At 33.6% G+C, this 72,089-nt stretch overlaps 2 protein-coding genes across 4 annotated transcripts; both read left to right on the top strand.

The window, feature by feature from the left end:
* Window positions 1-23,494: 23,494 nt before the first annotated feature.
* LOC131640761 (F-box/kelch-repeat protein At3g23880-like) lies at window positions 23,495-28,124 on the top strand. 2 transcript variants are annotated; one of them, XM_058911150.1, is made up of 2 exons: window positions 23,495-25,274; window positions 27,550-28,124. In XM_058911150.1, exon 1 carries the CDS (start codon window positions 23,570-23,572, stop codon window positions 24,701-24,703), a length of 1,134 nt encoding a protein of 377 aa, XP_058767133.1. In that variant the 5' UTR covers window positions 23,495-23,569; the 3' UTR covers window positions 24,704-25,274; window positions 27,550-28,124. The 2 variants fall into 2 exon arrangements, with proteins under 2 accessions (XP_058767133.1, XP_058767134.1); XM_058911151.1 differs by lacking the exon at window positions 27,550-28,124 and adding an exon at window positions 27,021-27,512.
* A 9,611-nt stretch (window positions 28,125-37,735) lies between these two features.
* Window positions 37,736-41,585, top strand: LOC131640764 (putative F-box protein At1g47790). Of its 2 annotated transcripts, none has more exons than XM_058911153.1 (3): window positions 37,736-38,012; window positions 39,341-39,402; window positions 41,356-41,585. In XM_058911153.1, the coding sequence occupies exons 1-3, from the start codon at window positions 37,788-37,790 to the stop codon at window positions 41,369-41,371; spliced, it is 303 nt and encodes a 100-aa protein (XP_058767136.1). In that variant the 5' UTR covers window positions 37,736-37,787; the 3' UTR covers window positions 41,372-41,585. The 2 variants fall into 2 exon arrangements, with proteins under 2 accessions (XP_058767136.1, XP_058767135.1); XM_058911152.1 differs by having other exon boundaries at window positions 37,736-38,978.
* Window positions 41,586-72,089: the final 30,504 nt, after the last annotated feature.

The raw sequence follows: 72,089 nt of genomic DNA, 5'->3' as shown, positions 1-72,089 counted from the left end.
AAAATTAAGCAATTTTCAACCCTCCACGCTTTAATTTATTTCACCTTACTCTTTAACATAAATATAAACTTTAATAATCCTAATCCATGATAATCATTTATTAATCAATATTCATATTTATTCACATCATGCAAAGTTGAATTAAACTTAATTGGTGGGTCAATTGTGTTAATATCACTGACAGTATGGATTTTATTGATATTTTCAGATAAGAAAATAGTTGTGCGGATTCATTGGCTCACTAAGTATAGTTGCATTCCAAAATTTATGAGAACAGATTTTATAAAGAATAGGCTTGGTCTATCTTTCTTTAGATTTATTTCTTCTTGAGATGGTTTTGGTCTATTCCCCAGTTCTGTTTGTTTTGTTTTCTATGGTTTCTATGAAATTTTATTAAAAAAATTAAACTTAAAAAAATATACAAGATATACACTAGACATAACTAGCTTTTTCCTTTTCGAGCATAAATAGCATCACCCTTCTATTAAAATTATCTTATTTTTTATATTAAAAAAAATTGTTTTTAATTTTCTGAGGGATATAGCATCCTCCCCTTCCACTAGGTGGAACATTGACTACGTAGAGAAAATAAAATGAAAAATAATAAGATAAAATGAATATAAGAAAAATGTATAGGAATTAAATTATTTTTCTTCCTTTCTTTTTCTAGAACACTAGTCAGAGACCCGTGCTGTCGCACGGGTGCATTATTTATGGTGTAGTATTTTTTGAATGATATGAAAAAAATATGAAATAAAAAGTTTGACCAAATTGTATATATAAAATGGAAATTAACCATTAGAAAAAAAATTATTAATAAGATTTTCATAGTCAATTTCACAATGCCTTTGCAATTTCAACAACATATATTTTGAGGATGGGTAATTTAATTATGATATTGTGTAAATAACTAAAAAAATATGTAGTAATTTATAACCTTCAAATAATAATCATGAATATATTTGAGGGCGACCATTGTTGAACTGTCGCAAATTTCTTTTAAGGGCAGTTGGGCCTACAACCGTCGTAAAATGTTTCATATTTTTAAAAAATTATGTCGCAACCTATATGTCGCAAAACTTTTTTTTTCTTGTAGTGTGAGATGGAGAAAAAATTAATATTTAAAAATAAAGATTTTGTCTCTTGAATTCAAATAATGATTGATTAACTAAAATAAATATTGTCTTCTTAGTGACCCGTGAGATAAATACATTTTTCATCATACTAATTAAATTAAAAAAAATACATTATACAAATAAATCTAAAATGAATTACTTAATTATTAATTAATTATACAAAGAAAAAATTGATCCATGAGACGGAAAGAGAATTAAAAGAATTTTAACATTTGAAGAAATAAATAAATATTTATTATGTTGATAGTGACCCGTAAACTACAACATAATATCATGTAAATTTATTTAGGGTTAATAGTCATTTGCCCCCCTGCAATAGTAGCGATATTCGGTTTACCCCCCTTTTAAAAAAAAATTTTGTTTTACCCCCCTATAATATTAAAATTGTAAGTCTTTTGCCCCCTAAGAGGGAAAATTCCCCCCTGTAAAATATATTTTTTTGATTTTACTCCCTGGTTTTTACACGTTTAGGGGGTACCCAAATATTACAGGGGGGTAAAACAATTTTTTTTTAAAATGGGGTAAACCGAATATCGCTACTATTGCAGGGGGGCAAATGACTATTAACCCATTTATTTAATATTGTATCATATATATATTTAAAAATATGTAAATTTAAAATGAATGATTCAATTATAAATGAATAATAATCATAAATATGCAACTATATTATATTTTCAATTGAAATGGTACTTTATAAAGAGAAAGAGAATGAGGTAGGGTATTATGTTGTTAAAATTAAAAAAATACATTATACAAATAAATTTAAAATGAATTACTTAATTATTAAATAATTAAGCAAAGAAAAAAATTGATCCATGAGTCGGAAAAAAGAATAAACAAAATTTTAACATTTGAAAAAAATAAATAAAATATGTATTATGTTGATAGTGACCCGTAAACTACAACCTAATATCATGTAAATTTATTTGATATTGTATAAAATATATTTAAAAATATGTAAATTTAAAATGAATGATTCAGTTATAAATGAATAATAATCATAAATATGCAACTATATTATATTTTCAATTGAAATTGTACTTTATAAGGAGAGAGAAAATGAGGTAGTGTATTATGTTGTAGAAAGTTGGTGGACCAATAAGAGTGGAACACTTGGTGCAAAAGATAAAAAGGTGAAGGGTACTATTTTGTTAGTTACTAAAATGTCCATTTTGTAGTGTAAATTTATTTTGAGGAAATGACAATTTAGGGAGTTTGGTCAATCTTTTAATATATGTTAGATAGTAGATATCTCAGTCATTCTAGATTAATGCTTCCATTTGTGTTAAGATATCCAATAAATAATATTAACATTATTGTATCAATAGTTATCTCTATAATAAAATATTATAAATATATATATATTTATATATAATACCTAATATTAATAATAATAATAATAATAATAATAATAATAATAATAATAATAAAATAATAATATGATATCAATGTTTAGTGGTATAAGTGATGATTTTCAATATATTTTTCAAAATTATCAACTTTGTCGTTAATATTAATTTCACAATCAACCGAATTCACATGATCACTGGCCATACATTTAGCATAATATTTTTCTTTCTCAAACTAAAAAATAAAAAATAAAATAAGAAAAGAATAAACTTGTAATAATTGAAACATAAAGAGAATTGATGAAATTACTTTTGAGAGTTTAATAAAATAGACTCAAATAAAAAATATAAATAATTAGACGTTTACCCGTGCGATGCACAAGAATGTGATATTAAATTATTATTAATAATAAATGTATTATAAAATTGATTTACAATTTTAATATATAATATTTGTCACCATTATGCTTGTAAATTAAATGAAATAAAATAAAGATAATAGATATAAATAAATAAAATAGAAATAATACGTCATTACACATAAATAAATATAATAGATAATATCCATTTGAAAATTTGAAAAATATTTATTTATAAAAAAATATTTAAAAGAAAGTTTGTATCTTCACATTCATCCATAGCTATCAATAATAATAAAATGTCCATTGATTGTAATTTGTTAACATACATTTAATAAATGTATTGCAAAATATTGAGAGGAGAGATCGGTTAAAATTAATAGTAATAGGAGTTGAATTTAATGGAATTAGTGGGTTAATGATTTTTATTATTTTTAATTTAAATATTTATTATCATTATTATTATTATTATTAATTTCATTTTATTATGATTATTAATTAAATATTAAGTGAAATAATTTCACGAAAATGAGTTAGTATAATGGATTAATAAATTTTAGGGTTAATACATATTTACCTCCCTGTCATATAGGGCCTTTACGAAAAATCTCCCTATTAAAAAAAAGTTACATGGATCACCTCAACTTTTGAAAAAAAAATTCATTTCACCCTTAGTCAGGCCACATCACTTAAAATGTTGATGTGACGTGGTTTTTTATTATTTTTAATTCAGAAGTAATGCCACATGTGTTTATTCTCTATTGAAATGTCCAATTTGCCCATGTACAATCTCAGTAAGCAGAACCACTACTCACTGAATCGTCACCTACAACACAACTTAACCATTTATTCACCCAGTTAGAACATCATCAATTCACCATACCAAAACAACCTCCACCACTTTGTTGCTCGTCAAAACCGAACTCACCTGTCTTCTTCAACAAACTCAACGCCGCTTGAAATTAAACTCACTCTCACCATTAGAACACAGAGTCCCTAATACAAAACTGAAAAGTCATAGGTTAAAGAAATTTTGTATGTTTTGTTCACAGTTGAATATTTACATTATATATATATATATATATATATATATATATATATATATATATATATATATATAGAGAGAGAAGTGGCTTAGGATATGAATAAAGTGGTGGAAGAGAAAGCTCTCATGGAAGAATAATTCTTAATGTGAATTTGTGATGACCTCGGCTTTGTTTGGTAAGACTACTTTTCGAGATTATAGCTTATGTCTTATGTCTTATAAGCTCATATGATAATTTAGACCCGTTTGGTAACGGTCTTTTCATCACGAGCTTATAGCTTATTTTACTAACTTATAGCTTATTTTCCAGACGCTATTTCAAATAGCGTTTTAGCTTATGTCTTATAGCTTATTACTTTTTCTTCCTTTTTTATCCTTATTATTTCAATTAAAATTCATTTTTAACCCTTATAATTTATTTTAATTTAAAATAAAATAATTATATATTAAATATCTTTTATGTCATTTTACATTTATAAGTTAATTGAACCGCTAATTTTACCAAACACTTTAATGAGTTTATAAGCTATCAGTTTCAACCATCCGCTATAAGCTATAAGTCATCCGTCATCAGCCATCAGTCATAAGCTATAAGCTATCAGCTAACTTATCAGTCAACCGCTATTTTTACCAAACAGACCCCTCATCATCTTTAATGTAATAAATGATGCAGTAGAAATTAATTGGATATGTTTATGTGTTGATCTTTTAAGAGAGAAGAAAGAGAAAAAAGGTTGACCATTTTATGATAGAAATGAATGTTGTGTGAAATAATTTTTTTGATATAACAATAATAATATTGAAACTAATAGTTGTATCATATCAAACATGAAAAGTTTGAAAATAATGAAGGTAATTAAATTAAATTAAATACTTTAATATTGTGTGGTGTCAATAAACTAGAGAATAGAGCTATAAAAAAAATTAGGGAATGAATTGGATTGTGCCCCAAAGAGTTTTTATTGATTTGACATCTTTGTAACTTTATATTTAAAAGAAGAATAAATAAATAGTAAAAATATATTATTTATTAAAAATATTGATTTGAGAGATGAATGAATCATAAATCATGAGTTGTAGATTTGACTATAAATATTTTTTATTTCAAAAGAAATTAATTATATTTTTTTATTAAATTAGATTTGACGGTAAATAAATTTCTCTTGCTCTCTTCATGCATAGTTTTTTTAGCTTCTCTTATTTATTCATTTTAATAAAAAAATTACATTTGTTTTTAATAAAAATAAATAAATTCAACTTTATAAGTTTTTTAGATTTTCGTTAATAAGTATTGTAATGGAATAAATTAAAGAATCAAGTATTGAAAATAAAATCTCTTCCTTTTTTTTTCTATTTCTATATATTCTTGAAAAAAATTATTCAATAACTTTTACCTATTATTTTATTATCTAGGGCCGCGCTCGGGTAGTAAATCTCAAGTTCATATTATACAAGACCTTTTTGGCCCAGTCCTGAAAAGCCTAGAGCCCGCTAGTGCCGGCCCGTTTAGGCCCGGATAGCCCATATTGACAGCTCTAGTTCATTGTATTTATATTTTCTTCAGACATTTCTTAAACCTACTATTTAATATAATTTTTCTTTGCTTTCGCCTTTAATTACTAAATAACAAAATTATTATTATTATTATTATTATTATTATTATTATTATTATAAAAAAAAACAAAATTTTGACTATTATTATTATTAGAAAAAATGCAGAATTAACACGAAGATAGTTCATAAAGCCTTCATTTTATTTCTCAACTTTTGCATAGAGAAAAATGTTGAAGAGTGATACAACAATAAGATAAAATACAAGGGAGTTTCACGCAGAATCTCACGAGTTGTCTAAAGGTGTAAATGAAGGCAACATGATACTGTCAAGTGTAGTCCTTACATTGTCACGTCACTATCCAATAGTGCTATTGGTACCATCAATGATAAATTTATTTTTCTTCAAGACAAAATACTCTATCTTATCAAAACTTTATTAAGTGTTTTAACATAATATTTTATTAAATGGTACAGTGTGTATTTGGTTTGTGAGTCTGAAGGACAGACAAACAAGTACAATTAGCTTATTAGAGATAATGTGACATGTAATTACAAAATCTATATTAGCAAAAAATATAGTGTTGTTTACTTAAATAAAAATTATGTTAATAGAATTATTAGATATTATAAAAAAAAATGCTGCATAATTGCAGTTAGGTAGAAATAATAGATAATAATAACATTGGCTAATAAAAAATATGATTAAATTGTTGGATAGAAGTGTAAGATGAATATGTAATAGTATATAATAATGACATTGTCAAGTCACTCAGTTTGTTTTTTGTATAATCACATCAATACTTTATTTTTAAGATCTTCTTTTCATTCTCTCCAAAGAAAGATATATTCCCTTTTTCCGATACTATATTTTGATTAAAATGTAATACTATAACATTTTAATTTTATTTTGAATTATAGTTATAAAAGTCTAATACCTCTCAATATTATTATGTTATTAAAAATATTGCATCTTAAATTAAAAATAATATTAAATCATTTTTTCTATTATGAAATTCAATTGGTGTAATAAATACAATTAAGTTAACTTTTAAAAATTAAATATTATTTTAAATGTAAATTAAGACTTATTTAAAATGATTAAAATAAACTTTCTCTTTATAATAAAAATAATTTTATTATTGTTTTTTCTTAATATACAAATTATATGAAACAGGGAAATTAAGCCATTGAGATAGCATTGAATAATAATGAAGATAAACTTAATTGTAAATTAAAAATATGCGAGAGAAACCATACTATTTAATTTAAATATTTTTATGTCACATTGATAAATCAATACACGTAAAGAGAGATAATATTATTGTCATAATGTTGATAACAAATAGGAGTATAATATATTCTGATAATTATTTTGTATCTATATTCCTTATCAATATGATTGCACAGGTACACAACATAAATTTGTATGCATTTAATGGATGCAATTTTACTTATTTAAATCCATTACAAAATCAAATGATACTTAATGACCATTATTACAAAATTAAACACTAATTAATAATCACTATTATTATATTCTCTATTTCTTATTTTATATACAAATCTCTTATTCTTTATATTTTATTTTATAGTATTTATTTATGATAGTGAGAAACACATCATTCATCATTCAATAATCATTCAATAATCATTCAATAATAGTTATTTCAAATTGATAGTATTTCTAAATCTAAATTAATACAATTATTGATAATTTTTTTAATAAATAGAATAATCTTCATAATGTTAAGAATTTTTGTTCTAGATATGATTGTAAATATATGAAAGTAAAAATGTTAAATATTTATATATGACGGTTGAATTTGATAATATTTTCAAAATTAAAATAGTTAATACAAATTTTCTTAACAAAGACTCTTAACTTAACAAATGAATCATATGAGAAAAATCATATACAATTGTACATAATTAATAAATAAAAATATGTTTCAGATTTGTAATAAATAATAAGAATATAAAATTGTAATATCCTAAACTAAATATATTTAAAATTAATGTATCAATCCAAACACGGAATAAATTTTGTTGTTTTTATAATTATTTATATTACTAAGTTTTTTAGTATTTATTTTTGGATATATTACCATAGTCTTATTGATCTAAATATTTTTACGGGTACCAGACCTTTTTCTAAACATTTAATTATTATTTTTCACGGGTACCAGACATTTTTTTATGCATTCAATTATTATTTTTTCACGGGTACCAGATTTTTTCTATACATTCAATTATTATTTTTTTACGGGTACCAGACATTTTCTATTAAAAAATATATATATTTAAAACAAATGCGCGTCCCATACCAGAACTCGTGCGAACGCACGAGTTTGTTACTAGTTTTTTAATGATAAATGCAAAAAGTGTTAAATTGGAGATGTTTATGGAAATGAGTTACGTGTTTTAGCTATTGCATTCTGACAACAAGATTGACATATCAAGGAAACTAAGGGAAAGCTTAATAGACTGTGGAGATATTGTTAGATTCCTTGTGATTCATAATGACTTGGAGTGCAAACTATTGTCTTTCTCAGGTGTAATCCTCTCCATCAGATAAAATATTATCTTTATTAGGTGTATCCTTCTCCATCTTATCAATTTCTTCAATGGTTTAGTCTTCCATAAAAGTTGAATAAAGATGTACTATATTCATCTTTATTCACTGCCTTATCTTTGCATCCAACTTGTATCTCTCATCCTTTGGAACACGCACACATGCCTGCAACCAAAAACTCTTAAGATCATACATTACATTCTTGCCAAACCAAATCTTATCTGGAACCTCAGCATTCAAAGCAACTACAAGGCTCATATTAATAACATATATGACCGTGTACAATGCCTCACCCCAAATATTCTTAGGCAGTTTGCTTCAAAAAGCATACACCTAACTGTTTTAATCAATGCCATGTTCATCCTCTCTGCTAACCCATTAAGTTGAGGAGTTTTACCGGGAGTATTTTCATGTATGATATCGTGTTTCTTACAATAGACATCAAAAGGTCCACAATATTTGTTTCAGACTGGCCCAATTATTTAGATTGGCCCAATACGTCCTGGCCCAAACACGCGACAGCCTTTTCCGGTATGCCCTGGGAAAAAACAAGGCATAACCGAGCACGCGAAAGCCTCGTGCTCGATAACGACTAATTCTCCGTGTTTCCCGACCGAAAACCACGTACGGGCCCTCAAAAGATGCAATCCACCATTACAGAGCTACCCTATAAATAGCCCTCTAGCCTCAGAGGGCAAGGTAATCACATTTCAACCCAAAATCTCTCACTTTTCTGTTGTACCTTGTTGTCCGAACACTTACTTTGGCATCGGAGTGCCTTGCTGGTACAACCCCCTTTTTTCTCTCAATCGTCCCGAAGTTCAAGCCTCACAGTTGCTGGCCACCCGTTCTGCTCGTAACAATCAATATTCACCACCATTGTCAGTACAAATGCTTTTCAGCTTCTTTACTAACTGTCTCTCAATCAAGACATGGAATTCTTTGAATTTCTCCCGAACCTGGTCTTTTGTCTTCAAAGCATAGACCTAAAGCTTCCTGAAATGATCACCAATAAAAGTAACAAAGTAAAGAGCACCACTAAACTACTTTACCTTCAATGGACCACAAACATCAAAATGCACCAAATCAAGCAACTTTGACTTCTTTAAGTGAGGATGCTTCTTGAAGGATACCATAATCTACTTACCAGCCATGCAATGAGAACATTTATCCAAGTCCACACTCTTCAATACCGGAAGCACATCCTTTTTAGTTAAACAATTTAGCCCTTTTTCACTGATATGAATAAGCCTGTAGTGCCACAAAGAAGCCCCCATATCCCTGGAATTTACACTATCTTTAGCAACCAATGATTTAGTCCAATATAATTTTTATTCATTTTCTATCCTCTTGTTGGAACCAATTTACCTCTGTCGAGTTTCCATTTTCAAAAACCAAAGAGATTTAAATAACCATCATCATCAAGAACATTCAAAGATATCAAATTAAAGGGAACATCTAGAGTATGTTAGAATCCTCTAAGCAACAACTACAATCCCATGTCAGTCTGCAAGCAAACAACACCAATACAAACTACCTTAAACACACCATGGTTACCCATCTTCGGCACTCCAAATTCATCAAAAGTGTAAGACATGAAGAACTCCTTCCTTGGTGTAACATGCAGTGAAAAACCTCTATCAATAATCCACGTGCTCTCATCTGATACAAACTCATGGTCATAGAGAGTAATAAGATAATCATAAGTAGCAGCAGCAACACGATCACCATTATCAGGATGCTTATCTTTTTTGCTTCCCTTTCATATTGCTGCTCTCCTTTTTTCATATAAAATAGGTTATCTATATGTGTCCAATTTTATGATAATAACGACACTCCATATTCTTGTATATGGACTTGAACTGACTTCTGTTTTCATCTCTACTCCCACTTCTACTATTCTCTCTACTTTCTTGCAGTTCCTTTATTTGAATTATGCCCCTGCTCTCAATGACAAACACCTCAAAATGAGATGAAGTACCATGTGCTTTACTTCTCATCTCCTCGTTAGTAACACTTCCCTTTACACTTTTCAAAGAAACAACACCATCAAATGGTGATTTTGTAATTAAAAATGGAAATGTTTCCCAAGAATCTTGTAGAGTGTTCAGTAGCAATAATCCCCACATTTTATTATCAAATTTGATGCCCATTCTTGACAATTGATCTAGGAGCCCTTAAAAATCATTCAATGATATGAAATAGAAGTCCCCTCCTCATACCTCAAATTCATCAAGGAATTCAATAAGTACAATCTATAATTCCCTAATTTAGAAACACATAAAGACTCAATCTTCTTCCACGAGGATTTTGCATGTTCCTCATTAGGAATGTGATTATAAACATTATCCTATACTTATTATCGAATAAAACCACAAACCTACTGATGTTTAAAACTCCACTCCTCATCAGTTTTGGATTTTGGCTTCTCAGTTAGCAAACACAGGCTGATGCAAATTCTTCACAAATAATATATCCTTCATTTTCCCCTTCCACAAGTGATAATTAGTGTCATTCAAACAAATAATTCTATTTGTATTTGCCTCTATCATTCAAGCAAGTCAAATAACCCTTTAACCTAAGAGCTGGTGCCACTTTGATGAGAAATTCATGACAAATAACATAGAGTAATATGTAGCAGATAATCAATTTCCCCAACTTGCAAGAATCTATGAGGAGCAATAACAAACAATTCAACAGCTAATAAAATCACTCAAACTACAAGGACACAAAGATTTTAACATGGAAAATCTTCTTAAAGTGAGAAGTAAAAACTACGGGCACAAGCCAGTCAATCAAGCTTCACTATGATCAAAATTAGGGTACAAAAGTGTCTTAAAATATAGCAAAATTCTTGCTCAATATTTTGCCAAACAACAAATAAACAATCATGAAATAGAGAACCAAGAAACGAGAAAAAACCAGAATTTTTCTGCTAGTGTCCGAGCTTCATATCTCCCACCACAAATAACTTCTCACTGATCCAACCGTTCAGATTGAAGTACTAGAACTCACAAACTTGCTATTCAAATTTCAGCCTGATCCGACGATGAACGTAGGCGTGGCAACAAATCTAAAAACGCTGCTCTGAATTGTACAAAAATGCTTTTTGTTATCTTCTTTCTCACTTTTTCTGTTTCCGTTGCCATGAACCCTAATTTCTTCACTTTAAAGTGAGATAATGGGCTAGATAAGTTTGGGCATTTCTTGACATTAATGAAAACCCAAAAACCTAACACAACTGTAAGGAAAGATGAATCAATTGTAATTAAAACTTAAAAAAAATCACATAAGGAATAAGAAGAAAAAACACCGAGTTGTATTATTTTTAATTTAATTTTATAATAAAATAATAAGAATAAAACCACCATGTGTGACCTTGAGAGAGTTACACTATCAGAACCCAAACGTTTTACCGCTAGACCACACACGCACACAGTTTTTAAATTTAATAACTATTATTAATGAATAATTGAGATTGTTTTTGAATTAATAGTGGAAGTTAATAATTGGAAGTTATAATTATTTTTTAAATTAGTAGTGGAATGTGGTTTTTAATACATGTCCTATTCATAAATTCCAGTCCTACATTTTAGTGATTTTTAAAATGAAAATAAGATTGGTAGTGGGAGTTTTGCAATTCTTATCTTATTTAATTATTTTTTATTTTTGATTTAACAAAAATGCCTAAATCAGTGCCCTATTTCACTAATAAATTGGTGATAAAATAAAATAATTGTTCTAAATTGCCATAATTTCGAAAAAAATTGCCTAATCAAACCATATAAATTCAAATAATTATCCAGATCGTAATTAAATTTAAAAAATTCTCATAAACTTATTTAAAACAAAAATAAAATAAGTTTTTTCTTTTTTGAATGTTATACATGTTAATTTGTAATTTCTTGTGTCGAAGGTGTTACTCGAACACAAGGTGTGTCGAAGTGTGTAACAATTTATTACACATAAGTTTGTTTTAAATCTAGATAGATTTGATTTAGATTTAAAATAGATTAGATTTGATTTAGCTCCAAAATAGGTATTTTGGGCTTTTATAGTTTTGGGCTTTGGCTTAGGGAGAAAGCTAACCTAAATCTATAAATAGGGAGTAACCCTCATTAGTTTGTAATCAAGTCATTATCTTGTATTCACAGAAGTTGCAGTTGCAAGTGAATAACAGAATTTCCACAGTTTGTGGGCAGAGAGAAACTCTGCAGAAAATACTTTCTCTTTCTCTTTTAATATTTCCGCAAACCCTAATCCTATTTTTCTTCATTGTCATCTTTAACGATAAGGAATTACTCAAAGGTTTGAGAGTCTAATTCCAACATCTGGTATCTAGAGCTCCGGTTAATCGATTCAAGGCAAGAAGAATGGCGATGGCAATGAATCATCCGAATGGGCATTTTCCAGCAACACTACCAATTCTGAAAGGAGATAACTATGAGAATTGGTGCAAGCAGATGAAGGTTGTATTCTGTTGTCAAGATCTTTGGGATCTTGTAAAAGAAGGGATATAACCGCTTGCAGAAGGTGCGAAGGAGGAAGAAAAGGCTGCACATAAAGAATTGAAGAAGAAAGATTATAAAGCTCTCTTTATAATCCATCAATGTCTGAGTCCAGATAATTTTGAAAAAGTTAGTGATATAGAATCTTCAAAAGAATCTTGGGAGATTCTTGAAAAATCTTTTGGAGGTGCAGAAAAGGTGAAAGAGGTGAGGTTACAAACTCACAAAAGAACGTATGAACTACTTCAGATGGAAGATAGCGAAAGCATAACTGATTTCTTCACTAGAGTTACGAAACTAGTGAATCAAATCAAAATATGTGGAGAAGTGTTAACAACAAAAGCTGTTGTTTCGAAGATATTGAGGTCTTTGGCCCCTAAGTTCGATCACATCGTGGTAGCCATAGAAGAGTCGAAGGACTTGTCGAAGTTGACAAAAGAAGAGCTTCAAGGGACGCTTGAATCTCATGAACAAATAATGGCTGAAAGAGCTGCAGGCAAGTCGAAGAACGATGTGGCTCTGCAGGCTCAGTCAGCAAACGAAAAGAAAGGCAAAGGAAGCTGGACTGGAAATAAAGGTAGAGGTGGCTACAACAATTCGACTGGTCGAAATCAGCAAGAAGGAAATTGGTCGAATCAGAGAAAACCCTCATATCAAGGCAACCAAAGAGGTGGTGCTGCAGGTAGAGGAAGAGGTGGTGGTCGAAAGCCTGACAAGAGTCACATTCAATGTTTCAACTGTCAGAAGTATGGTCACTATTCGACAGTTTGTCCATAAAAGAATAAAAGTCAAGAAAGTGATGCAAAGCTTGCAAAACAAGAAGAAGAAGAGATGTTGTTGATGGTCACAACAAAAGATGAAGATAAATTCAAGGAGCAATGGTACTTGGATTCAGGGTGCTCATCACACATGTCTGGAAGAAAAGATTGGTTTGTCAACATAATACCCTCGATGAAAAATATGGTGAAATTTGCAAATGACAATACTCTAGCAGCTAAAGGTATTGGTGACGTAATGATTACGAGGAAAGATGGAAAGAGGTCAGTAATTTCCAATGTGTTGTACATACCAGGCATGAAGAGCAACTTACTCAGCATTGGGCAGTTGGTCGAAAAAGAACTACAAGGTTTCGATCGAAGATAAGATGATGAGAGTTGTCGATGCAAGTGGGAGGTTAATCTTGAAGGCTCCTATGTCACAAAATAGAACCTTCAAGATCGAACTCAATGTGATGGAGCACGAGTGTCTTGCAACTGCAGCTAACAGAGATGAATGGATATGGCACTATCGACTAGGCCATCTCAACTTCAATGACATCAGAGACTTGAAAAGAAAGAATATGGTTTCAGGACTGCCAGAAATCGACATTCCAAATGAGGTATGTGAGGAATGTGTACAGGCGAAGCAGCACAAGAATAGCTTCAGCAAGGATGCAGGAAGCAAGTCGAAGGCAATCCTTGATGTTATATACTCTAATGTATGTGGACCAATCCAAGTGGATTCGAATGGAGGTAACAAATACTTTGTTACATTCATAGATGATTTCAGTCGAAAAACTATGGACTTACCTGATCAAGAAGAAAAGTGAAGTGATCGAAGTATTTGTCAAGTTCAAATCTATGGTCGAAAGACAAAGTGGTCGAAAGCTCAAGGTTTTGAGAACTGATGGTGGTGGAGAATATGTGTCGAAAGACTTCGACATGTTATGTGAGAAAGAAGGGATTGTGCATGAGGTGGTGCCACCCTACACTCTACAGCAAAATGGAACTGCAGAAAGGAAGAATAGAACCATCATGAATATGGTGAGAAGTATGTTGAAAGGAAAGCATTTACCTAAGGAATTTTGGGGAGAAGCAGTGTCGACTGCAACATACATTCTAAACAGATGTCCGACGAAGAAGCTAGAAGGAATTACTCTAGAAGAATGTTGGTCTGGTGTGAAGCCTAGCTTGAGTCATCTGAAGGTATTTGGATCTATAGCACATAGACATGTGCCAGATCAGTTAAGAAGAAAACTTGATGACAAGTCGAGTCAAATGATTCTTATAGGATATCATTCGACTGGAGGATACAAGTTGTTCGACCCAGTGAACAAGCAAGTAGTGATCAGCAGGGACGTGATCATAGATGAGCTTAAAGAATGGGATTGGACTGAAAATGTCAAGAAGGATTCAGTGAGAATTCTTTATGACGAACCAGCTACTGAAGTCGAAAGAGAAGAAGTTCGACAAGAAGAAGTCAGAGGTGATGCAGGCCTAGGCAGACCTCAGAGAACAAGACACATGCCTGCAAGGTTGCAAGAATGTGTGATTACATCAGATGATGTAGTCAATGATGAAGGTGAGCTGGTACATTATGCTTTCTATGCAGATGTCGAACCTGTTAATGCAACTGAGGCATTGAAGGATTCGAAGTGGGTGAAAGCTATGAATGAAGAATTGAAGTCCATCGAAGACAACAATACTTGGTCACTTGTCGAATTGCCTCATGGCAAGAAGGCAATTGATGTGAAGTGGGTATACAAGGTGAAGTGTAATCCCAAAGGTGAAGTGACTCGACACAAGGCAAGGCTTGTGGCGAAAGATTTCTTCAGAAGGAAGGAATTGACTTCGATGAGGTCTTTGCACCTGTTGCCAGGATCGAAACGATCAGGTTGGTTGTTGGTCTGGCGAACATGAATAATTGGCACATGTGTCAGATGGACGTTAAATGTGCATTCCTGAATGGACCCTTTTTTCTCTCAATCGTCCCGAAGTTCAAGCCTCACAGTTGCTGGCCACCCGTTCTGCTCGTAACAATCAATATTCACCACCATTGTCAGTACAAATGCTTTTCAGCTTCTTTACTAACTGTCTCTCAATCAAGACATGGAATTCTTTGAATTTCTCCCGAACCTGGTCTTTTGTCTTCAAAGCATAGACCTAAAGCTTCCTGAAATGATCACCAATAAAAGTAACAAAGTAAAGAGCACCACTAAACTACTTTACCTTCAATGGACCACAAACATCAAAATGCACCAAATCAAGCAACTTTGACTTCTTTAAGTGAGGATGCTTCTTGAAGGATACCATAATCTACTTACCAGCCATGCAATGAGAACATTTATCCAAGTCCACACTCTTCAATACCGGAAGCACATCCTTTTTAGTTAAACAATTTAGCCCTTTTTCACTGATATGAATAAGCCTGTAGTGCCACAAAGAAGCCCCCATATCCCTGGAATTTACACTATCTTTAGCAACCAATGATTTAGTCCAATATAATTTTTATTCATTTTCTATCCTCTTGTTGGAACCAATTTACCTCTGTCGAGTTTCCATTTTCAAAAACCAAAGAGATTTAAATAACCATCATCATCAAGAACATTCAAAGATATCAAATTAAAGGGAACATCTAGAGTATGTTAGAATCCTCTAAGCAACAACTACAATCCCATGTCAGTCTGCAAGCAAACAACACCAATACAAACTACCTTAAACACACCATGGTTACCCATCTTCGGCACTCCAAATTCATCAAAAGTGTAAGACATGAAGAACTCCTTCCTTGGTGTAACATGCAGTGAAAAACCTCTATCAATAATCCACGTGCTCTCATCTGATACAAACTCATGGTCATAGAGAGTAATAAGATAATCATAAGTAGCAGCAGCAACACGATCACCATTATCAGGATGCTTATCTTTTTTGCTTCCCTTTCATATTGCTGCTCTCCTTTTTTCATATAAAATAGGTTATCTATATGTGTCCAATTTTATGATAATAACGACACTCCATATTCTTGTATATGGACTTGAACTGACTTCTGTTTTCATCTCTACTCCCACTTCTACTATTCTCTCTACTTTCTTGCAGTTCCTTTATTTGAATTATGCCCCTGCTCTCAATGACAAACACCTCAAAATGAGATGAAGTACCATGTGCTTTACTTCTCATCTCCTCGTTAGTAACACTTCCCTTTACACTTTTCAAAGAAACAACACCATCAAATGGTGATTTTGTAATTAAAAATGGAAATGTTTCCCAAGAATCTTGTAGAGTGTTCAGTAGCAATAATCCCCACATTTTATTATCAAATTTGATGCCCATTCTTGACAATTGATCTAGGAGCCCTTAAAAATCATTCAATGATATGAAATAGAAGTCCCCTCCTCATACCTCAAATTCATCAAGGAATTCAATAAGTACAATCTATAATTCCCTAATTTAGAAACACATAAAGACTCAATCTTCTTCCACGAGGATTTTGCATGTTCCTCATTAGGAATGTGATTATAAACATTATCCTATACTTATTATCGAATAAAACCACAAACCTACTGATGTTTAAAACTCCACTCCTCATCAGTTTTGGATTTTGGCTTCTCAGTTAGCAAACACAGGCTGATGCAAATTCTTCACAAATAATATATCCTTCATTTTCCCCTTCCACAAGTGATAATTAGTGTCATTCAAACAAATAATTCTATTTGTATTTGCCTCTATCATTCAAGCAAGTCAAATAACCCTTTAACCTAAGAGCTGGTGCCACTTTGATGAGAAATTCATGACAAATAACATAGAGTAATATGTAGCAGATAATCAATTTCCCCAACTTGCAAGAATCTATGAGGAGCAATAACAAACAATTCAACAGCTAATAAAATCACTCAAACTACAAGGACACAAAGATTTTAACATGGAAAATCTTCTTAAAGTGAGAAGTAAAAACTACGGGCACAAGCCAGTCAATCAAGCTTCACTATGATCAAAATTAGGGTACAAAAGTGTCTTAAAATATAGCAAAATTCTTGCTCAATATTTTGCCAAACAACAAATAAACAATCATGAAATAGAGAACCAAGAAACGAGAAAAAACCAGAATTTTTCTGCTAGTGTCCGAGCTTCATATCTCCCACCACAAATAACTTCTCACTGATCCAACCGTTCAGATTGAAGTACTAGAACTCACAAACTTGCTATTCAAATTTCAGCCTGATCCGACGATGAACGTAGGCGTGGCAACAAATCTAAAAACGCTGCTCTGAATTGTACAAAAATGCTTTTTGTTATCTTCTTTCTCACTTTTTCTGTTTCCGTTGCCATGAACCCTAATTTCTTCACTTTAAAGTGAGATAATGGGCTAGATAAGTTTGGGCATTTCTTGACATTAATGAAAACCCAAAAACCTAACACAACTGTAAGGAAAGATGAATCAATTGTAATTAAAACTTAAAAAAAATCACATAAGGAATAAGAAGAAAAAACACCGAGTTGTATTATTTTTAATTTAATTTTATAATAAAATAATAAGAATAAAACCACCATGTGTGACCTTGAGAGAGTTACACTATCAGAACCCAAACGTTTTACCGCTAGACCACACACGCACACAGTTTTTAAATTTAATAACTATTATTAATGAATAATTGAGATTGTTTTTGAATTAATAGTGGAAGTTAATAATTGGAAGTTATAATTATTTTTTAAATTAGTAGTGGAATGTGGTTTTTAATACATGTCCTATTCATAAATTCCAGTCCTACATTTTAGTGATTTTTAAAATGAAAATAAGATTGGTAGTGGGAGTTTTGCAATTCTTATCTTATTTAATTATTTTTTATTTTTGATTTAACAAAAATGCCTAAATCAGTGCCCTATTTCACTAATAAATTGGTGATAAAATAAAATAATTGTTCTAAATTGCCATAATTTCGAAAAAAATTGCCTAATCAAACCATATAAATTCAAATAATTATCCAGATCGTAATTAAATTTAAAAAATTCTCATAAACTTATTTAAAACAAAAATAAAATAAGTTTTTTCTTTTTTGAATGTTATACATGTTAATTTGTAATTTCTTGTGTCGAAGGTGTTACTCGAACACAAGGTGTGTCGAAGTGTGTAACAATTTATTACACATAAGTTTGTTTTAAATCTAGATAGATTTGATTTAGATTTAAAATAGATTAGATTTGATTTAGCTCCAAAATAGGTATTTTGGGCTTTTATAGTTTTGGGCTTTGGCTTAGGGAGAAAGCTAACCTAAATCTATAAATAGGGAGTAACCCTCATTAGTTTGTAATCAAGTCATTATCTTGTATTCACAGAAGTTGCAGTTGCAAGTGAATAACAGAATTTCCACAGTTTGTGGGCAGAGAGAAACTCTGCAGAAAATACTTTCTCTTTCTCTTTTAATATTTCCGCAAACCCTAATCCTATTTTTCTTCATTGTCATCTTTAACGATAAGGAATTACTCAAAGGTTTGAGAGTCTAATTCCAACATCTGGTATCTAGAGCTCCGGTTAATCGATTCAAGGCAAGAAGAATGGCGATGGCAATGAATCATCCGAATGGGCATTTTCCAGCAACACTACCAATTCTGAAAGGAGATAACTATGAGAATTGGTGCAAGCAGATGAAGGTTGTATTCTGTTGTCAAGATCTTTGGGATCTTGTAAAAGAAGGGATATAACCGCTTGCAGAAGGTGCGAAGGAGGAAGAAAAGGCTGCACATAAAGAATTGAAGAAGAAAGATTATAAAGCTCTCTTTATAATCCATCAATGTCTGAGTCCAGATAATTTTGAAAAAGTTAGTGATATAGAATCTTCAAAAGAATCTTGGGAGATTCTTGAAAAATCTTTTGGAGGTGCAGAAAAGGTGAAAGAGGTGAGGTTACAAACTCACAAAAGAACGTATGAACTACTTCAGATGGAAGATAGCGAAAGCATAACTGATTTCTTCACTAGAGTTACGAAACTAGTGAATCAAATCAAAATATGTGGAGAAGTGTTAACAACAAAAGCTGTTGTTTCGAAGATATTGAGGTCTTTGGCCCCTAAGTTCGATCACATCGTGGTAGCCATAGAAGAGTCGAAGGACTTGTCGAAGTTGACAAAAGAAGAGCTTCAAGGGACGCTTGAATCTCATGAACAAAGAATGGCTGAAAGAGCTGCAGGCAAGTCGAAGAACGATGTGGCTCTGCAGGCTCAGTCAGCAAACGAAAAGAAAGGCAAAGGAAGCTGGACTGGAAATAAAGGTAGAGGTGGCTACAACAATTCGACTGGTCGAAATCAGCAAGAAGGAAATTGGTCGAATCAGAGAAAACCCTCATATCAAGGCAACCAAAGAGGTGGTGCTGCAGGTAGAGGAAGAGGTGGTGGTCGAAAGCCTGACAAGAGTCACATTCAATGTTTCAACTGTCAGAAGTATGGTCACTATTCGACAGTTTGTCCATAAAAGAATAAAAGTCAAGAAAGTGATGCAAAGCTTGCAAAACAAGAAGAAGAAGAGATGTTGTTGATGGTCACAACAAAAGATGAAGATAAATTCAAGGAGCAATGGTACTTGGATTCAGGGTGCTCATCACACATGTCTGGAAGAAAAGATTGGTTTGTCAACATAATACCCTCGATGAAAAATATGGTGAAATTTGCAAATGACAATACTCTAGCAGCTAAAGGTATTGGTGACGTAATGATTACGAGGAAAGATGGAAAGAGGTCAGTAATTTCCAATGTGTTGTACATACCAGGCATGAAGAGCAACTTACTCAGCATTGGGCAGTTGGTCGAAAAAGAACTACAAGGTTTCGATCGAAGATAAGATGATGAGAGTTGTCGATGCAAGTGGGAGGTTAATCTTGAAGGCTCCTATGTCACAAAATAGAACCTTCAAGATCGAACTCAATGTGATGGAGCACGAGTGTCTTGCAACTGCAGCTAACAGAGATGAATGGATATGGCACTATCGACTAGGCCATCTCAACTTCAATGACATCAGAGACTTGAAAAGAAAGAATATGGTTTCAGGACTGCCAGAAATCGACATTCCAAATGAGGTATGTGAGGAATGTGTACAGGCGAAGCAGCACAAGAATAGCTTCAGCAAGGATGCAGGAAGCAAGTCGAAGGCAATCCTTGATGTTATATACTCTAATGTATGTGGACCAATCCAAGTGGATTCGAATGGAGGTAACAAATACTTTGTTACATTCATAGATGATTTCAGTCGAAAAACTATGGACTTACCTGATCAAGAAGAAAAGTGAAGTGATCGAAGTATTTGTCAAGTTCAAATCTATGGTCGAAAGACAAAGTGGTCGAAAGCTCAAGGTTTTGAGAACTGATGGTGGTGGAGAATATGTGTCGAAAGACTTCGACATGTTATGTGAGAAAGAAGGGATTGTGCATGAGGTGGTGCCACCCTACACTCTACAGCAAAATGGAACTGCAGAAAGGAAGAATAGAACCATCATGAATATGGTGAGAAGTATGTTGAAAGGAAAGCATTTACCTAAGGAATTTTGGGGAGAAGCAGTGTCGACTGCAACATACATTCTAAACAGATGTCCGACGAAGAAGCTAGAAGGAATTACTCTAGAAGAATGTTGGTCTGGTGTGAAGCCTAGCTTGAGTCATCTGAAGGTATTTGGATCTATAGCACATAGACATGTGCCAGATCAGTTAAGAAGAAAACTTGATGACAAGTCGAGTCAAATGATTCTTATAGGATATCATTCGACTGGAGGATACAAGTTGTTCGACCCAGTGAACAAGCAAGTAGTGATCAGCAGGGACGTGATCATAGATGAGCTTAAAGAATGGGATTGGACTGAAAATGTCAAGAAGGATTCAGTGAGAATTCTTTATGACGAACCAGCTACTGAAGTCGAAAGAGAAGAAGTTCGACAAGAAGAAGTCAGAGGTGATGCAGGCCTAGGCAGACCTCAGAGAACAAGACACATGCCTGCAAGGTTGCAAGAATGTGTGATTACATCAGATGATGTAGTCAATGATGAAGGTGAGCTGGTACATTATGCTTTCTATGCAGATGTCGAACCTGTTAATGCAACTGAGGCATTGAAGGATTCGAAGTGGGTGAAAGCTATGAATGAAGAATTGAAGTCCATCGAAGACAACAATACTTGGTCACTTGTCGAATTGCCTCATGGCAAGAAGGCAATTGATGTGAAGTGGGTATACAAGGTGAAGTGTAATCCCAAAGGTGAAGTGACTCGACACAAGGCAAGGCTTGTGGCGAAAGGATTTCTTCAGAAGGAAGGAATTGACTTCGATGAGGTCTTTGCACCTGTTGCCAGGATCGAAACGATCAGGTTGGTTGTTGGTCTGGCGAACATGAATAATTGGCACATGTGTCAGATGGACGTTAAATGTGCATTCCTGAATGGACCCTTGGACGAAAAAGTCTATGTTACACAACCAGTTGGGTTTGTGAAACACGGCGAAGAGAGAAAAGTGTACAGACTGCATAAAGCCCTGTATGGACTGAAGCAAGCTCCAAGAGCTTGGAATAAGAAGATCGACAGTTTCCTAAGGGAGAAATCCTTTGTGAAGTGCACAACTGAACATGGGGTATATGTAAGAAGAAGCAAGAGTGAATTGCTTATACTATGTCTCTATGTCGATGAATTGTTAATAACAGGTAATTGCAAGAAAGAGATCGAAGGCTTCAAAGGTGATCTTAGCAAGGAATTTGAAATGTCAGATTTGGGCGAAATTTCATACTTCCTTGGTATCGAATTCTACAAGGGTAGTAGAGGCTTGATGATGCATCAAAGAAGATATGCAAGTGAAATTCTCAAGAGATTTGAGATGGAAGAATGCAATTCGACTTCGACACCTGCTGAAACAAGATTGCAACTTTCAAAGAACCCAGATGAAGAGGATGTCGACCCAACCCAATACAGAAGACTTACTGGGTCATTGAGATACCTTTGTCACACAAGGCCTGACTTAGCATACAGTGTAGGTATGATAAGTAGATTCATGCAGAAGCCAAAGGTATCACACCTAGCAGCGGCGAAGAGGATACTGAGGTATCTGAAAGGAACTCTCAACTATGGCATTCTATTTCCTGCAGCTGATGAGGGAAAAGAATGCAAATTAGTGGGTTACACCGACTCGAGTTGGTGTAGTGATGATGAGGATCGAAAATCCACAGCTGGTTATGTGTTTATGCTAGGTGGTGCACCAGTTGCTTGGAGTTCGAGAAAGGAACCAGTAGTGGCACTATAATCATGAGAAGCAGAGTACATAGCTGCTTCTCTTTGTGCATGTCAAGCAACGTGGATGGTGAACTTGGTCGAAGAAATAACAGGTAAAGATCATGGAGCAATTACCTTGAAGATCGACAGCATGTCAGCTATCAATCTGGCGAAGAACCCGATAGCACATGGTCGAAGCAAGCACATTGAAATGAGGTTCCACTATCTTCGAGAGCAGGTAGCTAAAGGGAAGATGAATTTGGAACACTGCAGAACTGAGAATCAGATTGCAGATATCATGACAAAGGGATTACTGGTTGAAATATTCAGAAGACTAAGAGCTATGATGAATGTAGATAGCTTAGACACAATGAATTAGGTGGTGTGTTAATTTGTAATTCCTTGTGTCGAAGGTGTTACTCGAACACAAGGTGTGTCGAAGTGTGTAACAGTTTGTTACACATAAGTTTGTTTTAAATCTAGATAGATTTGATTTAGATTTAAAATAGATTAGATTTGATTTAGCTCCAAAATAGGTATTTTGGGCTTTTATAGTTTTGGGCTTTGGCTTTGGGAGAAAGCTAACCTAAATCTATAAATAGGGAGTAACCCTCATTAGTTTGTAATCAAGTCATTATCTTGTATTCACAGAAGTTGTAGTTGCAAGTGAATAACAGAATTTCCACAGTTTGTGGGCAGAGAGAAACTCTGTAGAAAATACTTTCTCTTTCTCTTTTAATATTTCCGCAAACCCTAATCTTATTTTTCTTCATTGTCATCTTTAACGATAAGGAATTACTCAAAGGTTTGAGAGTCTAATTCCAACCGTGAATTAATATTGGAAGGTGGTTTTGATTTTTGAATACGTGTTCTATTCTATCCATAAATTCCGGTCCTACTTTTTAGTGATTGTTAAAATTAATAAAATAAGTTGGGTTAGTTACGGCAGATTCTAATAAGATTTGATTTGTAGCAGGAGTTTTGCAATCCTTATCAAGTACAAGTAGTGTATATATATATGTTGGGTTTAGTAACTGTAGATTCTAATCGAGAGACATGAGATCTCCCAAACATATGAGAACAAGCCCTAACATCTTCTCTTCCGCCGATCTTCCACTTCCCACTCTTCCTTTTGATGTGATTTCAGAAATACTAGCTAGGTTACCGGTGAAGTCCCTTCTCCAATTCCGGTGCGTCTCCAAATCATGGAAGTCGCTCATCTCCGATCCAAAATTTGCTAAAAAGCACCTTAATCTGTCAACCACGCGCCGCCTCCTCTGTGTAAGCTACGACAATCCCTCCTACAGTTTTATTTTAAATTCTTACTCCCTCCAATCCGTTTTCACAGATACAAACTATAACCTCACTCGATTCAAGTTTCCCGTCGATGTTATTTCTGAACGCTACTCCCATCACCTTGTTGGCTCTTGTGACGGAATTCTTTGTGTTGCCAATTATCGTATTTCCCCGGATTTTAAACCTTTAGTTATACTGTGGAATCCTTCTATTAGAAAATATAAGGAATTGCCCCAATTTGAAAACCCAGCCGAGCTTTATCGGCTTTGGCTTCGTATGACATATGGCTTCGGCTATGATCATGTTTCTCATGATTACAAACTGCTTGTTCTTTACAACTCCGACATTGAACATGCAACTAGAGCAAAGCTTTATACTTTGAAGGCTGATTCTTGGAGAACCATTCAACCGTTCCCTTCTGATTTTGGTACTCTCCTTACTTATCCACGTGGAAGATATGTAAGCGGTACAGTTAACTGGATGACCTGTCAACGCTCGATTGTTTCTTTTGATTTAGTCAACGAGTCTTATCGAAAGATTTTGCCTCCTCGACAACAAAGAAAACCTAGATATTTGGGTTTGAGTGTGTTGAGGGATTGGTTGTGCATAACTTATGATCACGATGTTTGGGTCATGAAGGAATATGGAATTCTAGATTCTTGGACTAAATTGTTCAATGTTACTCACTTGCTAAATCCTCTATCTAATTCTTTTCGCTTGACAAATCTATTATATATCTTTCAAGACGATCAAGTGCTGCTCGTGTTTGAACATTTTTTGGGTAGGGTGTCGTTGATTGTTTACAATTTCAAGAATGATACTTCTAAAGTTAGTTCAATGTTGAAAGACATCTCAGAAGTGTATGTTGAGAGTTTGATATCACCTTGGTCTTAATACTAGAATTATTTTTGAAGACGATCAAGATCAAATGCTGCTGTTGCTGTTTCAGGAGACTTCAAGAAAGAAGTTGAGTGTTGAAAGTTTGTTACTTTATTTTTATTATTCTTTATTTTTAAGAGAAATTGGTGATTCTTTTTCCATATTTGGATTTTAGTTTCTTTATTATGGTGACTTAATACAATTTTTAAACATTTTATTGTGATATTTTGTTTCGAATTGACTTCTCTAGTAATACATTTTATATAGAAACTTTGGTTTACCTTGATTTTTTTTTCTTTACAACTACTGCTATTGCAATTTCTGCTGTTGTCATTCTTAACATCATATTTACTTGACAGAAACACCAAGAAACTCTAATATAGTGTTATGCAAATGAATTAATGTGCATGTGATAAAAAGGAATACAAATGCATAAATCATGCAATAGACTTAGGTTATTATGTCTCCTGCGGTTAACTTTTTTGAGATGATAATATTTGGGCTAAACCTTTGTATCAGGTTTGGTTTGGTTGAAGTTGTTCATGCTGGCGCGGCTTTGCATTGCTAGCCATCTCCCTCCAATACTGTAAGTACCTTATCTTTATTTGATGAAAATTGGGGGCTAACTTTATAAATTGACTGATATTATGGTTTGTTGCCAATATTATGTCTTTTAAAATCTTGAAAAAAATTCACTCTAAAATTTAAAAAAAAAAAAAACTTGAGATATGGTTTATCATTATTGGTAATTTCTGCATTTCTATGTCTCAATGTGTTAAATTTTTAGAAATATATGAAATCAACTTATAGATGTTTTATATTTTATCATATTGTCCTGAATATAAGTGTGTGAAGGAGTGCTAACAACTTATTGTTTGGCACATTTTCTAAAGTCAGAATATAGGAGTCATCAAATTAAAATAAGATGGTTCAGATGATGTGGTTAATTGGAATCATTCTTCCAAGTTAGAAAACCATTGCATGGTTATTTGGACAGTATTATTTTATATAAAGGATTGACTGTACCGATAAATATTGAATCAAAGAAGAATTAGATATTAGATAACTGTTCTCATTGAAATATTTGTTCATATTTAGTTATGATTAATTGAGAAGGAATAAATAGTAAAATTGTGCGTAAAAATCTCATGAGCTTAGGCTGACTTTTTCACCTCATGATGTTGATACTAGTCTTGTGTTGAGTTACCAGTTGGTTGGAAATTTAGTTGCATTATTTGTCTGTTTTTAAACCCTTTTTTCAAACTGCATGTTTAATCACTTGATGTACCGGTTTGCAAAATTGACACTATATGTACTTTGAGTGTGAGAATCTGTGTTTCCTTTACTGCTTCTAAGTACTTAATTTTGAAAAAACATAACAAGTTCCAATTCCTTGTTATTAGCCATACAACATTAATGACTATTGATCTAGCTATTCATGAAAGACACTATCTAAAAATGAGCAACCTAGTGGTATAAAGTGTCTGTCATACCAACAATGGTCTCTTGGAGGGATAAGGGAATAAATGGAATGAGCAAAAATATGGTTAATTGAATCATATTTCTAAACTGAATAGTATTGAATAACAAAAAAAACTTAAACCATTTAAATGGTTAATAAAATGAACCACTTATTATAAACAATCCAATTAACCAAATTTAAGTTAAAAATCACTTTAAGCTGTTTAATAATTGTTATAAAAACATTAAAAAAAATTAATATAGAATTTTTTATTAATTTTTTTAAAATTAAGTTTAAAAATATTTGGATCTAACTTAATTAATATTTGTAAACTAATATGATGATATTAGTTACCAATCAAGTTATAATATCAAACTAAGATAAAATAGATAATAAAGTAGAATGGTAATTTATATCATTCAAAGTAAAAAATGGTATGTCTTTACATAAACTAAGGGGAGGTATTTATACTAGTAAAAATATTATTATTATTATTATATTAAAAAAATAATTGGTATTACTATTCTATCTTTGACAAATTATATGTCACCAATTATTTGTCATTACTATTTTAAGTTTGACAATTTGAATAGATATTTCTAAATAATATAATAATTTATTTAATTATTATAACACTCCCTCTTTGAAAACGGTGCTCCATTGAAGTCTTGTTAAGAAGAATCATATGGAAACATAAGTTTCCTCATTAAAAACCTTATTAGGAAAAACCCATTGGGATAAAAACCTTTATAAGGGAAAAAGAGTACAACATTATGCTCCCCTTCGACAGAACACATATAACTCTTCTTTAAAGATCTCGAAGGTGACGCATTCCAATAATTTGCACATGCTTTTTGAAAATTGATGTAGGAAGTGCCTTTGTAAAGAGATCTGCCACGTTATCACTTGAACGAATATACCGAATATCAACATCTTTGTTTCTTTCATGTTCTTGTGTGAATGAGAAAAACTTCGGAGGGATATGCTTGGTCCTGTCACTTTTTATGTAACCTTCTTTCATCTGGGTAACACATGCAACATTGTCTTCATACAAAATTGTTGGATTATTATCAATTGGTAAACCAGACGCTCATATTTCGAGTTACCGATCATAACCATCTACACTCTTTGCTTGCTTCATTAAGGGCGATTACTTCAGCATGATTTGAAGAAGTTGCTACAAGTGTTTGCTTTTGCGATCTCCATGATATTGCAGTATTACCATATGTAAATATATATCCAGTTTGTGATTTAGCATTATGTGGATCTGACAAATATCCTGCATCTGCAAAACAAAGCAAAACTGGTGTTGTATTGTTAGAATAAAATAAATCAAGATCAGGTGTACCTCGAATATATTGAAATATATGCTTTATTCCTTTCCAATGTCTTTTTGTAGGGCATGAACTGAATCTCGCCAGTAAATTCACTGCAAAAGCTATATCGGATCTTGTATTGTTAGCAAGGTACATGAGTGCTCTAATTGCACTAAGTTATGGCACTTCTGAGCCAAGATCTTCTTCATTACTTTCCTTAGGCCTAAAGGGATCTTTTTCAATATTATGTGTTCTACCCATCATGGGACTAGTCAAAGGATTTGTCTTGTCCATGTTGAACATTTTAATATCCTTTATGTATAGTTTGATTGATGTACCAATATACCATCTTTAGTATACTCAATCTGTAAACCAAGGCAGAATCTGGTTTTCCCAGATCTTTCATTTCAAATTCTTTCTTTAAATAATTTCTCGCTTCTTTGATTTCTTTATTAGTCCCAGTGATATTTTAATCATCAACATAAACAACAATTTTATTACAAATCCAGATATTGTTTTTCTTATAAAAAAAACAAGGACAAATAGGATTATTCTCATAGTCTTCTTTAAGTAAATATTCACTTAGTCTAGTGTACCACATGCGCCCTGATTGTTTTAACCTATACTATGATCTCTGCAACTTAATTGCATACATTTCTCTAGGTTTTGATGTCTCAGGCATTTTAATCCTTCTGGGATTTTCATGTATATATCAGTATCAAGTGATCCATATAAATAAGCAGTAACAACATCCATAAGATACATATCAAGATTGTTAAATACTGATAAACCAATTAAATAACGAAAAGTAATAGCATCCATAACAGGAGAATATGTTATCTCATAATCAATTCTCGATCTTTGGTAAAAACCTTGTGCAACGAGACGAGCTTTGTATTTGACAATCTCATTTCATTTTCTTACAAAAACCCAGGTTTCACATCTTTTGGTATGGCCATAATAGGGCCAAATACTTTTCGATTTTTAAGAGAATTTAACTCAGTATCTATTGCATCATTCCAATTTTTTTCAGTCATATCTATTTTGACATTCACTCATACATGGCTCTGGATCATCATTTCCATTTATAATTTCACATACAATGGAGAACGAAAATACTTCATCTATATTCATACCTTTTCGGTTCCACAAAATTTCTGTATCAACATAATTAATTGAAATCTCAAGATCATTTTTATTTTCTGTTTCATTATCAATGATCTCATTTTCATCATCTTGTGCTTCTTCGAGAGCACGCTTTTCAATTTTGGATTTATCATTATCTAGTGTCTTTTCAAGATCACTTTCAATGAAATTCACCTTTTCTATTTCCTTTCTTTTTCGGAATTTTTGTCTTTGGATCCCATATGTCGGCCACGCTTCAAGTGTGCCTTAGATGTACGTGCTACATTATTTTGATTTGAAACCTCAATCCTACCAGGAACATTTATAACTGGTACACGTGACTTTGTTACTCTTTTTAAATCAGTAAATGAATCTGGAAATTGATTTGCTAAGTCTTGTAAGTGGACTATTTTATTTATATTTTCTTCCCATGATCTATTGTATGGGTCCAAATGTAATAAATGAGGTACATACCATGTTATGTCATTTTCTAGTTTTTTATCCTCTCCCCCTAAAGTTGGAAATATTGTTTCGTCAAAATGACAATCAGCAAATCTTGCATGGAAAATATCACCTGTTAAAGGTTCAAGATATCTAATAATAGATGGTGATTCACACCTCAAGGGTATACAAGCCTTGTTTCTTCACGCCTCTCAAGACTTCCTTCGACCCCTTCATGACTCTTAGGATACTTTTCTCTCCTTGGAAAACATACATTTTCTTGTCGAATTCACCAAGAGAAAGCAGATTTCTCTTCAAATCAGGAACATACCTGACTTCAGTCAACAACCTTATTGACTCATCATGGAGCTTGAATCTCACAGATCCAACACCTGCAATCTTGCAAGCTTTGTTGTTTCCCAGTAGTACTGATCCACCATCTTGATCACATAATTCCTCGAACAAGTTTTTGTTTGGAGTCATGTGCCAAGTGCAACCTGAATCCATAATCCACTCCTTCCTAGAGCCACTGCTTGAAACCACAAGAACATCAGATGATTCGAAATCATCTTGAACAATGGCTGCATTGCCATTATCCTTACCTCTGTGATCTTTCAGGGGTTCAGGGCACACCTTTCGTGTGTGACCCTCCTTCTTACAATGATAACATCGAATACCAAATGCTTTGCCACTATAAGACTTCTGGTGACTTTTGCCTTTTTTCTTGTCGAACTTACCATCTTTTCGCAAGAATTTTCCTTTAACGGCCAAACCTTCACCAACAGTCGAAGGTTTATGCTCCTTTCATTCGTTCAAGTTCTTTGAATATAGAGTTGATTGAACTTCTTCAAAGGACAGGGACTCCCTTCCATACAGGAGAGTTTCTTTGAGGTGAGCATGTGATCGAGGCAAAGCGCATAATAGTAATAGCGCTTGATCTTCATCATCGATCTTTACATTAATATTTTCAAGATCAAGAATCAGCTTGTTGAACATATCCAACTGCTGAGCTAACACTTTGTCTTTAACCATCTTGAATGAATACAAAGTTTGCTTCAGGTAGACTCGATTTACCAGTGATTTGGTCATATACAAACTTTCAAGTTTCGTCCATAACTCTGATGCCGTCGTCTCCTTTGATACCTGTTTGAGAACCTTATCACCAAGGCTCAACAAAATTGCGCGGTGTGCCTTCTCGATCATAGTCGTCTTCTCCGCCGCCATTAATGCAGCATTCATGGCTGTCTCTCCCTTCAACGCTTCCAAACAACCCTGCTGAACCAGTAGGGCTTTCATCTTCAAGCGCCACAGACCAAAATCATTCATTCCGGTGAATTTTTCAATCTCATACTTTGTTGACGACATCTTCTCCACGCTCACCGCACCAATTTATTGTGAATTCAATACCAAGAATAAAGTATAATGCAAGGGAAGAATAAAGAACAAGGAAGAAGAAGAACACAAGAATTGGTTATAATTTCTATTCTTTCACTTTCTCTTAGAAAACAAGATTACAAGTTTACAAGAATAACAAATAACCTCTCTCACCCTAAATCAGGATTTGCAGCGTTTCAATAATGAGAGACTAGTATGCTATTTAATATAAAACCTAACATACTAACTAATGGGCTTTTTTCCACAAGGCCCATTATACAAGCCAACTTAATAAACAAGCTAACTTAACAAATTAGGGTTTAAACATTAAAACCTAATTTAACATGCCAATAACCCTAGCATCTTCGACACCTGCATGCTCGACCCATCTTCGACTTCAACATGCACACTTCGACACCAGCATGTGAACAACCTTCGACTTCATGCTTAACCCTGTCCAACTGTCGAACCAAGAAGCTACCCTTTGACCATACTAGAGTTCGATCCAATATCTCACACCAGCCATGCAATGAGAACATTTATCCAAGTCCACACTCTTCAATACCGGAAGCACATCCTTTTTAGTTAAACAATTTAGCCTTTTTTCACTGATATGAATAAGCCTGTAGTGCCACATAGAAGCCCGATATCCCTGGAATTTACACTATCTTTAGCAACCAATGATTTAGTCCAATATAATTTATTAGTTTTCTATCCTCTTGCTGCTGTAATACGGTGAACTGACTTTAAAGAAAATGTGCGGATAGCAAGAGTCGCCACCGACTTTTATTTTATCCAATATAGAAAGGCTAAAAGAACAGGAAAAGACCTTTTAAAATGATTTTGAGTTCGGGGGTAAGTTATACAAAGGGAAGGTGTAAGGCACCCTTTGTATCCATGGTTTTCCATGGGCTCTTAATTGCTTAGCTCACTTGTTTGAATTGTTTGAAATGTTTGAAAAGATTTTGAATAAGAACTTTAGCTTGTAAATAAGCGTAGTCTTTTTGAATTTGATTTTGAAAAGAGGTGTGAAAAGTAATTTGAATTTTAGAGCAAGCAATTAGTAGCAACTACCCTAAGTTTGAAAGATCGTTCTTTTAGCTTTTCGGGCGAAAGGGTCTATCCATACCATGAGAGGGCAGGAAGTCTTTCAATTGGATGTGAAGAGTCATCGAAATTATCGTTCGCCATAAGACTGTCCCTTGCCATAAAGAGGGCAGGTAGTCTAAGGGAAGGATATAATAGTCATTAATCTTTTTAGGCATCGTGCGAGGATACCTTAGCAACGGGACAAATCATCATTTACCGAGGCAACTTCGAGGGACAAATTTGATGATTTTATTCTTTAAGGCAACCTTGCTTTAGGTATCCTCGGAATCGAGGGACTTTGACTATTTAATACACTTAGAGGCAACAGGCAACAATTAAGGCAACAGTATAAGGCAACAAAAGGGGTTACCCTAAAGGTGTGTGGGTGCACAATCATGTGGTTAACTTCGATGACATTTATCTTGTAATTAGGTGATCTACGTTCAATTCATGGTTATCACTCCATAAATTACTAACCACGCAATAATAAAATAAAAGCAGAAATAAAATTTCCTACGCTATTACAATAAACACCTGCGGGAATGGGGGAATTGAAACAGAAAATAAGAAATATGACTAATTAATTTAATTATTTTTATCTTGAGCCCTAATCTTCCTCATCTTCCTCGAACCTTCGATTGACTCTGAACATCTGAGAATTAAACAGAAAATAATAGGGGTGAGTGTAGGAGAGATTCATTGACTATTCGAGGCAAACCCTATTTTGGGCAAAAGGAAAAAATAAAAGTAAAATAATATTTAAATAGGGAAAGAATTAAAAACTTAGCTTTTGATTTGATATGGCGCGTAATCGGAGGATACTGGGGTAACCTGAAAATTTGCACGAAAGAAAAGAATTTTTAGTGTATGAATGATCTACAAACCTTAATTGATTAAAGATCTATAAACCATAAAAAGAAAACTTATTGTGACCTAAAGGGTTTATAAGGCTTAAAAGTGCGTTAGTGGATAACACCTACCAGTGATTAGGATCATGATAAAAATCAGGGTTTAAGGCATAAATTAATTAGCCCAAAATTAAATTACTAACCCAAAATAATTATTAGTGTAAAAACCTTAACTTAATTAATTAAAAAAAAACATGTGCAAAGTAATATCTTTTTTGTTATAAAACAATTATTATTTTTTAATGTTATGAGAAAAAAATCGAATCTTCGATTAAACAAAATAAATAGTTAGATAAAGTTATTATAAAAAATGTTTTCAAAGAAATAAATTAAAAGAAGAAATAAATAATAAGGTATAAATAATTAAAAATTAAACAAAGTAAATAATAAAATAATAAAAAAAAAGTAAGGGACTTAGCTCTGATTCTATGTGGTGAGCTGATGAGTGTCCACCATGGGGGAGCATCTCTTAGCCTTCAGATCTGGGCTGATGATAATCCAAAGGCATGATTGTGAAGGTGCAACCCAGGTGTATATGAGCCACGGGTACTGGATTGGCGAACAAAGGAAACCAAATAGGCGCTAAAAATAATTGGCGAGGGCTGGAATCGAACCCCTGTTAGTAGTGTTAAAGGCCAATAACCTCCACCAACTGTGCTGCATACAATACTTGTAAGTAGAACGTATAAGAATAAATAAAAATAAAAACTACACTACTTTCCCTCGGTCAACGCAAGAACCACGTCATTAGCGCCTGAGCCAATGGTACGAAGGGAGAGAAAAGCTTCAGGTTTGACCAGCCATTCACGATCCCGCACGCGTCATTCGTGGGCCCCCATACTGGTCATCATCTTCTCCCTTTGGCTGCCACCGTTAGCTACGATTTCCCCTACGGTTTTGCTACGGTTTTATTTGTAGCAATCTCTGTAAATCTCTAAACCTGCAAAATCAGTGCTAGTAACGAAAACATAATGCCCAGATCGTCTAAACTGATCCTTGCGAGCTCCATGGTGGTATTTTTTTCCATCAAAATGGCCTGTATAATGCGATTCGAAGCTTTCCATTCATGAAGCTCCAACAATGGTGGAAATCGGTCTACATGTGGAAGATTCATTCTAACGGCTTATATCTTCCCTAAATTGTGTCCATAACTCAAATATACCATAAAATAACATTAAAATGTCATGAAAAGTGGAATACGAAAATTCAAGAATGTATATAAATGTGTAAACTTTGTATGCACATCATGGACGCTATTGAAGCTTGAGAATGATTTGAACTTACCTTTTCTTACCTCAGGAAGAGAATCAGACGGTCAACTTGGCTTGGGAGTGGTTGATCTTTGTAAAATTTAGCGTGCCCTAATTTGTGAAAGTTTGTTCTTGATAAACCCTAGCTCTCTTCTCCTATTTTTTCGTCCCCTATTATTTGTATGGCTCTAGGTATATATAGAGGAGAGATTTAGGGTTATAATACTTGGAGAGAAAGCCATGTAATTGATGAGAAAAAATTGAGAGAATATTTGATTTTATTTGCACCCAATCTTACTATTTTGAGTCTCCAACTATTTCTTGCATATTTTACCTTTAATGATGGCCATTGGATTAGATTTGATGTGAATGAATCAAGGAAAAATTAGGTGTGTCAATCCTATAATATTTTTATGATTTTATTTGATTCTATTTGAATTTTAAATGATTAAAAATTAAATATAAATAAAATAATATCATAAAATAATATTATTTTACCAATGGACTTTCTTTGGGCTTAAGATCACGTGGTAAACTAAAAAATGTAAGCCCGTTACTCAAAAGTTGAAAATATGCTAATTAGGGTTTGCTTTTTTCCTTGCAAATTGACCAACTTCTGCGCCTCATATCTCCTTCAATTTTTATCATATGAACATGTTCTAGGACTTTTTGGAAAGCCCAAGATGTCCTCCACAAGCCACTTTGGAACATATTTTTCATTTGGAGATTTTATCTTGATGATATTCCTCCTGACAAAAAACTTCTTTTTTGCAATCTTCTAGAAGGACCTGTAATGTATTAGCTCATATCTCTTAAATGAAGCATTTTTAGCCTTGGCATGTGAGAGACAAAGTTGTAGACGATTCAATTTCCTTCAAATTGAGCTTTGGATGGGAAATTTCTGATGTTCCATGTGGAAGTTATGGCTGGTCAAAGTTGGGATGACTTTCTCCTTAAAACCCTAATTTAGAAACTTAGGTTTTTGATGATTTTGGAGCTTTCTTTGATGCATCATGATCAATCCTTGATCAAATGATGAATTATACTTCCTAATGAGGATGTTGACAAAAAATCAGAAGTTTTGACTGTACTTTGACCATAGTTTGACTTTTAGGTCAACCAGTCGATTGTTGATCGTTTAGGCCACTGAGTGGGCAATCTTTTGAATCTGGACTTGAACCTTGGCATAGAGATTCTTTGAATAGTATGAGAGGCCATGAGATTCATTTGAGGCCTTTAGAACTTGATTTTTCTTTGAGAAATACAAAACCCTAGTTTAGAGGTTGTTGTTTAGGAGAGAAACTGCATGCTTCCTTCTTGTGTATCTTTGAGCATTTGAAAGTCAGATGGACTGAAATATGATTAAATATGATGGGCAAATTTTGGGGTATGACAGCCGCAACCAATTTACCTCTGTCGAGTTTCCATTTTCAAAAACCAAAAAGATTTAAATAACCATCATCATCAAGCACATTCACAGAGATCAAATTAAAGGGAACATCTAGAGTATGTTAGAATCCTCTAAGCAACAACTACAATCCCATGTCGGTCTGCAAGCAAACAACACCAATACAAATTACCTTAAACACACCATAGTTACCCATCTTCGGCACTCCAAATTCATCAAAAGTGTAAGACATGAAGAACTCCTTCCTTGGTGTAACATGTAGTGAAAAACCTCTATCAATAATCCACGTGCTCTCATCTGATACAAACTCATGGTCGTAGAGAATAATAAGATAATCATAAGTAGCAGCAACAACACGATCACCATTATCAGGATGCTTATCTTTTTGCTTCCCTTTCATATTGCTGCTCTCCTTTTTCCATATAAAATAGTTTCTTTGTATGTGTGCAATTTTGTGATAATAACAACACTCCATATTCTTGTATATGGACTTGAACTGACTTATGTTTTCATCTTTACTCCCACTTCTACTATTCTCTCTACTTCCTTTCAGTTCCTTTATTTGAATTATACCCCTGCTCTCAATGACAAACACCTCAAAATGAGATGAAGTACCATGTGTTTTACTTCTCATCTCCTCATTAATAACACTTCCCTTTACACTTTTCAAAGAAACAACACCATCAAATGGTGATTTTGTAATTAAAAATGGAAATGTTTCCCAAGAATCTTGTAGAGTGTTCAGTAGCCATAATCCTCACACTTTATTATCAAATTTGATGCCCATTCTTGACAATTGATCTAGGAGCCCTTAAAAATCATTCAATGATATGAAATAGAAGTCCCCTCCTCATACCTCAAATTCATCAAGGAATTCAATAAGTACAATCTATAATTCCCTAATTTAGAAGCACATAAAGACTCAATCTTGTTCCACGAGGATTTTGCATGTTCCTCATTAGGAATGTGATTATAAACATTATCCTATACTTATTATCGAATAAAACCACAAACCTGCTGATGTTTAAAACTCCACTCCTCATCGGTTTTGGATTTTGGCTTCTTGGTAGCAAACACAGGAAGATGTAAATTCTTCACAAATAATAGATCCTTCATTTTCCCCTTCCACAAGTGATAATTAGTGTCATTCAAACAAATAATTCTATTTATATTTGCCTATATCATTCAAACAAGTCAAATAACCCTTTAACCTAAGAGCTGATGCCACTTTGATGAGAAATTCCCGACAAATAACATAGAGTAATATGTAGCGGATAATCAATTTCCCCAACTTGCAAGAATCTATGAGGAGCAATAACAAACAATTCAGCAGCTAATAAAATCACTCAAACTAAAAGGACACAAAGACTTTAACATGGAAAATCTTCTTAAAGTGAGAAGTAAAAACTACGGGCACAAGCCAGTCAATCAAGCTTCACTATGATCAAAATCAGGGTACAAAAGTGTCTTAAAATATAGCAAAATTCTTGCTCAATATTTTGCTTAACAACAAATAAACAATCATGAAATAGAGAACCAAGAAACGAGAAAAAACCAAAATTTTCTGCTAGTGTCCGAGCTTCATATCTCCCACCACAAATAACTTCTCACTGATCCAACCGTTCAGATTGAAGTACTAGAATTCACAAACCTGCTATTCAAATTTCAGCCTGATCCGACGAGGAACATAGGCGTGGAAACAAATCTAAAAACGCTGCTCTGAATTGTACAAAAATGCTTTTTGTTATCTCTTTCTCACTTTTTCTGTTTCCTGTACTCAGAACCCTAATTTCTTCAATTTAAAGTGAGATAATGGGCTAGATAAGTTTGGGCATTTTTTGACATTAATGAAAACCCAAAAACCTAACACAATTGTAAGGAAAGATGAATCAATTGTAATTAAAACTTAAAAAAAAAAACCACGTAAGGAATAAGAAGAAAAATGCACACACTAAGAAAAAAAACCACATAAGGAATATATAAGAAGAAAAATGCACTCAGAACCCAAACGTTTTACAGCTAGACCACACACGCTCACAGTTTTTTAATTTAATAACTATTATTAATGAATAATTGAGATTGTTTTTGAATTAATAGTTGAAGTTAATAATTGAAAGTTATAATTATTTTTTAAATTAGTAGTGGAATGTGGTTTTTAATACATGTCCTATTCATAAATTCCAGTCCTACATTTTAGTGATTTTTTAAATGAAAATAAGATTGGTAGTGGGGGTTTTACAATTCTTATCTTATTTAATTATTTTTGATTTTTGATTTAACAAAAATGCCTAAATTAGTGCCCTATTTCACTAATAAATTGGTGATAAAATAAAATAATTGTTCTAAATTGCCATAATTTCGAAAAAAAATTGCCTAATCAAACCATTTAAATTCAAATAATTATCCAGATTGTAATTAGATTTAAAAAATTCTCATAAACTTATTTAAAACAAAAATAAAATAAGTTTATTCTTTTTTGAAAGTTATAATTATTTAGTGAATTAATATTGGAAGGTGGTTTTGATTTTTGAATACGTGTTCTATTCTATCCATAAATTCCGGTCCTACTTTTCAGTGATTGTTAAAATTAATAAAATAAGTTAGTTTAGTTACGGCAGATTCTAATAAGATTTGATTTGTAGCAGGAGTTTTGCAATCCTTATCAAGTACAAGTAGTATATATATATATGTTAGGGTTTAGTAACTGTAGATTCTAATCGAGAGACATGAGATCTCCCAAACATATGAGAACAATCCCTAACATCTTCTCTTCCGCCGATCTTCCACTTCCCACTCTTCCTTTTGATGTGATTTCAGAAATACTAGCTAGGTTACCGGTGAAGTCCCTTCTCCAATTCCGGTGCGTCTCCAAATCATGGAAATCACTCATCTCCGATCCAGTATTTGCTAAAAAGCACCTTAATCTGTCAACCACGCGCCGCCTCCTCTGCGTAAGCTACAATCCCTCGTTCAGGTTTATTTTAAATTCTTACTCCCTCCAATCCGTTTTCACAGATACAAACTATAGCATCACTCGATTCCAGTTTCCCTTCGGTGTTATTTCTAAACGCTACTCACATTACATTGTTGGCTCTTGTGACGGAATTCTCTGTGTTGCCAATTATCGTTTTCCCCCGGATTTTAAACATGTAGTTGTACTGTGGAATCCGTCTATTAGAAAATTTAAGGAATTACCCCCTTTTGAAAATCCAACTGACCTCGACCGTCGGATTATAACATATGGCTTGGGCTATGATCATGTTTCTCATGATTACAAACTGCTTGTTCTTTACAACTCTTTTCTTAAAGGTGTCATTGCAAAGGTTTATACTTTGAAGGCTGATACTTGGAGAACCATTAAACGGTTCCCTTCTGATTTTGGTCGTCTCGCTGATTATGGACGTGGAATATATGTAAGTGGTACAATTAATTGGATGATCCGTCAATGCTGGATTGTTTCTTTTGATTTAGTAACCGAGTCTTATCAAAAGATTTTGCCTCCTCGACAACAAACGGAACCTAAATATTTGGGTTTGAGTGTGTTGAGGGATTGGTTGTGCATAATTTCTTATAATGATGTTTGGGTCATGAAGGAATATGGAATTCTAGACTCTTGGACTAAATTGTTCAATGTTACTCACTTGCTAGATCCTCCATCTAGTTTTTTTCGCTTGACGAATGTATTATATATTTTTCAAGACGATCAAGTGTTGCTTGTCTTTAAAAATCCTTGGGATAGGGTGTTGTTGATTGTTTACCATTTCAAGAATGACACTTCTAAAGTTAGTTTTTTGTTGAAAGACATCTCAGAAGTGTATGTTGAGAGTTTGATATCACCTTGATCTTAATGCTAAAATTATTTTTGAAGACGACCAAGATCAAATGTTGCTGCTGTTTAAGGAGACTTCAAGAAAGAAGTTGAGTGTTGAAAGTTTGTTACTTTATTTTTATTATTCTTTATTTTTAAGAGAAATTAGTGATTTTTTTTCATATTTGGATTTTAGTTTCTTTGTTATGGTGACTTAACACAATTTTAAAACTTTTTATTGTGATATTTTGTTTTGAATTGACTTCCCTAGTAATACATTTTATATAGAAACTCTTGTTTACCTTGATTTTTTTTCTTTACAACTACTGCTATAGTGTTATGTAAATGAATTAATGTACATGTGATAAAAAGGAATACAAATGCATAAATCATGTAATAGACTTAGGTTATTCTGTCTCCTTCTATTAACTGTTTTGAGATGATAATATTTGGGCTAAACCTTTGCATCAGGTTCGGTTGAAGTTGTTCATGCTGGCGCGACTTTGCAGTGCTGGCCATCTCCCTCCAATACTGTAAGTACCGTATCTTTATTTGATGAAAATTGGGGGCTAACTTTATAAACTGACTGATATTATGGTTTGTTGCCAATGTCATGTCTTTTAAAATCTTGAAAAAAAATTTCACTCTAAAAAAAAAAAACTTATATCTGGTTTATCATTATTGGTAATTTCTGGTCATATCATTGTGCTGCATTTCTATGTCTCAATGTGTTAAATTTTTAGAAATATATGAAATCAACTTATAGATGTTTTATATTTTATCATATTGTCCTGAATATAAGTGTGTGAAGGAGTGCTAACAACTTATTGTTCGACACATTTTCTAAAGTCAGAATATAGGAGTCATCAAATTAAAATAAGATGGTTCAGATGATGTGGTTAATTGAAATCATTCTTCCAAATTAGAAAACCATTGCATGGTTATTTGGACAGTATTATTTATATAAAGGATTAACTGTACTGATAAATATTGAATCAAAGAAGAATTAGATATTAGATAACTGTTATCGTTGAAATATTTGTTCATATTTAGTTATGATTAATTGTGAAGGAATAAATAGTAAAATTGTGTGTAGAAATCTCATGAGCTTAGGCTGACTTTTTCACCTCATGATGTTGATACTACTACTAGTCTTGTGTTGAGTTACCAGTTGGTTGGAAATTTAGTTGCATTATTTGTCTGTTTTTTTAGGGGTGCTCAAAACCAAACCAACCCAATAGAAAACCGCAAATCAAACCAAACCAAACCGAAACCGTAAAAAACCGCATTTGGTTCGGATTAGTTTGAGTCATTTTTTAACAAAACCGCATGGTTCGGTTCGGTTTGCGGTTTGTATTTTGTAAACCGAACCAAACCGAATCAAACCGCATTATGTTACAACCTAAATTTTACTTAACTCACATTCAACCCAAAATTAAACCTATTATACATTAGCCTTATGAATACGAACAATTTTCTCATCCTTACACATATAATTTCAGTCCCGATCTTCTCAAATCTCTAATAACATTATTTCACCTTCTTTGCCACATACATCTTTCCTCTTCTTCTATAATCTTTACTCTCCTATATTCTTTCTTTTTCACCTTCTCATTTTTATGTAAATGTTCCGTATTTCAGTTTCATTTTTATTGCACATCTTCTTCTCTAATCTCTCAACACTTTTTCTTTTTCTTTTTCACCTTCACTAATCTTTCGTCTCTTCTATTTTTTTGTTTCATTATAATAATTTTATATTGTTTTATGCTATTATTTTATGTTTAATATTCCACTTTTGTCTAATTTAATTTTTACATATTACATGGAAAATTGTTGCCAAAATATGACGAGTTTTGTTGTTATTTGTTAGTGTATGAATGTCTAAATATAAAATTATGTTGTCATATATATGTGTATGTATGACTCAATAAAATATTTGTAAAAAACCGAACCAACCGAACCAAACCAAATCGCATTAGTTTGGTTTGGTTTGGTTTGAATTTTTTTTAAAAGTCAACCGAACCAAACCAAACCACACTATTTTTTCTCTTGCGGTTCAGATGATTTTTTTCGTCAAAACCGCCCAAACCGCACCGCGAACACCCCTATTGTTTTTAAATCCTTTTTTCATACTGCATGTTTAATCACTTGATGTACCTTTTTGTAAAATTGACACTATATGTACTTTGAGTGTGTGAGAATCTGTGTTTCCTTTACTGCTTTTAAGTACTTAATTTTGAAAAAACATAACAAGTTCCAATTCCTTGTTATTAGCCATACAACATTAATGACTATTGATCTAGTTATTCATGAAAGACACTATCTAAAAATGGGCAACCTAGTGGTATAAAGCGTCTGTCATACCAATGGTCTCAGTGATAAAAAAACAAAATATACATAATTAATTTATATTACATTTAGAATTGTAAACTTATAATCAATTAATTAGTTGAATTAATAAGGAAAATCTTGTATCATATAACCAGAAGAACCTTGATATGAAGAATTCAAGGCCCAAAAGAATGAGGAAACAATCGGTGCTGCTAAAGGAGTTTATATTAGAATAAAAAGAGCAAGTAGTATTAATTTATACATTATGTGTAATGTTTTATTTATTTGAGTCCATTAGTAGTGGCCCATGGCCCAAATAGGTGATAAAACCCTACTATATAACTGTATGTTGTCCCTTTATGAAGTAAGAAGAAAAGTTGTTTTATTTTATTGTCTTTTAATGCATTATTAGATCTAGGGTTTTCTAACACAAATTTATCATTGGTGCTTTCATTGATCCTTCTTAATCCTTCCATGGCCCCTTCCAAACCTACCAATCCTTCTTCTAAAGAGATTTTGGAAGAAGCTATCCAAATATCCACTCTTCACCTCAACAATGCAATGGCTGAAAATCAAGAGCAAATGGATGTTAGATTTGCACAAATTTCAGCAACCTTGGCATAACAAGTGGGAGAGCTTCGCTCAAGGCTTGATAATGAAAAAGATGTGGAAGATTCTAGGTTTGAATCTCTCATGGCTGCCCTTCAAAATATTTCATTACAACCATAAAAAGCTCAACTTGATGCTGCTGTTGCTGCACAAACAGCAAGCTCTTCAGGTATGGAGGCAAACTCATCTAGCATTTCATTTGGTTCTCCACCATTCACTCATGTTTTCACACCAGCTCACACACCAATGAGATCATCTACCACACCTACCCAAGTAACTACTCAACCTGCTGTCTACACCCCACCATACTCACCACCATCCCACCGCCACACTCCGCCATTCCGCACGCTGCACTGAAACCGACGGTACTAACAGCAGCGCCACCACCACCCCCTTTTCCCCCTTACCCACCATACTTACACACTCAACCTGTTTTTGTCCCACATACTGTTCACAACCCTTTTCCCCACGAAGACCCTTTCACTCACCAACACCATAATATTCCTACCTTACCCCCTATGAGATCCCTAAAATTGGAATTACCTTTATTTGATGGATTCAACCAATTGGAATGGTTATTCCAGGCTGAGCAGTTTTTTGGATTTTATAGCCTTCCACTAGAAAATCGTTTATCACTTATTTCTTTTTACATTAAAGGTGATGCTTTAGGATGGTTTAAGTGGATGTATCAAAATCACTTGTTGACGGACTGGGTTTCATTTACTAGGGCCTTGGAATTAAGATTTGGTCCATCTACTTTTGAGAACCATCAAACAGAATTATTTAAATTAAAACAAAGTGGGTCTGTTATGGAATACCAAACTAAGTTTGAACAGCTTGGTAACAAGGTTGTGGGGATGTCAGCAGAAGCCATATTAAATTGTTTTATTTCTGGATTACACCAACATATTTAGAATGAGTTAGCTATCCATAAACCTACCTCAATTTCCCAAGCCATAGGACTTGCTAAGCTAATCGAATCTAAATTGAAAGAGTCCAAAACCAAGTTCCCCAAACCATTTCAAACATCTTACCAAAAACAAAACTCGTTCACTTCGAACTCACAAACTACCAAATCCTTTAATCCCACACCTACAGCCAATCTCAACCCCCCAAAACCGCCCTTATCCCAACAAACCAAGATCCCCATTCGTAAATTTACTCAAGCCCAACTCCAAGAGCGACGTGCTCAAGGTCTTTGTTTTAATTGTGATGAGAAGTTTTTTATCGGCCACAAATGCACAACTAGCAGATTTTTTATCTAGTGGTTGATGAGGAAATTCAGTATGAATTTCAGGAAGTGGCAGAACACTCAGAAGTTAATATTTAACTAGACTTAGTTGATACTTACTTTCAACTCTCCCCCCAAGCAGTAACAGGCCAATTTTTGCCACAAACACTCAAATTCAAAGGTTCAATAGCAGGTCTGCCAGTCATGGTTCTTGTTGACACGGGCAGCACCCACAACATCATGCAGCCCAGAATTGCACATCATTTAAATCTCAAAACAACGCCTATCAATCAATTTTCGGTTATGGTGGGTGTAATACGGTGGGAGAACTGACTTTAAAGAAAATGTTGCGGATAGCAAGAGTCGCCATCGACTTTTATTTTATCCAATTTAAAGAAAGGCTAGAAGAACAGAAAAAAAACCTTTTTGAAAGAGATTGAGTTCGGGGGTAGGTTTTACAAAGGGAAGGTGTAAGCACCCTTTGTATCCATGGTTATCCATGGGCTCTTAATTGCTTAGCTCATTTTGTTTTCAAAATGTTTGAGAAGTTTGAGAAAAAGGATTTGAAATAAGGACTTTAGCTTGTAAAATAACCGTAGCCTTTTTGAAGGTTTTTTGAAAGAGGAAAGTTTGAATTTAAACCAGAGCAAGCAATTAATAGCAACTACCCTAAGTTTTGAAAAAGATGTTCTTTTAGCTTTTCAGGGCTATCCATACCATAGGAGGGTAGGAAGTCCTTTTATTGGATTTAAAGGGTCATCGAGGTTTATCGTTCGCCATAAGACTGACCCTGCCATAAAGAGGGCAGGTAGTCTAAGGGAAGGATATAATAGTCATTCTTAGGCAGCAGGCAAGGATACCTTAGCAATGGGGACAAATCATCATTTACCGAGGCAACATCGAGGGACAAAATTGATGATGAATGAACTGAGGGCGACATTTGCTTTAGGTCCATGTGGCACGCTGGTGAAGGTCCATGGTGAGTCCCTAGCTTGACTGACGTTGGATTTGGACCTGATGAGATCCTGAGGCTCTGATTTGAGGCAGCATGATGAGACTCTATGGGCGCTGTACACTGGATCAAGAATACTTGTGTTTCATAAAAAAATAAGAGGGAACGAGGGATCGAACCCACGCCATCTACCTCCAGACGCCTCCATAACCAACTCAACCACACGCTTCCGTTGTTAACCATATGCCATCGTATTATAATAAATAAACAATGGCCATTAAATGAAGATACGCACGCGAAGTTCAAATTGAACCAATGGCTTGATGACACCTCGTCATCTTCTTTGCTAAAACCTGGATTTCTACCTTTTTACAGCGCTTTTTACAGGTTAGTTGTAAAACGCATATCTATTACACCTGCCAATTATTAAAACCTCATACAAGCATAGATAATTAAAAGTAAAACCATGTTTGCATTCGTCTCGTCATCACGAACACACCTGTACCAGAATCAAACCCTAATTCGAGCTAATTCATGAAACCCCAATTTTAAGAATATAAACCCTAACATGGCCGTAGGCCCTAAGTGTCCATGGAAACGCAATTAAAGCTCCAGAATTCATCCATACCACATCACAATCAAGAATATGCAATCAAATCTTACAGAGGATGTGTGCATTGATGCAATTGAATTCAAGAAGATAGTGACATACCTTGACTGATAGGAGATTTTTCTGGGGGTGCTGAAGTCGCGCGATGGTCCTAATAGCTTCAGGGAGGCTCGGGGCAGGTGTTTAGATTCTTATATTCCTTTGAGTTGCTCTGCAAATAAGAAACCAAATTGAGTTTCTTCTTGAATTTTGGAAGCTTGAGGGTTGCGTTTTGACTGCAGATTTTCGTCCTCTTGGCAATTGGCGATGTTATGTTTATACAATGGAAGAGTTTAGGTCAACAATTATAGAAGAAATCTTGTTAAATCTTTGATTGGAATTGTGGAAAATTTGATTTGCAATATGGTTCAAAATCTTTCTAAATTGGTCTCAATCACATCCAATCCATGTATGCACGAAATTATATTGAATATGGGGGTAAATGATGATTGGATTTGATTCAAATTGATCCCTTAAACCATATCTTTGATTTTCTATTGATTTACTTAATTTTAATCCTTTTCTAAATGAATAAAAATTCATAATAAATCAAATAGATCAACGATTTCGTGGCAATTGAATCTTGGGGCTTTGGATAACTTGAGAGTGAAGATTGGGCCAAGAAAGATTGAGTCCTTTTGCAAAAAGATTCATTTTGGAGCCTTTTATTTCACATTTTTCTTCTTAAAATTGTCCAACTTTGACAAAGCACATCTCCCTCAATTTTTAAGATATGGAAGAGTTCTGGGACTTTTTGGAAACCTCAAGATGTCCCATTCATGCCACTTTGGACGTTTTTTTTTTCATTTGAGGATTTTATCTTGATGATATGGTCTTTGACAAAAAACTGCTTTTGGTTGACTTTCAAAAAGGACCTGTAATGTTTTGATCCATATCTCTCAAATGAAGCATTTTTAGACTTGGCATGTGAGAGACAAAGTTGTAGAGAATTCAATTTCCTTCAAAATGAGATTTGGATGGAAAATTTCTGATATTCCATGTGAAAGTTATGGCTGGTCAAAGTTCAATTGACTTTAGGTCAAAAAAACCCTAATTTAGAAACTTTAGGTTTTGTTGATTTCTAAACTTTTCTTGATGAATCATGATCAATCCTTGATCAAATGATGAATGATACTTCAAAATAAGGTTGTTGACAAAAAATCAGGAATTTTGACTGTACTTTGACCACAATTGACTTTTAGGTCAAACTAGTCGACTGTTGACTTTCTGAGCAATTGACCGAGCAATTCTTGGAATTGAAGCCTGAATTTTGTCATGGAGATAGTTTGAAACATCATAAGTCATCTGAAATCCATTGGGGACCTTGATTCATTCATTTTCTTCAAAGAATTCAAAACCCTAGTTCAGGAGGTCTTTGTCTAGGAGAGTGTGCCTTTGAGTTTTGAACTTTGGTATGAGTTTTAAAAGGTGAAATGAGATGGACAAATTTTGGGGTATGACAGTGGGAAACGACTCTCGTTTGTAGTGTGAAGGTATATGTGATAATGTGGAGATCATGCTACAAAATAAACCCTTCACTCTACCTTTTTACTTATTACCAATTGAAGGGGCAGATATTGTGCTAGGCATGGCTTGGCTCAGAACCTTAGGCCCAATTCAAGCTGATTTTTCTATCCCATCCCTTACCTTTCAACACCTCACAAAACCTATCACTTTTACCGGCGACCCTAAACCCTAACCAACCCATACTTCTTTTCATCATTTAAAACAGCTCATTCATACTGACGCAGTTGCCTCTTTCCACCTATTACTTATGGAACCAACATATGCCAAAACCCACCTTCCAAAACCATAATCAAATGAACTTGACACACTTTCACCACATATTACCAGACTTTTGCCAAATTCCAAACCATTTTTCAACCACCCAAAGGCCTCCCCCCCTCAACGAACCCATGACCACCACATTAACCTTTTACCTAATACTTCCCCCATCAATGTAAAACCGTACCGTTATCCCCATTCAAAAAAGGATGCCATGACCACTTTAATTCAACAAATGCTTGAGGAGGGAACTATTATTCCTAGTACTAGCCCTTTTTCATCACCCGTGTTACTTGTTAAGAAAAAATATGGGACGTGGCGTTTCTGCGTAGATTTTCGTGCATTAAACGCAGTTACAATTAAAGACAGATTTCCCATACCAACTATTGATGAACTCTTGGACGAGCTAGGATCAGCTGCAATTTTTACTAAGATAGATTTGTTTTCAGGTTACCATCAGATCGGGGTTGCATCAAAAGATACATATAAAACAGCTTTTCGCACTTTTGATGGACACTATGAATTCCTAGTTATGCCCTTTGGGTTAACTAATGGACCTTCTACTTTCCAATCAGCGATGAATGATCTATTAAGGCCTTTCCTCAGGCGCTTTGTTCTAGTTTTTTTTATGACATTTTAATTTACAGTTCCAATTTTAGTGAGCATATTGAACATTTGCAGGTTGTTTTTCAGTTATTAAAGGACCACCAATTTTTTGTGAAGTTATCTAAGTGTGTGTTTGCAGCTAAACAAATTAATTTCCTAGGGCATATCATTTCAGGGAGTGGTGTTGCACTCGATTCAGAGAAAGTAAAAGCTATTCTAGACTGGCCAGCGCCACGTTCTCTCTCGGCACTTCGTGGATTCCTCGGCCTCACCGGTTTCTATCGTCGTTTCGTTCAAAATTATGCCACTCTCGTTGCTCCTCTCACCGATTTGTTGATATCCACTAAATTTACATGGAGTACAGAGGCTGATGCCGCCTTTACAAATCTCAAAAGAAAAATGACCGACATGTCGGTCTTAGCTCTACCTAACTTTACAAAACATTTCAACATTGATACCGATGCCTCTGGGGTTGCAATTGGCGCGGTGTTATCTCAGGAGGGTCATCCCATTGCTTTCTTCAATAAGAAAATGTGTCCTCGAATGTAGGCAGCTTCTGTGTATGTTCGCGAGATGTTTGCCATCACAGAACCTGTAAAGAAATGGCGTCAGTACCTCATAGGCCATAAGTTTCACATCTATACATATCAGAAAAGCCTAAGGGATTTACTATTACGAAGAATCCAAACACCAGAACAACAGAGATGGACAGCAAAATTATAAGGATTTGACTTTGAGATATCTTACAAACCTGGCCGGACGGATTTGGTTGCGGATGTCCTCAGCATAAAATTTGAAAAGGAGGAATCGTTGTTGCTAGCTTTATCTTCTCCATTTCCGGATCTATTCACAACTCTAAAAAGATTCTACAAGTATGACACAGTGGGTCAGGATCTCCTCAAAATGGCTTCCCAAAACACAACAGGTTATTCAATTTCACAGGACTTGCTATATTACAAAAACATGGTGTATGTACCAGATTTGGAGGACCTGCGTTTGAGTATCTTGAAGGAGTATCACAATACACCTGAAGGAGGGCACTCTGGGGTCAAGGCCACTTTAGCACGCGTACATGCTTCCTTCTGTTGGCCAGGTATGTACCTTGAAGTCAAGAATATGGTTAAACATTGCCCAAACTGTCAACACAACAAATATGATACACAAAAGAAAAAGGGATTACTACAGCCACTACCGGTTCCAGAAAGAGTGTGGGAAGATATAACTATGGATTTCATCACAAACTTACCCTGTTCTTCTGGCCACACTGTGATTTGGGTCCTTTGTGATCGTCTAAGTAAATTTGTGCACTTTATTCCTCTCCCTTCATACTTTACTGCTAAGGACTTAGCCGCTCACTTTACAGTGGAAATCTTTCGCCTTCATGGAATACCCAGATCTATCGTGTCTGATCGCAACCCCCTCTTTCTAAGCAAGTTTTGGAAGCATTTTTTTAAACTCCAAGGCACACACCTGAAATATAGCACCTCTTATCACCCAGAGACAGATGGTCAAACAGAGGTAGCAAACCGGTCCTTAGAAACATACCTGCGTTGTTTGGTTGGAGACCATCCTCACAAATGGCACAAATTATTGCATCTTGCTGAATACTGGTACAACACATCGTTTCATACAACGATTCAAATGTCTCCATTCAAAGCCTTGTATGGTCGTGATCCTCCAAAGCTCTTAGACTATGTGACGGGATCTGCTCAGGATGAAACTTTAAACCAGACCTTGCAACAACAACATGAGGTGCTCACGGAGTTAAAACAACATCTCAAAAGAAGTAAAATCAGTATGGAGAAATAGGCGAAGAAAAAAGAAGACCATTTACCTTTCAAGAAGGAGATTTGGTTATGTTAAAGCTCCAACCATACCGCCAAACTACAGTTGCACAGCGTCTTAGTCAAAAATTAGCAAAGAAAAATTTTGGTCCATATAAAGTAGTCAAACGAGTGGGAACCGTGGATTACCTCTTAGATCTTCCATCTTCATCTCGCATCCACCCTGTTGTTCACGTATCGTTGTTGAAACCTTATCATGGCGAAGACATGGCTCCAGACTTCAAGCATCGTCTTCATCCAGATTTGGGTGTGTTTGCTCCGGTGGCCGCTATCAGGGGAACCGCTACTGACCAACAACACAAAGATTTAACCATGAGTAACAATACAACACAAGAACTGAAGGAATCCGAGAACACAAAGCTTACCACCGATTTACCTTTTTCCAAGCCCACACTTGCAACTTGGGGGAGATCCAACAACGCGAACCACTGGAGCATGAATGAAATCGAGAAGCCAACCTTTGTTTGTAAGGGAAAAGACGCAAGAGAGAGTGAAAGAATTTCAGAGAATACTTTGAGTGTTTCTAAGAGTTGTGACTCTAAAATGGTACTTAACCCTCACGTTCTCAATAGAAGTACCACTAAGTTAAAGTGTTTGGACCATTTTAACCCTCAGCCAGCTAACGTCTCTATTGTACTTCCCAAGGACCGAAAGCGTGTATCTGTTGTTAATAGTTGTTCCCCACGTTCGCACACTGCCCAAGATTCCACCTTATCTCCCACGCACCAATCACACGCCGGTTTTCAAATTTCACCTTATCCCTCCATTATCTCTTCACCGCCCAAATTAACTACAGACGTGGACAGCATTTTACCACACGTTCCCTTTGTGCCAACTAGCAGTTCCAACCCATCAACCATTTCAGTTTCACCCAACCCAACGAATGCTGGACCCAATTCGGTGCTGAACCCATTGAACCTTGAGGACAAGGTTCCTTATGGGCCCGAGAGTAATGATATGAAGAATTCAAGGCCCAAAAGAATGAGGAAACAATCGGTGCTGCTAAAGGAGTTTATATTAGAATAAAAAGAGCAAGTAGTATTAATTTATATATTATGTGTAATGTTTTATTTATTTGAGTCCATTAGTAGTGGCCCATGGCCCAAATAGGTGATAAAACCTAATATATAAGTGTATGTTGTCCCTTTATGAAGTAAGAAGAAAAATTGTTTTATTTTATTGTCTTTTAATGCATTCTTAGATCTAGGGTTTTCTAACACAAATCTATCAGTTCACCACCATAAGAGGTTTATCCAAAAAGATTTATCTACAATCTATTGTATATACCCTGCGCGTTGCTTGCAAAACCGTGATTTCACGTGATAAATAAAAGAAAAAGAAAATATTAACAGCATTAGTAACTATATTTACATCATTTCTAGTTTCATTATTCCAATAGATTTCACAAGGGAACATCTCTGACAATGGTTTTTGTTACAATAGAAACCAAAATGATGGATAGAAGACATAACATATATAAAAACTAGATACCTCGAATCCAGAGGAAGAGAATGAGATCTCAACCCAAATAGTGAAAAAGTAATAAGGATTGGTGAAGGAAAGTATGTCCAAGCTTTTACTTAAGCTTTTTATTATCAAAATCCTAAGAACAAACATTCTTGGTTTTTCTCTATTAATCTATAAATGATTATTAAACCCGTACCAAATTGCTTTTACGAATGGTGGACTAAACTTGGTCCGTCTTTGGAAATATTACCCAAAGAATTACTTGATTTATACAATCCCTGGTGTGATAATAGTTCACTTATTGTAAATATTTTATCTCATAATTTAATCACAGGACAATGTCCATTTTGGTTCTTTACCAAATTTCAGATTCCCTGGATATGGAGATGGTCTATCACCATATCTCAAGATAAATTCAACATACCAATTTTAGAAAGAAATTTCTTCTATAAATGGTGGAACAAGATGAAATATTCTAATTCAAGCAGCTATAGCTGAAGATCAAAGTAATAAAGTCAAAGAGCAAAGCTCTCAACAAATGTCTATGGGAAATTTTAAGTTCTTTTAGAGAAAATATCTAAATAAATCGGAAGAAGAAATTATGGTAACCAATTCTTCTCCACTTTTCCAACTAAAGCATCAAAATATGGGAATTCATCTATGAAAACTAGCTCTTTTATGGGGTCAATGGATTCCAACAACTTTGATTGTTTAGCAGGAGAAGCCCAAAAGGATGACCCCACTGCTGAAGATTTTTGGGATGCAATGATTCAATCCATGGCTCAGAAAGCAAAAGACAAAGCAAAGAGATAATAAAGAATCTTAGAATCTCAAGACAAAAAGAAAAAGACATAGAGATAAGAAGGAATCTTATCTTGAAAGAATGCACATGAAAAGATAAGAATCTTATCTTAGAAAAAGAAAAGAAACTTTTCTGCTTTTTGTAAGAAAGTTTTGTTTGTGAATTATTGTTGTGTCGATGGGGCCCAGTGTGTACCCGACATTAATAATTCATCTTTGTATGTTGTAACTAGCTATCATAGGTAGCTCTTGCCGGCTTAAATAGTAAGCCTTTGTATCCCTAAGGGAATTTTTTTCCTTTTGTAAGCACGCAATTTCAGTAATACAACAAAGTTTTTATATATGCTCTGTCTTTTATCTACCATCTTTCACTAAAATACTTAAAATTCTGATCTGCTTATATATATATATATATATATATATATATATATATATATATATATATATATATATATATATATATATATATATATATATATATATATATATATATATATATATATATATATACTTAAAACTGAATTGAAATCATTTTAACTGTTAATCGGTATTTTATTAAAGTGGTTTTCAAAAGCTAAGCTGAACCATTAATTTGGTTCAATTCAATGCTGTTATTGAATCCCGAACACCTCTAGAATGGACACATTATAGATGAATTGTAGATAACCTTATTTTGCATACACTAGAGAGAGTGGTTTCAGAATTTGAATGTGTGACAAACATTTATAATGGTTGCATTTCTTAATAAGTTCTTATAGCTAGCATGACATTTAGAATAGATTTAATGGTTAGGGTTTGGCTAGTATAGGAATCATTTCTTATCACAAAATATCCATGATCAATAGCAAATGAGTACTTTGAAAAAGGAATAGCATACTTATGAGTAGACCCATGAGACACTATACTTCAATTTTTGTATACATTTTTTTGAAGTTAAACACTTCAATTGGATTCAAGAAAAAGCATATTCATTACAGACAGAATAACAAATTTAGTGTGGGGCATTCTCAACTCAAATTTTAGAACTAAAGAACTTAAAGAGCTAAACAAAATCACGCAACTGAATTGCATTGAGTTTAACTGAATTTTAAGTTTTTTTCTCACTACAATGACGTTAATGCACTCCCAAATATGACATGGCAGTCTCATTGAATTGGTCCAGTTCAAGCCATGGTAGCTCATCCATTAATGCCGTCCACAACAGTAGCCTCATCAGATTCCATAGTGGTCGATCTTGTTTACAATCAATTCCTTAATTTGTCACGGTAAGACCTCATCTAAAACCCTAAACCTCCGAATTAGCGGGGCTTAATTCTGCCTATCTCTCGTATTGCTTAACTGACAACATTAGATACCGTATTTTGATACGGTAGGGGTACATTTTTTTTTAAAGTAAATTTTTGCGCATACACTTAAACTATATGTACTCTCCCATTTGGGTAAAGTTCTCTTGCTTATACTATTATTCTCATCTATGACCATGACTATCTTGTCCTGTCTCCCGTTAACTGTCTTGAGATGATAATATATGGCTAAAAGCATTTGTGTATCATGGGATTGTTGCCAGGAAGTTTTGGGAAGACACGGTCACTAACCTTTGTATCAGGTTTGGTTGAAGTTGTTCATACTAGTGCGACTTTGCATTGCTGGCCATCTCCCTCCAATATTGTAAGTTACACTTATTTGATGAAAATTGGGGGTAAAGTTTTTAAATTGACTGATATCATGGTTTGTTGCCAATGTCATGGCTTTTAAAATCTTGAAATCTCTTTTCACTCTAAAGTTTAAAAAAAAAAAAAAAGCCTTAATATCATGGTTTATCATTATTGATATCCCATTGTGCTGCATTTCTATGTCTTATGTTTTATCATATTGTCCTGAATATATAAGTGTGTGAAGTGAACTTAATACAAGGAGTGCTAGCACCCTGTTGTTTTGCACATTTTCTAAAGTCAGAATATAGGAGTCGTCATCAAGTTAAAATAAGATGGCTTAGATGATATGGTTATTTGGACAAGTGATATCTCAAATTTGCTACATAAAAATCTTGTGATAAACTCATTAATTCATTGCTGTACATTATTATTTTATTATTATTTTAAATAAGAATGAAGACTCATTTTGGTCTCACAAACATTATAGAAGCTAAATGAGTCTCTCACAAAATAATAGACTCGACTTAATCCTTCTGCTAGGGGTGGCAAAATGGACCCGATCTGTTGGGCATGTTCGTTTAGCCTGCACTTTAGTGCGGAGAGGGACAAGGTTTTAGGCCCTCACGCTCTAATGTGACCGCCCCGTCCCATACGGACTTTTGCGGGCACATGTATTTACATGATTTTTTTTTTTTGTATTAATAGGCCTAAAAAGAGAGTTGTTGGGTGCCCGCCCCGCCCTCACTTTTAGCGCGGGCGAGTCAAGGTTTTAGTCCCGCACACTTACGTATGACCGTCTCGTCCCGTCCCATTTTTCTGTGGGCTTTTGCGAGGTGGTTCTAAACGGGGCGGGAATGCCCGTTTGCCACCCTACCTTCAGCTAATATTTTTCTCAAACCGATTTTTTCCTACTTTTAAACCATTTTTTCTACTTTTAAATCGGTTTTTTTCATACTTTTAAATCGTGATTGGGTTGTCACGTTGAGTTTTATTTTTTATTTTTCATTTTTAAATACTAGATTAATATTTTAATTTTATTCTTAAACAATAATGAATTAATAATATCAAAAAAATCAAAATTGCTTCTTTATAATGAATCAAACCCAGAAACTTTAAAAGCCATCTATGTGTTTTTACCATTAGGCCAATGTACATTCATGACAAATAATTTCTATGATTTCTACTAATATTGACAAATTTTGTAATAAATTTTTATCTACGAGATCTCAAATCCAAGCCCCTTCAAGTTAAATAATATTCATTTTACAAATAGACAAATTAATTTCTATTGGTAATAAAATGATTATCATTTACAACTAGAAAAATCAATTTCTATTGTTGGTAAAGTGACTATTATTTACAACAAGACAAATCAATTTCTATGGTTAATAAAGTGACTATCATTTACAATCAGACAAATCAATTTTTCTTGTTAGTAAAGTTATTGTCATTTATAATTAGACAAATCAATTTCTATTGTTAATAAAGTGATTATCATTTTCAACTAGACAAATCAATTTCCAGGGTTAGTAAAGTGATTATCATTTACAGTTAGACAAATTAATTTCTATTATTAGTAAAGTGAGTATCATTTACAAATAAACAAATCAATTTTCATTGTAGTATATTGACAGTCATTTAATTTGAATAGACTTGGGTTCAAGCTCCTATTGATACAAATTTTGTAATGTTTGTTTTAAATTCAAAATTGTTTAAGATTACTAAAAATTATGGAATTACTAGTCATGAATGTACATTGGTTTAGTGGTAAAGATGAAGATATGATTTAAAGGGCCTGAGTCAAACTCCTTATAAGAAATAATTTTTTCTATTTTATACTATTAATTCATAATTGTATAAAAATGAAATCAAAAATAAAATCAATTTAGTATTTAAAAAATGAAAAATAAATAAAATTTAACGTGACAGCCCAGTCACAGTTTAGCATTAGGAAAAAAAACGTTTTGAAAAAAATATTAACAGAGGGACTAATATGATCCAATTAAATTTTGTAAGGGATTAAATTTGGTCCATTTTATCGTGAACGACTAATTTGGGTTGTGTAATTTTTGTGAGAGATCAAAATGGGTCTTCATTTTTTAAATAAAAGATAAACTGTACCTATAAATATTAAATAAAAGCAGAGTTAGATAACTGCTATCAATGAAAGATTTGTTCAAATTTAGTTATGATTAAGGGCCCGTATGTTTTGGCTTTTTTTTTTAAAATGACTTTTACAATATTACATAATTGTGTAAATTAAATTTATAAAAAATTTTTTAATAAAAGTTTCAAATGATAATGTGGTTTGAATAGTTATTTTAGATATTTTATCATTATATTGAAATTTTGGTGAATATCAAAATTTTAAAAAATCACTTGATTTTAAGGTTATTTCAAATAACTTTTCATTAAAATCATTTTTGAAATACAACATTTTGAAAAAATTGCAATGTTAACCCTGTTTTGATTTTCAATAATGCATGTTTATGTTATAGGATGTCTAAATTAGTCTTGTAATATTTTAAAAAATGGTTTTATAAAATCCACATGATAAAAGCATTTTAAATCGAGAGTGTGATTACGTTCCTTCGAATTGTAGAGGAAGCTCGGAGACAAGAACAAAAAGATGAAGTCTTAGTTGTTTCAAACATTAAAAAGAAATTTGGTGCGGTTCTGAAGCCTACAAGTAAACCATTAAAGAATTAGAATCGCAATGTTGTGAACTGAATTAAGAATGAGAATCTCTCTAAGGCCTCATTTGCTCCAATTGCTAGACAGGAACCACCACCTAAAAGAAATGACGCTCTGACGTTCATCTGTTTTAATTTTGGAAAATCGTATCACATGGCTAAAATATGTAAGAGCAGACCTAAACTTGTTGTTGGCTTTAATGCACAGGTTAACGTGACTGATGAGCGATTCATTGCTATGATCACTGAAGTCAACATGATTGGTGAATGTGATGGTTGGTGGATAGACACTGGCGTCTTTCGTCATGTTCGTGTCATGTTCAAAATATACCCGAATGTTTAAGACAAGAAAGTGTTGTTGGGAGATGCTCACACCAGTAATGTTGTTAGAAGTGGAGATGTGGAGCTGAATTTCACCTCCAGAAAGACTTTAATCTTGAAGGACATCATGCATGTTCCTGAAATTAGGAAGAATCTTGTTTCTGGTTGTCTTTTAAATAAGGTAAGGTTTAGTCAGCCTATTGGGGAAGATTTGTGCACCATCACTAAGAATGATATTTTAATTGAGAAAGGGAATAGATGACATGTTTAAGTTGAATGTTGACTTGAATAAATTTTTTCCTTCTGTTTACTCTGTGTGATTTTAATGTTTGGCATGATAGACTTTGTCATGTTAATAAGATAATCTTTAATCTAATCAACTTAGGCTTAATCCCGAAAATGAATGTCAATGATATAGAAAAAATGCAAATATTTTAATCAAGCTAAAATAACTAGGACTTCACATAAATCAGTAATTAAAGAATATGATCCCTTAGATCTTATACCGTGTGATATATGTGAATTAGATGGATCTTTAACTAGAAATTGTAAACGTTATTTTATCACTTTTATTGATGATTGTTCTCATTATTCTTACGTATACTTAATGAAGAATAAAAATGAAGTGCTTGACATGTTTAAAATGTATGTGAATGAAATTAAAAATCAATTTAGTAAGAAGATTAAGAGACTTCATAGTGATAGGGGAACTGTGTACGATTCTGCGTTATTTAATGAATTTTATAAACATGGAATTGTACATGAAATGACTGCGCCATACTCTTTAGAAATGAATGGTAAAGCAGAAAGAGAGAATAGAATTGTTATTGAACTTGTTATTGCAATTATGTTGAATTCTGGTGTTGCACCTCACTGGTGGGGGAAATTTTTGTTGAGTATTTGCTATGTTCTGAATTGAGTTCCCAAGTAAAAAAAGTAAGATCTCTCCTCATGAGATATTAAAGAAAAGAAAACCAAACTTGTCTTATTTAAGAACTTGGGGTTGTTTGGCTTATGTCAAAATTTTTGGATACGAATCAAGTTAAAGTCGCTAGTAGAGTCTATGAATGTGTATTCATTGGGTATGCAGCAAACAATAAGGCATATAAGTGTTATGACCTAAATGCTAAAGTGATCATAGAATCAAATGATGTTGAATTCTATGAAAAAAAATTCCTTTCAAATCGAGAAATAGTGGGGCACTGAATCAAATCGCATTTATGTGATAAGAAGCACTAAAAGCAACAATAAAATAGGAACATAACTTTGACGAATTAAACAAGTAAGAGTCGCTAAAGACTATGTGCCCCATTATGCGGCTTATAAAGTAGAAGAAGATCCAACAAATTTCAAAAAGTCTTGTCATCTCTGGATGCAGATTTGTGACAAGAAGCTATTAACGATGAGATAGTGTCTCTAGAATCCAATAGGACCTGAAACTTAGTAGATTTTCCTCTTAGATGCAAACCAATCCGTTGTAAATGGACCTGATATCTTATTGTGTGTGTACATTGGCTTAATTTTTGTGGTCAACTGCCTAAACACCTCATTTGTAGGGAGGTTTTGGTTTCTGAAATCATTATTTTGTCGAGTTTGTTTTACCACGAAACTCTCCATCATGGACTCTAGGTTAAATTTCTCAAGAGCTGCGCCTTTTTTTGTTTCCAAACTTATTACCACTAGTGCACCAGCACTTTCATTTCTATCTTCATCTGAGGCAATTTCTATTTGAACATAATCACCCTTGTTTCCTATTTCAGGACAATCCTTCTTGAAGTGACCGGTTTTGTGACAAGTGAAGCATTTAAACTTTGACTTATAAAAAAACTTGAACTTGGACTTTGATCTGGATCTCTTTCCTTTTAGGTTTCCTCTACTCTCACTCCTTCCTCTTGAGACACTTAATCCTTCACCACTATCGTCAACCTTCATATCTTTAAACTTTGATAACTCCTTTGATCTTACGACTGTCTAGACTTCATCCAAAGTGATAGTTCCTTCCTTACCATAAAGAAGGGCATCCTTAAAGTGCTCAAAGGATCTAGGTAATGAGCTTAACAAGAGTGAAGTCTTTTTTCCCCGTCTTTAATTTTCACATATATATTTTGCAAATTGTAACACCCCAAATCTACCCGATAATTATACGTAGAATCAGTGTATAAAATTCAAAACATACAATCATTTGGGATATCACATATTCGTCATTCAAAACAATTACGGCTTAATTGCCTTCACATAGATACATAGCACATGAATTTGAAACGATAATCAAATCATTACTAAAAATCACTTTGTTCAAATTCAATAATTAACTCGCAGTGGAATCAACGAACTTCAAGAATATTCAAATAATGTCGTAGCATCTTAGCACGGTAACTTTAAGTTACAATTTAAACCAAAACCATATAAAAAATTCAGCAAAAAAATAAAATAAAATAATCGTTTTATCCCCCAAGTGCTACGTATCAGAGCAACAACCGGCTCAACTCACGGCGGCTAAATCTTTACTCACTAGCATCACCTGCACGTTACCAATATAAAGGCAACGGCGAAAACAAGGAAAATGTGAGATATCAAACAATATAAATAAAGTCATGATAAAAAGTATATTACGGTTCAAGTCATAATATATATCTCAAGTTTCAATTCCAATCAACCAATTCAAAATCAAAATACATACTCAAACACAACGTCGCAATAAAACAAATGGATGAGACACGACTAATGCATCATGCAAGTGGTACCCAGGGCTTCACCCACCATCTCCAATTTCCAATAAATAGAGGCATCAAAAACAGGCATAAGCCTTCGTCGTTGTTTTGCCAATCCAGGCCATCGCTACAACATGCAATTCATGAGACACTATGAAATACAACGAATCACAATCAAATCACAAAACAACGTCGCATAAGGCATTCGCTTACGTCGCCAAAATATATAAATCATTATTGATAGTTACTCATCCCTTTAACTTCCTGCAACACCACAAAATTCGCAATATCTCAAAATATGCAACAAACCAAAACATCGCCAAAACGTCGCCAATTTACGTATACTGAATCAATTCTGGACTCGCCTAAATTATACTACTCGGTTAATTAATTTCCGGGCCTGATATTATTTTTCACTCGGTTAAATTATACCCGAAATTGGTTCTGCTACTGCTAAAAAATCACTACTGTTATTATTAATATTATTATTATTATTATTATTATTTATATTAATACTTACTATCGTTATCAAAAGGATATTATCCTAATAATAATTACTATTATTATCATTACCAAGAAATTATATATTAGAAATTGAAAACATGGTTCGTATGGTGACCCCCGTCTCCAATATGTTAATTAAAAAGAATGCTACTGTGACTAACCAATTAATTTTAAGTTGCTATATATATTATCATTGAGACCCCATCTCCAAATGTACTTTCATTGAGACCCCATCTCCAACTGTGTGGCTCACGTCTCCAATTAAGTTTTGATGTTCCTGAGTTTATTTAACCAAACTAAACCTATAATTATTAATTTACAACTAATTGCTAAATGTTAAATGATAATTGCTACTATTTTATTAACTGATGGGTACTCCATTACTACACAATTACTAATTGAAATCACCTATTTTAATTATACTGAACATGTTTGAGTAATTAATAAAAAAACAGTCTAATGATATGGGACTCCCGTCCCCACATAGAGACCCCCGCCCCCCTAGGCCACTAAGGGCTCCTACCCCCACTACCTGGGCCGCCCGCCCCCTTCCTTTCATAGTGGGTTCTCCCACTTGGGTTACACAAGGGACGTCCGTCCCTACGGTCCCTTCTTCTTCCAGTTTTCCAGTTTTGTTTTAATTACGGTTTCACTTCCAGTTCCAACAACGTTCATCAACATCAACACAAAAATTATATCACCATCATCGATCATAATTTCAGTCTGAGCAACACAGTTACAACTTAATTCAACAAATTCACAAACAGTTTCAACACAAAGTTTCAACAAAGCTTCAACACAGAAATCATACAACTTATTCATACATAGCAGAAAACATCAATCGAAACATAAAGAATATAAGTTCCCCAAACCCACATACAATCCATCATTTCCCTATTTATAACGCAAGAACCCTACCCTTACCTTTGGATTGAAGGTTGCTCTATATTGTCCCGATCGAAAATCCACAAAAATCCTTTTGCTCGGCAAATCTCACGTGCACTGGTTTCTCCTAATTTCTTCCTCCATGTTCTATTTTCTTCAAAATTGGTGTTATGATAATGAGTGTTCTAACCTAAGGTATACCTCACTAATTCCACTTTGGGCCAACTAATTCACACGGGCAACACAACACTCAGCCCAAATAAATTTTATTTTATTAAAACACACAATTTACTTGTTAACTCTTATTTTACGGTCTAATTTTATTTGCTTCGAAAATTCCCAAAATAATACACGACACTCTAATAATATTTCTAATACTAAAAATATTAAAAATATCAATTAGTTATCGATCCGCTATCCTGAACTAATACTGACTAAATCATCCAAAAATACAAAAATTTCACTAAACACTCCAAACGTCTAGAGTAAGCGAATAATCGAATTTCCAAGCGTTACAACTCTCTCCCACTTAAAAGATTTTCTTCCTCGAAAATTCATCCAATACCACCATCCTTAACTTCGCTCTAGTTTCCAACTCTCTAATCCCCAAGTTGTGCTTGACAACACTCTAACTACTATTCCTTCGAAACGACCGAACTCAACAAGGTTTAAATCTAACATACTAATCATATTGTCCTGAATATATAAGTGTGTGAAGTGAACTTAATACAAGGAGTGCTAGCACCCTGTTGTTTTGCACATTTTCTAAAGTCAGAATATAGGAGTCGTCATCAAGTTAAAATAAGATGGCTTAGATGATATGGTTATTTGGACAAGTGATATCTCAAATTTGCTACATAAAAATCTTGTGATAAACTCATTAATTCATTGCTGTACATTATTATTTTATTATTATTTTAAATAAGAATGAAGACTCATTTTGGTCTCACAAACATTATAGAAGCTAAATGAGTCTCTCACAAAATAATAGACTCGACTTAATCCTTCTGCTAGGGGTGGCAAAATGGACCCGATCTGTTGGGCATGTTCGTTTAGCCTGCACTTTAGTGCGGGGAGGGACAAGGTTTTAGGCCCTCACGCTCTAATGTGACCGCCCCGTCCCATACGGACTTTTGCGGGCACATGTATTTACATGATTTTTTTTTTGTATTAATAGGCCTAAAAAGAGAGTTGTTGGGTGCCCGCCCCGCCCTCACTTTTAGCGCGGGCGAGTCAAGGTTTTAGTCCCGCACACTTACGTATGACCGTCTCGTCCCGTCCCATTTTTCTGTGGGCTTTTGCGAGGTGGTTCTAAACGGGGCGGGAATGCCCGTTTGCCACCCTACCTTCAGCTAATATTTTTCTCAAACCGATTTTTTCCTACTTTTAAACCATTTTTTCTACTTTTAAATCGGTTTTTTTCATACTTTTAAATCGTGATTGGGTTGTCACGTTGAGTTTTATTTTTTATTTTTCATTTTTAAATACTAGATTAATATTTTAATTTTATTCTTAAACAATAATGAATTAATAATATCAAAAAAATCAAAATTGCTTCTTTATAATGAATCAAACCCAGAAACTTTAAAAGCCATCTATGTGTTTTTACCATTAGGCCAATGTACATTCATGACAAATAATTTCTATGATTTCTACTAATATTGACAAATTTTGTAATAAATTTTTATCTACGAGATCTCAAATCCAAGCCCCTTCAAGTTAAATAATATTCATTTTACAACTAGACAAATTAATTTCTATTGGTAATAAAATGATTATCATTTACAACTAGAAAAATCAATTTCTATTGTGGGTAAAGTGACTATTATTTACAACAAGACAAATCAATTTCTATGGTTAATAAAGTGACTATCATTTACAATCAGACAAATCAATTTTTCTTGTTAGTAAAGTTATTGTCATTTATAATTAGACAAATCAATTTCTATTGTTAATAAAGTGATTATCATTTTCAACTAGACAAATCAATTTCTAGGGTTAGTAAAGTGATTATCATTTACAGTTAGACAAATTAATTTCTATTATTAGTAAAGTGAGTATCATTTACAAATAAACAAATCAATTTTCATTGTAGTATATTGACAGTCATTTAATTTGAATAGACTTGGGTTCAAGCTCCTATTGATACAAATTTTGTAATGTTTGTTTTAAATTCAAAATTGTTTAAAATTACTAAAAATTATGGAATTACTAGTCATGAATGTACATTGGTTTAGTGGTAAAGATGAAGATATGATTTAAAGGGCCTGAGTCAAACTCCTTATAAGAAATAATTTTTTCTATTTTATACTATTAATTCATAATTGTATAAAAATGAAATCAAAAATAAAATCAATTTAGTATTTAAAAAATGAAAAATAAATAAAATTTAACGTGACAGCCCAGTCACAGTTTAGCATTAGGAAAAAAAACGTTTTGAAAAAAATATTAACAGAGGGACTAATATGATCCAATTAAATTTTGTAAGGGATTAAATTTGGTCCATTTTATCGTGAACGACTAATTTGGGTTGTGTAATTTTTGTGAGAGATCAAAATGGGTCTTCATTTTTTAAATAAAAGATAAACTGTACCTATAAATATTAAATAAAAGCAGAGTTAGATAACTGCTATCAATGAAAGATTTGTTCAAATTTAGTTATGATTAAGGGCCCGTATGTTTTGGCTTTTTTTTTTAAAATGACTTTTACAATATTACATAATTGTGTAAATTAAATTTATAAAAATTTTTTTAATAAAAGTTTCAAATGATAATGTGGTTTGAATAGTTATTTTAGATATTTTATCATTATATTGAAATTTTGGTGAATATCAAAATTTTAAAAAATCACTTGATTTTAAGGTTATTTCAAATAACTTTTCATTAAAATCATTTTTGAAATACAACATTTTGAAAAAATTGCAATGTTAACCCTGTTTTGATTTTCAATAATGCATGTTTATGTTATAGGATGTCTAAATTAGTCTTGTAATATTTTAAAAAATGGTTTTATAAAATCCACATGATAAAAGCATTTTAAATCGAGAGTGTGATTACGTTCCTTCGAATTGTAGAGGAAGCTCGGAGACAAGAACAAAAAGATGAAGTCTTAGTTGTTTCAAACATTAAAAAGAAATTTGGTGCGGTTCTGAAGCCTACAAGTAAACCATTAAAGAATTAGAATCGCAATGTTGTGAACTGAATTAAGAATGAGAATCTCTCTAAGGCCTCATTTGCTCCAATTGCTAGACAGGAACCACCACCTAAAAGAAATGACGCTCTGACGTTCATCTGTTTTAATTTTGGAAAATCGTATCACATGGCTAAAATATGTAAGAGCAGACCTAAACTTGTTGTTGGCTTTAATGCACAGGTTAACGTGACTGATGAGCGATTCATTGCTATGATCACTGAAGTCAACATGATTGGTGAATGTGATGGTTGGTGGATAGACACTGGCGTCTTTCGTCATGTTCGTGTCATGTTCAAAATATACCCGAATGTTTAAGACAAGAAAGTGTTGTTGGGAGATGCTCACACCAGTAATGTTGTTAGAAGTGGAGATGTGGAGCTGAATTTCACCTCCAGAAAGACTTTAATCTTGAAGGACATCATGCATGTTCCTGAAATTAGGAAGAATCTTGTTTCTGGTTGTCTTTTAAATAAGGTAAGGTTTAGTCAGCCTATTGGGGAAGATTTGTGCACCATCACTAAGAATGATATTTTAATTGAGAAAGGGAATAGATGACATGTTTAAGTTGAATGTTGACTTGAATAAATTTTTTCCTTCTGTTTACTCTGTGTGATTTTAATGTTTGGCATGATAGACTTTGTCATGTTAATAAGATAATCTTTAATCTAATCAACTTAGGCTTAATCCCGAAAATGAATGTCAATGATATAGAAAAAATGCAAATATTTTAATCAAGCTAAAATAACTAGGACTTCACATAAATCAGTAATTAAAGAATATGATCCCTTAGATCTTATACCGTGTGATATATGTGAATTAGATGGATCTTTAACTAGAAATTGTAAACGTTATTTTATCACTTTTATTGATGATTGTTCTCATTATTCTTACGTATACTTAATGAAGAATAAAAATGAAGTGCTTGACATGTTTAAAATGTATGTGAATGAAATTAAAAATCAATTTAGTAAGAAGATTAAGAGACTTCATAGTGATAGGGGAACTGTGTACGATTCTGCGTTATTTAATGAATTTTATAAACATGGAATTGTACATGAAATGACTGCGCCATACTCTTTAGAAATGAATGGTAAAGCAGAAAGAGAGAATAGAATTGTTATTGAACTTGTTATTGCAATTATGTTGAATTCTGGTGTTGCACCTCACTGGTGGGGGAAATTTTTGTTGAGTATTTGCTATGTTCTGAATTGAGTTCCCAAGTAAAAAAAGTAAGATCTCTCCTCATGAGATATTAAAGAAAAGAAAACCAAACTTGTCTTATTTAAGAACTTGGGGTTGTTTGGCTTATGTCAAAATTTTTGGATACGAATCAAGTTAAAGTCGCTAGTAGAGTCTATGAATGTGTATTCATTGGGTATGCAGCAAACAATAAGGCATATAAGTGTTATGACCTAAATGCTAAAGTGATCATAGAATCAAATGATGTTGAATTCTATGAAAAAAAATTCCTTTCAAATCGAGAAATAGTGGGGCACTGAATCAAATCGCATTTATGTGATAAGAAGCACTAAAAGCAACAATAAAATAGGAACATAACTTTGACGAATTAAACAAGTAAGAGTCGCTAAAGACTATGTGCCCCATTATGCGGCTTATAAAGTAGAAGAAGATCCAACAAATTTCAAAAAGTCTTGTCATCTCTGGATGCAGATTTGTGACAAGAAGCTATTAACGATGAGATAGTGTCTCTAGAATCTAATAGGACCTGAAACTTAGTAGATTTTCCTCTTAGATGCAAACCAATCCGTTGTAAATGGACCTGATATCTTATTGTGTGTGTACATTGGCTTAATTTTTGTGGTCAACTGCCTAAACACCTCATTTGTAGGGAGGTTTTGGTTTCTGAAATCATTATTTTGTCGAGTTTGTTTTACCACGAAACTCTCCATCATGGACTCTAGGTTAAATTTCTCAAGAGCTGCGCCTTTTTTTGTTTCCAAACTTATTACCACTAGTGCACCAGCACTTTCATTTCTATCTTCATCTGAGGCAATTTCTATTTGAACATAATCACCCTTGTTTCCTATTTCAGGACAATCCTTCTTGAAGTGACCGGTTTTGTGACAAGTGAAGCATTTAAACTTTGACTTATAAAAAAACTTGAACTTGGACTTTGATCTGGATCTCTTTCCTTTTAGGTTTCCTCTACTCTCACTCCTTCCTCTTGAGACACTTAATCCTTCACCACTATCGTCAACCTTCATATCTTTAAACTTTGATAACTCCTTTGATCTTACGACTGTCTAGACTTTATCCAAAGTGATAGTTCCTTCCTTACCATAAAGAAGGGCATCCTTAAAGTGCTCAAAGGATCTAGGTAATGAGCTTAACAAGAGTGAAGTCTTTTTTCCCCGTCTTTAATTTTCACATATATATTTTGCAAATTGTAACACCCCAAATCTACCCGATAATTATACGTAGAATCAGTGTATAAAATTCAAAACATACAATCATTTGGGATATCACATATTCGTCATTCAAAACAATTACGGCTTAATTGCCTTCACATAGATACATAGCACATGAATTTGAAACGATAATCAAATCATTACTAAAAATCACTTTGTTCAAATTCAATAATTAACTCGCAGTGGAATCAACGAACTTCAAGAATATTCAAATAATGTCGTAGCATCTTAGCACGGTAACTTTAAGTTACAATTTAAACCAAAACCATATAAAAAATTCAGCAAAAAAATAAAATAAAATAATCGTTTTATCCCCCAAGTGCTACGTATCAGAGCAACAACCGGCTCAACTCACGGCGGCTAAATCTTTACTCACTAGCATCACCTGCACGTTACCAATATAAAGGCAACGGCGAAAACAAGGAAAATGTGAGATATCAAACAATATAAATAAAGTCATGATAAAAAGTATATTACGGTTCAAGTCATAATATATATCTCAAGTTTCAATTCCAATCAACCAATTCAAAATCAAAATACATACTCAAACACAACGTCGCAATAAAACAAATGGATGAGACACGACTAATGCATCATGCAAGTGGTACCCAGGGCTTCACCCACCATCTCCAATTTCCAATAAATAGAGGCATCAAAAACAGGCATAAGCCTTCGTCGTTGTTTTGCCAATCCAGGCCATCGCTACAACATGCAATTCATGAGACACTATGAAATACAACGAATCACAATCAAATCACAAAACAACGTCGCATAAGGCATTCGCTTACGTCGCCAAAATATATAAATCATTATTGATAGTTACTCATCCCTTTAACTTCCTGCAACACCACAAAATTCGCAATATCTCAAAATATGCAACAAACCAAAACATCGCCAAAACGTCGCCAATTTACGTATACTGAATCAATTCTGGACTCGCCTAAATTATACTACTCGGTTAATTAATTTCCGGGCCTGATATTATTTTTCACTCGGTTAAATTATACCCGAAATTGGTTCTGCTACTGCTAAAAAATCACTACTGTTATTATTAATATTATTATTATTATTATTATTATTTATATTAATACTTACTATCGTTATCAAAAGGATATTATCCTAATAATAATTACTATTATTATCATTACCAAGAAATTATATATTAGAAATTGAAAACATGGTTCGTATGGTGACCCCCGTCTCCAATATGTTAATTAAAAAGAATGCTACTGTGACTAACCAATTAATTTTAAGTTGCTATATATATTATCATTGAGACCCCATCTCCAAATGTACTTTCATTGAGACCCCATCTCCAACTGTGTGGCTCACGTCTCCAATTAAGTTTTGATGTTCCTGAGTTTATTTAACCAAACTAAACCTATAATTATTAATTTACAACTAATTGCTAAATGTTAAATGATAATTGCTACTATTTTATTAACTGATGGGTACTCCATTACTACACAATTACTAATTGAAATCACCTATTTTAATTATACTGAACATGTTTGAGTAATTAATAAAAAAACAGTCTAATGATATGGGACTCCCGTCCCCACATAGAGACCCCCGCCCCCCTAGGCCACTAAGGGCTCCTACCCCCACTACCTGGGCCGCCCGCCCCCTTCCTTTCATAGTGGGTTCTCCCACTTGGGTTACACAAGGGACGTCCGTCCCTACGGTCCCTTCTTCTTCCAGTTTTCCAGTTTTGTTTTAATTACGGTTTCACTTCCAGTTCCAACAACGTTCATCAACATCAACACAAAAATTATATCACCATCATCGATCATAATTTCAGTCTGAGCAACACAGTTACAACTTAATTCAACAAATTCACAAACAGTTTCAACACAAAGTTTCAACAAAGCTTCAACACAGAAATCATACAACTTATTCATACATAGCAGAAAACATCAATCGAAACATAAAGAATATAAGTTCCCCAAACCCACATACAATCCATCATTTCCCTATTTATAACGCAAGAACCCTACCCTTACCTTTGGATTGAAGGTTGCTCTATATTGTCCCGATCGAAAATCCACAAAAATCCTTTTGCTCGGCAAATCTCACGTGCACTGGTTTCTCCTAATTTCTTCCTCCATGTTCTATTTTCTTCAAAATTGGTGTTATGATAATGAGTGTTCTAACCTAAGGTATACCTCACTAATTCCACTTTGGGCCAACTAATTCACACGAGCAACACAACACTCAGCCCAAATAAATTTTATTTTATTAAAACACACAATTTACTTGTTAACTCTTATTTTACGGTCTAATTTTATTTGCTTCGAAAATTCCCAAAATAATACACGACACTCTAATAATATTTCTAATACTAAAAATATTAAAAATATCAATTAGTTATCGATCCGCTATCCTGAACTAATACTGACTAAATCATCCAAAAATACAAAAATTTCACTAAACACTCCAAACGTCTAGAGTAAGCGAATAATCGAATTTCCAAGCGTTACAACTCTCTCCCACTTAAAAGATTTTCTTCCTCGAAAATTCATCCAATACCACCATCCTTAACTTTGCTCTAGTTTCCAACTCTCTAATCCCCAAGTTGTGCTTGACAACACTCTAACTACTATTCCTTCGAAACGACCGAACTCAACAAGGTTTAAATCTAACATACTAATCATTCAACACAATACTTATTTCCAAGATGCTCCAACTTAATTAACAGCCAAAATCTTAATTCCATGTTAACAAGCTCCAACAATACTTGCACTGTCTCCTTAAGCAGTGCATTGCACCAACAACTTACAACGGAAGCATAACCGAGAAGCACAACTTCTCCCCCACTAAGCTTCAAGCCAACTCCTGTAACATGAAATCAGAAAACAACAAGTACCGACAGTGTTGTACACACTTGTCGCGTACTAAGGGATAAACAACAATTAGACGACTCTGGCCGGACGGACCGACCTGCTCTGATACCGCTAATGTAACACTCCAAATCTACCCGATAATTATACGGAAAATCAGAGTATAAAATTCAAAACATACAATCATTTGGGATATCACATATTCGTCATTCAAAACAATTACGGCTTAATTTCCTTCACATAGATACATAGCACAGGAATTTGAAACGATAATCAAATCATTACTAAAAATCACTTTGTTCAAATTCAATAATTAACTCGCAGCGGAATCAACGAACTTCAAGAATATTCAAATAATGTGTTAGCATCTTTGCACGGTAACTTTAAGTTACAATTTAAACCAAAACCATATAAAAAATTCAGCAAAAGAAATAATAATTAAAACAATCATTTTATCCCCCCGAGTGCTACGTATCAGAGCGACAACCGATTCAACTCACGGCGGCTAAATCTTCACTCACTAGCATCACCTGCACGTTACCAATATAAAGGCAACGGCGAAAACAAGGAAAGGGTGAGATATCAAACAATATAAATAAAGTCATGATAAAAAGTATATTACGGTTCAAGTCATAATATATATCTCAAGTTTCAATTCCAATCAACCAATTTAAAATCAAAATACATACTCAAACACAACGTCGCAATAAAACAAATGGATGAGACACGACTAATGCATCATGCAAGTGGTACCCAGGGCTTCACCCACCATCACCAATTGCCAATAAATAGAGGCATCAAAAGCAGGCATAAGCCTTCGTCGCTGTTTTGCCAATCCAGGGCGTCGCTACAACATGCAATTCATGAGACACTATGAAATGCAACGAATCACAATCAATCACAAAACAACGTCGCATAAGGCATTCGCCCACGTCGCCAAAATATATCAATCATTATTGATAGTTACTCATCACTTTAATTTCCTGCAACACCACAAAATTCACAATATCTCAAAATATGCAACAAACCAAAACATCGCCAATTTACGTATATTGAATCAATTCCGGACTCGCCTAAATTATACTACTCAGTTAATTAATTTCCGGGCCTGTTATTAATTTTCACTCGGTTGAATTATTCCCGAAGTTGGTTCTGCTACTGCTAAAAAATCACTACTGTTATTATTATTATTATTATTATTATTATTATTATTATTATTATTATTATTAATAATAATAATACTTACTATCGTTATCAAAAGGATATTATCCTAATAATAATTACTATTATTATCATTACCAAGAAATTATATATTAGAAATTGAAAACATGGTTCGAATGGTGACCCCGTTTCCAATATGTTATTTAAAAAGAATGCTACTGTGACTAATCAATTAATTTTAAGTTGCTATATATATTATCATTGAGACCCCCATCTCCAAATGTATTTTCATTGAGACCCTCATCTCCAACTGTGTGGCTCACATCTCCAATTAAGTTTTGATGTTCCTGAGTTTATTTAACCAAACTAAACCTATAATTATTAATTTACAACTAATTGCTAAATGTTAAATGGTAATTGCTACTATTTTATTAACTCATGGGTACTCCATTACTACACAATTACTAATTGAAATCACCTATTTTAATTATACTGAGCATGTTTGAGTAATTAATAAAAAAAACAGTCTAATGATATGGGACTCCTGTCCCCACATAGAGACCCCCGCCCCCTAGGCCACTTGTAACACCCCGATATCCGCTACACGCATCAACCGTGTTGGCCAACCGAGCATGTCACCAGCTTAATCAATATACCCCTTAGGTCCGCTTACCGGCTGCCCAGGAAATATTGTTTTTGCCTCCCGCAGGAATCGAACCACGTACCTAGGGGTTAAGTACGTATTCATAGCAATTCCTGCTACCAATTGAGCTACTCGGATCGCCCGCCCCCTTCCTTTCATAGTGGGATCTCCCACTTGTGTTGCACAAGGGACGTTCGTCCCTACGGTCCCTTCTTCTTCTTCTTCTTCTTCCAGTTTTCCAGTTATGTTTTAATTACGGTTCCACTTCAAGTTCCAACAAAGTTCATCAAAATCAACACATAATTTATATCACCATCATCGATCATAATTTCAGTCCGAGCAACACAGTTACAACTTATTTCAACAAATTCACAAACAGTTTCAACACAAAGTTTCAACACAGCTTCAACACAAAAATCATACAAATTATTCATACATAGCAGAAAACATCAATAGAAACATAGAGACAATAAATTCCCCAAACCTCATACAATCCATCATGTCCCTATTTATAACGCAAGAACCCCACCCTTACCTTTGGATCGAAGGTTGCTCTAAATTGTCCCGGTCGAAAATCCCCAAAAATCCTTTTGCTTGACAAATCTCACATGCACTGGTTTCTCCTAATTTCTTCCTCTACGTTCTATTTTCTTCAAAATTGGTATTATGATATTGAGTGTTCTAACCTAAGGTATACCTCACTAATTCCACTTTGGGCCAACTAATTCACACGGGAAACACAACACTCAGTCCAAATAAATTTTATTTTATTAAAACTCCTAATTTACTCGTTAACTCTTATTTTACGGTCTAATTTTATTTGCTTCGAAAATTCCCAAAATAATACACGACACTCTAATAATATTTCTAATACTAAAAATATTAAAAATCTCAATTAGTTATCGATCCGCTATCCCGAACTAATACCGACTAAATCGTCCCAAAATACGAAAATTTCACTAAACATTCCAAACGTCTAGATTAAGCGAATAATCGAATTTCTGGGCGTTATACAAATCATTAATGATCTTGTGAAATTCTGCCAGCCGCTCCACATTAAATTTATCCTCTACCATATGGAAAGAAAAAGTTGTTGTTTTAGACATAACCTGTGAGCCAATGATTTTATCATATATAATGATTCAAGCTTGACCCACATCTCAACGGTGGTCTTCTCCCTCGCGACTTCCCTTAATACTTTACCTTCGAGGCACAAGATAATGACACTTTTGGTCTTATCCACCATCCCGGTCTTCTCAGCTTGTGTAAGGGTTGCATGCATCAATGCCCTTCCCTTTAATGCTTATACACACTTTTATTGAATTAGTATTGCTTGCATCTTCACCTTACACAATCCGAAATTATTGTCTCCAGAAAACTTCTTGATGTCTCATTTAGAACCCATAGTTCTCATTTGTAGACTTAATCCATTTTCCCCATGATGGGCGTCACTTCTTGTGAATAACGACAAGGTACAATTTCAATCAATAATAGATATGTTAGGCAAAAAATTATGACAACCAAATAAATGGCCTCAAATATTAAAAATAATAGTAGGTGAGAACACAAGATAATTGTTTACTTAGTTCGATCAAATGATCCACGTCTGAGGGAGAGATCAGCTCTTCAATTCACTATATTCTACAAGTTGTTACAAGAGATTACAGATGACTTACAAGGAAATAGTCTTCGCCTTCAGATTTTCCAAGAACAAATCTTGAAGGCTACCAAGAACAAACTCCTACTTGCTACCGAAATGTTTTCTAGCCTCTCCAACTCTCAATATATAAATCACTCAAACCCAAAATTTACAAGTATTTCTCAATCCCCTTATATAACTCCAAAAATTTCCCAAAACTTTTGCCTTTATAAGTTTTTTCTTGAGAAGACCATAAATCCTATAAACTCTA

This window comes from Vicia villosa, unplaced genomic scaffold (genome assembly GCF_029867415.1).
Source record: "Vicia villosa cultivar HV-30 ecotype Madison, WI unplaced genomic scaffold, Vvil1.0 ctg.003299F_1_1, whole genome shotgun sequence".
NCBI lineage: Eukaryota > Viridiplantae > Streptophyta > Magnoliopsida > Fabales > Fabaceae > Vicia > Vicia villosa.
This window is presented reverse-complemented; position numbering and strand designations above follow the sequence as displayed.

What these genes read in the sequence shown, in the direction of transcription:
- LOC131640764 (XM_058911152.1), top strand. Translation starts at nt 37,788, where the DNA reads ATGAGATCTCCCAAACATATGAGAACAATCCCTAACATCTTCTCTTCC.
- LOC131640761 (XM_058911150.1), top strand. Translation starts at nt 23,570, where the DNA reads ATGAGATCTCCCAAACATATGAGAACAAGCCCTAACATCTTCTCTTCC.